Source organism: Mercenaria mercenaria, unplaced genomic scaffold (genome assembly GCF_021730395.1).
Source record: "Mercenaria mercenaria strain notata unplaced genomic scaffold, MADL_Memer_1 contig_162, whole genome shotgun sequence".
Taxonomy (NCBI): domain Eukaryota; kingdom Metazoa; phylum Mollusca; class Bivalvia; order Venerida; family Veneridae; genus Mercenaria; species Mercenaria mercenaria.
The window spans coordinates 1-66,778 of NW_026459610.1; the positions used below are offsets into that span (position 1 = coordinate 1).

Sequence of the window (66,778 nt, forward strand, 5' to 3'; positions counted from 1 at the left end):
AGTCTTTTCTAGACGGTTACAAAATACCTGTTGTTTCCGAAGCAATGTTTCTTGGAATTATTGATGGTAAAAATCTTCTTTCTATGCCACATGTAAAATATCTGAAAGCCTAATGCTTTTAAAGGTAATTTCAGATAATGATTGTTGAGCCGGTCGCAAAAATATATTAGGGCTCTATAGAATTTTAATTAGATCCAAACTAGATAACTGTTGCAATGTTTATGGTTATTTACAGATATTAGACACCTTTCGTCATTGCCAATATCATGTTGTTGCTTTATTTGGCAAACTTAATTTTGACCGATGCAGGAGGCAGACAGCAGCACAGCTCACCTTTGAATCGTCTTTTTGAGTTAGTTAGTTTGTTTATTGCTTTGAACAAACATCGCTGGACAAAATGCATTGCAATGGTACATATCATTGTTTAAGATCGTGGAATGGAACGCATATTGTTGAGGGTTTTTTTTTTCCATTTTCAGATAACTATCGCCATCATCTTTTTAATCATCACTATCAATTTCATTACAATTGCAACCAGTTTCACTGTCATCAAAATAATTATCCGCTCCTCAACATCATCATTATCATCATCACTATCAGTTTCATTATCATAATTATCATCATCATCATAATCATTTCTGTATTCATTCGTCGTCCATCATCTGTCGCAAAACAATACCTTAAAGAACGTTTTCAAACTTGAATAGAAAAATGATCCCACTTGACTGCGATGTCAGGTGAAAGACTTAACGCCATGATTGGTATCTTTTTAACATTTTAGACCAAAATGCTTTGTCTAAATAGAATGGGGCAGTTACAATAATCTTTCTATATTGGCATCAAAATAATCATTATTCTGTTTTATGGACGGTGTGTACAGAACCAACGCATTTTAGCAGTACATTGAAAAATTTCATTGTGTCAAGCGCAATTTACTATATATTAATGATAACCAAAACTTTAATTTATTAAGCTAGTCGCAGGCAAACTGTTTTGCTTTCATTGTATGACGCGCAACAGATAATATGAATTCACATTTTCAAACTTGATCTCCCTGTCACGTTACAAGTATCCTCGTGGTTTGCAGGTGATGATATACACATTTTTAAATAGAATCAAAACTGATTAACACTTCTAAAATTCATTATTGACTAAAACGTGCCGGTAACATAAAGCAGTGTTTTAACATATATATTTTTATATGTTGCATAAACGTTTTACAATTCATCTATATCTGTTACAGAGATTTCGTTCATTCGTTGATGAAAAAGCACTAAAGGACGAAATAGAACAGGCTGGGCTAATCCGAGGTCTTAACAACTATATCAAAGTTGCCGTACCAAAATGGGAGACAAGGCAGCTAAACGTCGCTGTATCTGGAGGAAGTGGTACGGGGAAGTCAAGCTTGATCAATGCTTTGAGGAATATTAGCGATGATGACGAATGTGCTGCTAGTGTCGGTGTTGTGGAAACAACTCATGAAGTAAAAGAGTATTCGTATGAAGAAAGTAACTCTGTCAAGCTATATGATTTACCAGGAGCTGGCACATCTACCTTTCCTAAGCTTGAATACTTGGACAAAGTTTGCATTACTCAGTTTGATGTAGTTATAATTGTATGTGCTACCCGATTTTTGGAAAATGATGTATGGCTTGCAGAACAGTGCTTGGCTCTCGACCAAAACGTTTTGTTCGTGCGCACAAAAATAGATATTGATATCATGAATGAAAAAAGAAAGTCCGATTTCAACGAGGAAAACTGTTTACAATCAATCAAGAAGGACACCGAACGATTAATTAAAGCAGAAACGATAAAAGCGGAAGGATGTAAATTCTTTTTGGTATCTTGTGTTGAAAAAACTAAATATGAATTTAAGAAGCTAAATGAAGTGTTAGTAAATCTGTTAAGCAATAGGGGTGTAGTTATAGCAGGCTGTATCGAAGAAATGTTAAAAGAATCTATTATTGCTAAAGAAATAAGACATAAGGAAGGTTATTTTGGAAGGAAAATAGCGTCATCTCTAATTGGATTTCTTCCAATACCATTCCTTGAGAGTCTTCTGGATCCATTATCTATATCAAAGATACGCGAATACTGTATGGAAGACTTTGGAATCAACACACATTTGCTTGAAGAATTGTTAGACGATAAGGTTATAACTTCCAAAGATATGGAAAGCATGCGCACATACAAAAATAAAGATGGGGATACCCTATATGAAACCGCTGAAGAAAAATTGACATTTTTGCAAAAGTATTCAAAATATGTCTTTCCAGTTTTTGGTAGTGTATACTCTGCTTTTAAATCCTACCGTAACATGAAAGAATGTGTGAATGAAGTAACCAATGATACGATAGAAGATGAAAAATTCCTTGTGAAAAAAATGCTTCAACTCCTGAAAGAAAGCCTTAAGCCTATACATAAGTAATATTATTAAAAGTCTGATAAAGACAGTATTTTTCGGTATTTATGTATCTTTCTTTTACAAAGATGAGATTCGTACATCTTTGAAAATATTTTAAAATTTATTGCACGTATACACTAAGTATTGAATACTAAGTATATACAGAAAGTATCATGGTTATTTAAAATACTGGGAAAATTAGATAAAACTATTATTACTACAAAACTCGATAAGAATGTAGTGTACCTTCTCACCAGGGCAGATTAAAATATATTATACGGTAGCAATTCGCTTTGTGTAATTAAAATCTTTTAACTATTAAAGCCTTATGTTTGTTTGCCCCTGTCCCTTCAAGTTTAAATGTTATACAGGCTTGAAGTACACGACCGTCTAAAGGTGATTCATATATTGAAAGAAGGAAAATGTGGATATTTAACACTTCTTACGTTATTTCGGTTCTACCCTTATCCGTAGAAATCTGTGTTATTGATAATTCTATTAATATATATACCAATAAATCACGTATTCTGCTTTCACTATTGGGCAGTCCTCACCCACACCCACAACTTTTAATTTAAGAATGTTGTATATGTATGCGTAACGATGATTTTTTATATTTCTTAATGGTCAGAGACCATCAATTCAAAAAAGTACAGGGAACTTACTGGGAATGAGGTAAGTGTATACCTGGGAATAAGGTAACGTCTGTGCGTTCTGATAGGTCAGTCATGTAAACAAACCCAGGAAGTGATTATTTTTTCAAAATTGATATTTTTTCACTGCATTTACAGTATTTTATTATACATTTTGACAAAATTTGCTACATTTTATGTGTATTGAAAAAAAGTTTTATCAAACGAATTTCTCCCGCAATGTCAATGATGTAAACAGGGGGTCATCTATCACACGAAAATTACTTAAATAAAGTATCACTATTCATATGTTTTTCGTCCGATATTTTGTATGGAAGGCCGTACACGCCATAATGTTACAATGTAAGTCTATGGGAAAACAATTGGTGGTCTCTAACCTAATGTGATATTCACAATAACGTTGTAAAGTTATTCTGAGTATCCGCATTAAAAATGTCACGAAGATATAATATACATGTACGTCAGTCTGCCTAATATTTGAATAAATATTATTATTATTAGATAGACAATTTAATTCATACGAAGGAAAAAGTAAAGGTAAGTTTTATCTAACGTCGCATATGATCCAACATACAACAGCTACAAACCTCTTGTGCGATAAACTAGTTATCCAGTAACAGAAATAAGCAGACTAAGCTTCAGTGGACTGTATCAGCATAGATGGCGATGGGGCAGGCATTGTTTTTGAAAGGTATTTACAGTTCCCAAGTATACTTTCAACTAAGCATTAAACATTTACAACACTCAGAAACCAAAAGGTTTTTTGAGCAGTCCCAAAGAAGGTTTTGTACGCAGGATTTATCAATTCATTTAACGACACTCCGATGCAATTCATCTTGTATTAGCTTATTTGCTTAATACGTTTGTATAAAATATACTATCGTAATTCTGATTTAGTTTTAAAATTCAATAGTAATTTAAAGACACTTCTGCGAGAAGATATTTCTAAACCCGTTTTTTTATGGGGATGTGGTTTACAAACTTCGTAAGATCTTGGGTCATGGTAATTTTCCAAATGTATTTGGTAAAATTATAAAACGTTTTATTAAAAGAGGTTACGACCCAACTGTTTTGAGACATACCGCATGTTTAGTGTTCAACCCGTTTACAGTTGGACACTACGCTTCCCTCTTTGATTGTGTCTGACGGAAGAGGGGGAGGACTCTATGATAAGCAGTTTTTAAATCCTACCAGGACTGAACTGTTTTGATATCTGTCTTCTGACCTGTTTCGTCGGGCCCTTAAGGGTGTTTCTCTTGTTGCTCTGTCTTCTGAAAAGGCATTGAGTACATACGTTTTTAGTTCTAAAGGTTTGCTTTTTATATTTTTATACACGAGCATTTTTGTGTTTTACATGCCATGCCATTTTGTTTCCATTACGTGTGTTAGAGATTCACCTGGAGGGGATTACTTTTATTTACACTGTCCCGTGTCTTTGGAACATGGTGGGGGTAAGAGCGAGGTTGGGTGCGCACCATAAACCGGTTTAAGCTCCACAGTGGTGTTTTTGCCACTGACCGTTCCAAGGCGGTGCCCCACTGTGTTCCTTTGTTTGTTCGTTTTGTCCTCTTGTGTAGGCTTTATGTGTGTGCGCGTATATGTGTGTGTGTTCCTTTGTTTGTTCGTTTTGTCCTCGTGTGTTGGCTTTGTGTGTTTGCACGTGTATGTGTGTGTGTGTTTGTGGTGTGCACGTCTGCGTGCTGTATGTTTCGTTTTGGGGAGGCTGCGATTTTGGTACGTGGCATTCCCTGTTTGATATTTGTCTTTGTTTGTATATTATATACATGTGAATATAAATTATTTTGAAGAATGGGATACATTGAATCTGTTTAAGAGTATCCAATGTAGGGATAACGCATGCTTTTTCGTGTTGTAACATCTGCAGAATCCCGAGGGGTTGATTGCTGCCCAAGCCAGGTAGGGCGAGGGTACCAACGTATCTCGAGGGATTCTGAAGATGTTATAGCACGAAATAAACATACGTTAACGCTATTCTAGCATACAAGCATAGAAACTAATAAATGAACGTATTGTCCTTCAACGTCATTAAAGCGGGAATGTCTGAGTTGTTTTGTCTTGTTGACGTCATTTCCTTTTGAATTATTCGTTTTCGGGCTTTAAATACGCTTTGTCATGGAACAAGCATATATAAAATGATGTTTTAACTGCACATAAGTGCGAGGATCTCTCTGTTAACACGCTTTTCAAATAATATCATAAATAAGAACAAGAGGATAAACAGTCGTCAGAGAAATGAATAAATATAACAAGAGAGCCGTAAAGGTCTTGATTCGCTCACCTAAATTATTCACATGCGTTCGGCTATTCGAGGGAAATTATCACAGTTGTAAGCTGAAGAAGAGTCATAATTTTCATTGCAATATCTGGCACGACTTACGTAGCTATTAAAATTTATCGATTTTTATTATTATTACGGCAATAATGAAGCATACTCATAACTTTAATTAATTGTTTTTAAAAGGGCCATAATTTTAATTTACTTATCCAAGAGTTAGTTATCTAACTTGATTTTGTAAGTACGTTTGAAGACTGGGTAGCCCTGTGTGAAGTTTAAATCCACTATATCGTATATTTATAGGTTATTAGCTTTGTATCGGGTTATGCACGAGTTCTTCAGTAGAAATATTGCGCAACTTTAGGAGCGCAATATTCTTCCGCTGAAGAACGATCGCATATTTCCAGATGTAAAGATAATAACATTTTTATTACATACGCATCTACACGCATAAATATAATGTAAATATCATAAATTTGTTCAATAGCCTGAATAAGACTAACACTACTGAACTAAATAGAAAAAATAGTGCAACAACACACATTGAATTACGTCACGCACCCGATATGAAATTAAGGCGTCAGTGTATGGAAAAATATTGACGTTTCCGGTACCAGTGTAACTTAACGGGGAATAGAAACGAGTATGTGATAAGTAGTGCTTATTTAGATATCTTCTAGCCCGATAGTTGCACGCAAAACATTAACCGAAGTTTCGAAGTCAATAAAGGTCAATAATTCCCATTAAATTCAACCAAGAATATATATATATATATATATATTTTATTTTTTTTGTTGGTTTTTTTTTTAAGATAAGATAAAAATTGGGTCACGTGACACGTTTCGACCATCTTCGTAACACACCGTAAGTTACAACCATCTCGGATGACCGTGACCTAATTCACACGATCCTTTTGTTTACATTTTATTTCGACAATTTTCACCTTTCATGTGGTACATTTGGCTTAGATATAAGAATTTTATAATTTGGTGGTGATGTAGGATTACCACGATTATTGGAAATTTGTGGAGTTATGCTTTTTCTTAATAATATTAAATTGTAAAAACAGTTTGTGTATGACGTCATCAATATCCGCGTACATAACATGTAAACAATATAATCAGCTGTTCAGTGAGCTGATAACCTTTGATAGAGATTAGTAAATGGAAATGTGTTTACATTACTTCTGTTAGGATTCTGGTTAGGAAAGTGTGGTTAGCTTGCATAAACTATAGATATTTGATTTTTTAGGATATAATTTAATATGCTTAGATTGCCATGACCTGCAGATGACCCCAGTTATTTTTGAGATCATTAAAAGGACATCTGAATCACACTGGTTATTCGGGTACCTACTCGAGTGAGTGATACCGCCCTCTTGTGATTTATATACATGTAGGTTGTATAGGGTATATAAAAACAATGCCAACGTATGACACATATTTAAGCATGTTGAACATTTTAAAGACAGAATCGTCCGAGGAAATGCATTAATTCGCACTGGTGAAAATATCAGTCCTCAGTAATATTGATATGACTACAAAATTTTAAGAAATGTAACGAAATTCATGTAATTTGACGTTTTGAGACGTATTTTTCTTTGTTCGAAGTTGAGATATCTGAATTTGCCACTCTCCTTGGTAAAACTATGCAAACTCAACTATAAAACGAATGGATCGTGTACCTGCAAGTTATTTTTGTTGATAAAATTTCAATTATATGCATCCTGTCGCTGTTTTTGATGGTACCTCTGACGATGGTTGAAAATAAACAATGATACCTACCCGTTTGCACATGGGTACCGTCTTCGTTATGACAATGAACATTTATAAAACTCCCCGCAGCGACTACTTCCGCAATACGATACACTTAAATGAACAATTAAAGATACGGTAATCGCTTTGAGGATCTGAAAATAAGAACTGGAAATGTGAAACCCGACCTTTAGTAGATCTATTTGATTAGAATGTTAACTTTAGAAATGTAAAGAAGTGAGTTAGCAGTATTTCACCAATATCAAATCTTCCCTCACACCCACCTTCTATTCTACACATTCTGTCATCTTGCCTACTTGGAGTTTTTCTTTTTCTCCTTCAGTCTCATTATGAAAGCGACCAAACTTGTCGTTGCACCGTGCAAAAGTGCTTATGTTAAGACCTTCTTTTTCTTCCTGAAAGGGAAATCGGGCCCTCTCTCTGGGCATGTATGCGTATAGGGAGAGGCTGCGGCTTCATAAATCTGCCTTTTATCGTATCTTGTAATTATAGGTGCACCATCCATTAAGTTCGTGCTAATTATGCGACTTATTTACAAGTGCATACAATATACACTACTGTATAAGTGTCTTACAGGTGACTAACTGAAGAAAAGGAAGTAGATATGGAAGTCTGGTTATCAGATCCAATCTCTTTTTAATGTTTGTTCACACACTCCTCACAGCGGTTGTAAACGTTAAATGTACGTCAAGGGAGGAAATCTGTGAGATTCAAGATTTCAAGATTTTATTTATAACTGGACCCATACGGGCATCAGTATTATAACAACAACAAATTTAACATACCAAACACTTAAAGGGCCTACATAAAATAAAACAGTAGTTTTACGGTCATAATAGATCTGATACAAATATTTTGTAAGCAAAAGATAAAAGACGGTGTACATTTAGAATTAACCAGGTTTGTAACTGAAGAAAAAGAAGCAGATATGGAAGTCTGGTTATCAGATCCAATCTCTTTTTAATGTTTGTTCACACACTCCTCACAGCGGTTGTAAACGTTAATGTACGTCAAGGGAGGAAATCTGCGAGATTCAAGATTTCAAGATTTTATTTATTACTGGACCCATACTGGCATCAGTATTATAATAACAACAAATTTAACAAAACAAACACTTAAAGGGCTACATAAAAACAGTAGTTTTACGGTCATAATAGATCTGATACAAATATTTTGTAAGCTAAAAGATAAAAGACGGTGTATATTTAGAATTAACCAGGTTTGAAAACAGTGTTTTAACTGGCCAGCAGATAACTGCCAGTGACAAAAACCTATTCCTCCCAAAAAAATTGAAGTATTTTCTGTACAAACAATGCTTACTTAAAAAGAAGAATACTATCATTACTATGAAATAAACGTTGAAATGACATTACATTTGACTGTTGAAAGTCATTTGGTATATATTTTACTCTGTCTAAATTTAAGTCTGGACATTCTATAATGTAATGAAATTCATCTCATAAAGATGTATTATTACACAGATAATAAATCCCGTTATTGAGCTCAATATTCAAAAATATCCCTTTTTCAACTTGTAACAAATTGTTCCTACGTCGGGAATGACACGTGGATATTGCGAGATTTGTTGGTAAAACTTTAAAATAATTTTCAAACTCAAAGGTTGTTATAAATATTCTGTAACACAAACATTTTCTGGAAATTTGCAAAGTTTTTTTTCATTCCAAGATTGAATAAACTGGCCTTCAACCTCTGTTGTACAATATTGCGAAAATACACTGGTGAAAATACTGATTGATTCAACCAGTATTTAGCAAATCCAAGTTGTTCTAAAAGTTCTTTTACATACGAAATCCAAGAACAATAATTTACATTTTCTGATGGAGTCTCTACATGAACCTGTAAAGTACGTTTTTGTTTACCATTAATAATTGTACACTAGTAGTTCAATATTCTATTTCTAATTATAACATCTATTTAATGCAGTTTGTAAATCATTTTCAGATTCTGCAAATAACACTGTATCGTCTACATAAAGTAACAAAAATAACTTGAAAACATTTCTGAAATATCATCATTTAGCAGGTCCTTTACATTGTTTGATAATTCCACTAATCTTGAAAAAAAATAGGCATACGTGAGTCTAAATCATTCAAGAAAACAGAAAATAAATTTGGTGATAAATTTTCACCTTGTCGTACACCAGTTGAGCTATAATGAAGAAATTTGATAGACCTTGGCTACTCTTTACACAAGATTTGGCTTTATCATATATTGTATATTTAGCCTCAAAGACTTTGTAATCAATGTTATGCTGCAGCAATTCATTTCATAAACACATAAATTCGGCAGAATCAAACGCTTTCTTGTAATCTACAAAGGCACAATATAAGAGCAGATTTGTTTGTGTATACTTTAATTTACTCCTCTTAGATTCATAATCACCATTTGCAATACAGAAGTAGCAACAGAAGATTTTCAACATTTTGATGATAAGCAAATTCCTCGATGCTTGAATTGTTCGACAAACCTGCAAACCTTCTAAACTTCATGTCCTCTTTACCTATCTTAATCAAGCGCTTAGCTACCTTTACGCAAATACGCAGCTGCGTAGTGAAATTCTGGCAACTATACACAATTAATTGGCTAGTGTCATGCAACGGAGATGGCTTCATACACTATTATTGCTTACTTCATATTGTGTTTGAAGTACAGTAAACTCCGGTTTTAGCGAACTCATCGGGACAAGCAAGTGCGTTTTCGTTATAACCTGAGTTTGTAATAAAAATAAAGCGAACCTGTTTCTTATAGACATTATTTATATAGCAAACTGATTTATATGATTAGTTGATTTAACGTGCATTGAAATTCACCAATTGTCTTTGTAGTTTTATAACAATTTAGGTACAGTTTTGCAATTTATCTCATAATCCTACTATCTGATTGCTTATTTTGTAATAATCCTGACCATGTGAAATATTACAATCATACGCTGTCTAGGAGGAAATTTCTATAACACAATTATAATACAGTGTTAACAATTAATAAAATGTTGGTTGAGAAATCGGAAAAAAATTACATTTTCAAGGCTAAAAGCTTTTGAATATGACTTTTTGTATAACACTGCAGACGTAATTTGCCTCGCATAATATTTACTTTATCTTGAGCTGAGCGCGAAACTATTGTAACGGTATATTCGGTACCGTATATAAATAAAAAATAAGATATAATAGCTTCACGCTCAGCCTTTGATATCATAGAATTATGTTATAATTGTACTTAAGTGTATGAAATTATCAATTATTATTCCATAGAAATTAAAATTCAATAGAAATCCATTCATTACACCTAGTTAAATCTTATGCTATTGACACCGGTACAAGTCATACGATATTACAGTATTTGACAACCAATTCACAGTGAGATAAATATGCTCTTTCTATATAATTGGTGATTTAATATTTTTAATGCGTATTACCTAACTAAATTATATGTATAATATTTCGAAAGACCTTAAACAACATTTTTAAAAATCATCAAAACAAGATTTCAGTGTAATACTTGGTTTTACATGTCGTTTAGATAATATTATATCAACAATCCCGCTACGTTTAAATACTTGTTTTATGATTCAATATTGTTGGTACGAAATCTGCCCAATGCTAATATTAAAGCCTGAAATTTTCATAGTTTCGCACTTCGCCGTTGTGATCTCGCGCTTCGTCTTTCACGCTTCTCTGTCATGGGAAGGCGATACCCGAAGCGCGAGATCAAAATGACAAAGCACGAAATGGAGTTGTTGTGTTTTTTGTTGTTGTTTTTTTCTCGAAATTTTTCGCTTCACCACCGTGATGCTTAGCTTCACCATCGTGATTTCGCACTTCACGCTTCACAATACGCAAAGTGTTCACAGCACGAAATCACGATGGCTTCACCATCGCTATCTCGCGCTTTACAGCTCGCCAGAGATAGAGATGCATGAAGCGCTAAGCGCAAGATCACGATTGCGAACTGCAAAATAATTTAAAAGGAGTAAGAAACATTTTGCAGAATACTGTTTTAGTTGAAGAAAAGAGAATAATACATTTTAACGAAGTTGACATAATGCAGACGTCGATGACATTCGCCGAAATAGTTTCCCTATGCAAGGCATCAGTTTCTTATTTGGTACATTTGTAACAATATCATGAAACTTAGCATGTCTTTGTTTACTAGTATTCTATTTGAAGTTATGGCAAAATTACTTTTAACAAGGGGGCCTCCGTGGCCGAGTGGTTAGAGTCGTTGACTTCAAACCATTTGCCCCTCATCGATGTGGGTTCGAAACCTCATTTGGGGCGTAGAATTCTTCACGTGAGGAAGCCATCCAGCTGGCTTACGGAAGGTCGGTGGTTCTACCCAGGTGCCCGCTCGTGATGAAATTATGCACGGAGGGGCACCTGGGGTCTTCCTCCACCATTAAAGCTGGAAAGTCGCCTTATGACCCAAAATTGTGTCGGTGCGACGTTAAACCCAACAAAATAAAAATAAAAACTGTTAACAACTCTCGAATATAAATTTATACACACATCTCTTGTTAATCAATCATAATGATGTTTGAAAGTGTGTTACCACCAACCATCTGTTTTGAATACTGCACACATATAACATGGATCAATGAACCACAAATTGCACGTGCAATAGTACACACATACCTAGTAAAATAATACATTTTATATAAAAGATTAAGAACGAATAAGGTTTTCGTGCAATGTTTAGCTTCAAATACACGCCAAAATGCACCATTTGCGGTTCTCAGATGAAAAAAATATCATGGGGAGGATACCAAGACCCCTACGCATTACCTCTGCGTACTACGAAGAATGCCCTAGCTTCGCGCCTGTTAATAAAACATCACTTTTTCCAACACCTATTTTTCATGAAAGTTCTATCATAACTTAAAGTAACGATGAAAATAAAGAGGGAGTGTAATAGTTCCTAGTAAAATGCCTGTCAGTTGTGGTCTGCTACCCTAAAATATGCTCATGTCCGCACAATAAACCCCTACTTTCGGTTTCGATCCGCAAAACTTGCAGTGTGGAGTGTAGGCCTATAAACCATCTCATTTCATGCACCAGGCCCGGATCCAGGGCTCGGCCGAGTGGGCCCGTGCCTCCCCAGTTGGCCGAGAAGTGACATACTCATCAAAGATGCACCCTACTATTTTGGCAAAGGAATAATTATTTCTGAAAATTTAGACCCAGAAATATAGCAGAGGCCACCATCTCATACCTGTATTTCAAAATTTTCCAGTGGGGGTGGGGGGCTGACCCCCCAATCAATAGGGAAGTATCGTACCCCTCCAATACTTCAAAATTTAAACCTAAAATACACCAGAGGACACCATTTCCTGTCTGTATTTCAAAAATTTCCAGGAGTCTCCCTGACCTCCACCCCCCCCCCCCGACCCCGGAACCCCTGCCTAACGTCTAACATGGGCAAAGGCATCCCCTTCAATACCTTGCAGTGTTGCACCTTGGCAGTGATGTCTTCGTTCAAGACTGGTGCCCCCTTGAAGAAGCACATTTTCGACCGAATTACTGGCTTTATTCCTCAAAAGTTTCAAAACGAAGCTTAGAAACATGGGTCGATTGCAATAAAATATTTGACAAAAATCATAGAATTTCTGAACAAATTTAATTTTGTTTTTGCTATGAACATTTTATACCCCGTAACAAGTTAAATAACAAGACAAAATGTACGGAAGCAATATTCAATTGAAAATACACATAAGAATGTGTCTATGTAGATGGATCTTGATACTAAGTTGATAGCGAATTTGAAGCGAGGTGAGAAGTGTTTCTCCGGATAGGCTGCTTCCAGTAGCTGGAGGGCATAAAAGACCAAAGTTATATCTTTATCTTGGCTGGTCATTGCATGTTATCGCTAAATTAGAAAATGGGTCTGCCTCAATGTAATGCTCATTTCAAAAACGAGGACGGTATCCGCTCGATTGACAGAAACAACGAGGATGGTACCATGGTACATCGTCAGAGGTATCTTTTTTTCTACACACTGTCTTCGTAAAAATCGATCTAATTTTACTGTGATTCCAGTGTTTGTGAAATGAAAGTAACGGCTAACACATAGAATGACTGCTTTTCATTTTCCTAACAAAAATTTCCTCATATAATCCGAAATAATACCATCAATCGTGAAAATATATACCACCGCCTTAAAATATCTTCATTTTCGCAGCAAAAAACGTATTTTTTCCACAGTTATTCAGATTATATTAGAAAGATATTTGACATGGATATAGTTAAGGTATGATCTTACACATTCAATACTAAAACTTTTCAAATCTTCAGTTAAATACGGAATAATAACCTGTTAAATGTGTGAATTTCCTGTTCACCAACATGTACATAAATCACATGAGGGCGGTATCGCTCACACGAGTAGGTACCCGAATAACCAGTGTGTGAATATACATTTCTGGCGCGAAAAAAACTTTTGACTTGGCGCCGAGATCCTTGCACTTCTATCAAAGAACCCCAGTAACATTCTCCTGTGACAGTATGCAGATGACACATCAGTTATGTTGAATGGTACAGAAAAATCAATAAATGACACAATTCGCGTTTTAAAATAAGGAAAGTGATGAAGTAATCTGTCCTGATCTTGGTTTAAATTGGGAAAGGGGTAGTTTTAAATAATTAGGTGTGACCTTCTCAGTTAATATAGGAGAGATTACCGACTTCAATTACAAACATAAAATAAGGGAAATTAAGTCCCTTTTTCTACCTGATCTTACAGTTTGCCCTACTTTGTTATCCAATCACAGGGCAAAGTTTTTAAAAATATTTGAAAAATATATCACATAAAATACGTTTCGCTTATTTTATGGCATAAAATATGTCACGTATTTTCTCTCGATAGTGTAAGGACCGTGCCGTCATCGGCCGTAACACAGGGGCGGGATTTATGCAAATAAGCAGGTTATGGAAATTAGTTTATCAAGTACAGATAGTTCAAAGCAAACACACAAACACTTTATTCAGCATGGCTAAATATCCAGTGAAAACTAAAAAGAACGGCTGAACTAGTATATATCAAATGTAGTTTGAATAAATGTCTGCCACTCTATCGAATTCGTTTGAAATAATCAACTTGACTGAAAAAGTGTGAAGCCCCAATTTAATGTCAACCTACCATAAGCAGTTCCACCAAAAGTTCACAAAGTATACGTACAGTCACGTAACAAATGAAATTTCTACATCAATTTCCATCACAAATTTTTTACCAGTGTGTGTAACTATCATGACTTTCTGAACACCTGCTGGTATGTTCACAGTTTCGCTTTCATTTTGTAATTCTGTTTTGGTGCTTTCCGGTTTCAACACACTTGAGAATCTAACGTTTTTCGAAATTCCGTGAATGTGGGATCGTCCGTTTTAAACAAATTTACATGCATCAATTTCTCTGTACGTAAATAACGTTGAATTCCTGCTGCAATATTTTGCAAAGTTGCTGGCGGGTAGGGTTCACCGTTCTTCCGCTTAATTTCACAAATAAAGCGTTGAAGCCAAAAGTCCATTTCGAACATCCAGAGGAATTTGAAAGCCCGGCTCCGACGCAGTTTCTGGTTGCAAGTTGCGATTCTCGGCCCATTCTTTCCACAAATTTATCGCCCATATATTACTTCGAGTCGTGTTGGCAGGAACAGCGTTCCTCTGCTTGTTCTTGATATCTACTGTAGACAGCGGCTTCTGAAATCTACCTGCAAAGAGAAAAGAGTATTTATTTAATTTAAACTGCCACAAACACGGCGCATGAAAGGGTTTGTGGTAAATTCATTGTCATTCCGATTCGATTGTTAACTATTTTTAAGTTTCATGAATTTCTACCAAATGGCTACTGAGAAATGGCGGCGGACGTGGATTTTTCATAAAATCAACGGCAATAACTCTTAAGTAAAAATTACTAATAAAAAAAATAAATAAATAAATAAATAAAAATGACGGGCATCATATCATTGCAGTATATTATTCAATATTTATTTTAAGTTTTATGAAATTCTACCTGCATGTTACTGAGAAATGGCAGCAGACAGACGGAAGGACACATGCTTTCATTAAATCAAGGGCAATAACTCTAAGGAAAATTGACCAATCCAAGAAAAAAAGACGGGCATCATTGCAGTATGTTGGTCCATATTTATTTTAAGTTTCATAAAATTCTACCTGCTAGTTGCCGAGAAATGACTGCGGACGGAATGACGCACGGCGGGGCGCACGGACGGACAACGTACGCCATTTCAATAGCTCTACTTCCTCCCTTTCATCGGCGGGAGATAATGAAACATTACAAATCAGAGCAAAAATATTGCTAGAATTTCTAGCTCTAGGATCGGTTACCAAAAAGCACTAAGTTAAAAATTAAATTAAGAAATACATACTGTTGCACACTTCTGCTTGGGTGTTCTCTTTGTTTTCTGCTTGATCACTAGTATCATTCTTGGCGTCGTAGAATTGTTGCGTGTCGACAGTAAGGAACTGCGAAACAGTAACATCATTTTGACCAAACGGAATATAAAAGTTGTCATCGTTCAGGAAATCTAACTGATAATCCAGCTCAGTTTTGTGTTCTGCTGAAACTGTCTTTTCTGCCATATTTTAGTTACATTGTACTTTCGACATGTGCATATACATGTAATACCATTCACGAATTAACACTGTAAAAAATGAACCCTGGCTAATGGTATTTGATCGAAGTTTCAAGACAACTTTTTCCTCTCTAGACCTGTCAATCAAAATTCTTATGGGTGGACGTTTATCACTTCAAAGCGTATGCCGACATGGCGTACGTGACGTTTTGCACAGGCAAACTGTACATATCAAATTTTATAGAACTTATTGCTGCGCTACGCTTGCAATAAATTCCATAAAATTTGATATTTGACCAATAACTAATACTTGTATCCAATTTGGGTAAAAGAGGAAACGAATATATCAAACAAAAGATTAATTTAATCCAAAATGAGTTCTGGAAGAAGGGATATACACCTATTGAAAAGAAAAAGATAAACACATGGTATGGAATAATACAAAATTCAAATTAGGGGGTAACATTCTTGAAAATCAGCATATATTGGACAAAGGGGCTTTCTTGGTTAACGATTTTATTATAGTAAATGGAAATTTACACTCTTTCGAAGAATTTCAAGAGGTATACAATACAAGGACCAATTTTCTGGATTATAATAACATAACTTTCTCCATCCGCTCTATCTAGATATCCTTCGCATTCGGCATCAGGGCACTAACCAAAAAGAAATTCTCTGCAACCCTTGCCTATAGCAATAATAAACTTTGGAGTTAAAGGTTGCATAAAGATTTATGACCCTTTAAATAGCAAAACAAGCCAGCCTTCGTCTCAACATAAGTGGACACAATAATTACATCTAATGAACCTAATCTGGAAAAAATATTTATAAATTGCCTTTCAAGTGCACAAATGACTCAAAACTGCAGTGTTTTCAGTTTAGGATAAATCACAGAACTTTAGAGCCCGCCTGCTTAGCTTAGTAGGGAGAGCGTTAGTCTATGGAATGCAGGGTCTCGAGTTCGATCCTCGGGCGGGGCGTATGTTCTCCGTGACGATTTGAAAAAAGACATTGTGTCTGAAATCATTCGTCCTCCACCTCTGATAATTCATGTGGGGAAGTTGGCAGTTACTTGCGGAGAACAGGTTTGTACTGGTACAGAATCCAGGAACACTAGTAAGGTTAACTGCCCGCCGTTACATGACTGAAATACTGCTGAAAAACTACGTTAAACCCAAAACAAACAAACAAACAGACTTTTAGGTACAAATTATTTATTACCAAAATGGGTATGGTTAATAACATTTTTTGTTCTTTCTTTGCTTAAGAAGTAGAAACATTAGTACACTTATTCTGGGGTTGTGACATTACACATGTTTTTTTTTTTGTTGAATGTGCAGTCATGGATAAATAAATCCTTTGGAGAAAAACACGGTTGTGTTTACCAAAAGCGACGTTTTGTTAGGTAATATATCTAATCAACCAGATTTAAATAGTGTTGTTATAACAAACAAATTGTATATTTATCGCTTGTGTTCTTGATTTAAATGTTCTAAAGAAACAAAATACATCACTAATTCAAACTGAGAGATTCAACGCAGTAAATTCATTTAGAATGGAAGTTTTAATAAAATGTGGTGACATTTTGCAGTGATTGCCAATACCAATCTGTGGAAACACAAATTCTAAAATTGAGTTAAATTTTAGATTTCACTTGATATTTTTCTCAAAGAAGCCACCATCTTATATGTACAATATTTCTTTTGTATTTCAATCTAAGGCTTTTCTTTCTTTCCCGGTCCCCTTTGATCTTCTAAATTTCTCCTCTTTATCTTAATAAAAGGCATTAAAATAGATCGGTGTGAAGTGAGCAGTTAGCAGTTGCAGCAGTTACAGCAGTTAACTGCTACAACTGCTGGCAGTTTCAGCAGTTAACTGCTACAACTGCTGGCAGTTGCAGCAGTTTACAGCTACCTGTATTACTGGTTGTAAGTTATTGTCCATCAAAGGGAAATTGATTAGAAAGAATTTCTCGGAATTGCATTCCCTTATAATTATCTTTCACTAAAACGAAAGTAGGGAATTCCAAATAGTAAAGTGGAAACTAAAAAATTTTTGATAGTTTCGCATGTGTCCCGGGCACTAAATTATTATAAGACGTAGATGCATTTTACATGCATTAATATTCAAGTAGTTATTTATCATTATAATTGAACAAAGGAGAGGTAAAAAGAATAAACATAATGTATGACAAGAAACCAAATGAGTGGGGGTGCTTCAAAGTCGGGGCAGAACGTAAAATGGCGAGTTTCGGTGTCGGGGTCCAGTCCCGCAACGGTAGAAGAAACTGGGGTGCCACCGGGTGGTCGTTGTAGAGAGGGTGGACGCCCGACACGCCCGGGTGGTGGCCAACCTGGTTAAGGTCTGGTTTCCGAGCAAGGGTGGACTTTGGTGTTTGGCCGGGAACGCTCGAAAACGCCATTTCGCCTCCAGCAGTTGATTGCCTGGCCGTAACCGTAGAAGAAACTGGGGTGCCACCGGGTGGGCGTTGTAGAGGGGGTCCGTGCATGCGGACCCGGCATAGCGGCCATCCCGGTTAAGGTCTGGTTTTTTCGTGAGCGTGCGTCAAAGTCTGGGCAGAACGTAAAATGGCGAGTTTCGGTGTCGGGGTCCAGTCCCGCAACAGTAGAAGAAACTGGGGTGCCACCGGGTGGTCGTTGTAGAGAGGGTGGACGCCCGACACGCCCGGGTGGTGGCCATCCTGGTTAAGGTCTGGTTTCCGAGCAAGGGTGGACTTTGGTGTTTGGCCGGGAACGCTCGAAAACGCCATTTCGCCTCCAGCAGTTGATTGGCTATTTTTGGGTCTCTACGTCAAAGTTCAAGGTCTAAGGGGCCAGAACATTGGAAACCATTTTCAATCCATAACATAAAAACCACTTGACCTAGAACTTTGAGACTTAATCGGATGATCGGACATGTCAGGTTGATAATCCCTATTTATTTACCAAGTCAATCAAATGTTTCTCTTTGAATCCTGCTCCTTGATTTGCTTATTTCTAATGTTTCAGGGATAGTCATCGTCTAGTTTTGACTGAAGACACCATGTTTTCTCTTCCGAGGACAGGTTTTCAGTATATAAAGCTATACCGGTATCTCGTTGCGTATCTCTCACTAAATAGCATTAGCCTAGTAGGTTCATATATCACGCCCCCACACCCCGACACACACACACACACACGCACACACACACACACACACACAAACACACACACAGAAAATAATGATTTAAAATAAAATGAGTCTAGGTAAATGGAATGATGACAGATGCGCTTTTCATCACCAAAGTATAATTTACGTTAGATTTTGTAGTAATAATGATTTTCTACTGCGTTTCACATGGTCTCCCGATTTATCTATTTATTTCACACTAGTTGTGATGAAGATTCACACTTTTTCAGTCCACTGCCTGGATAAAAAGTAAGATTAAGGTGTTGTCGCGACCCAGAAGAGCTTGAACCTACAACCCCAGGATCGAAAGGCAAACACCTTGACATTGACCCCGTTTCAAGATTTTTAATTAATCACTAGCCAAAATTAACTCCATGACATTGTGATCTCTATTCGTGACTATCTTTTAATGCCAGGCTAAAGACAAAACCACATTGGAACTGCAACCAGTGGAATTGGAACCTTGACACATTAGTTTCGCGCACATGATACGTACTAGGAGAAAAAAAGACAACATTGTTCCGACAAGATATAAGTTACTACTATAACAATGTAATATCATAACAGTTACATTAATGTAACTACAATTCAAACATATTGATGTCTAGAAGTCTTAGTATGTATGTATTAGACACGATAATTCTATCAATTCAGTACCAGAGACATGATGTTGGTGTTGTATGCTGAATTGACAGAAATCGATGTCGCAACAAATTAAAACTGTAACATTGTTTTCAACATGAACCAACATGTTTCTTTTTTTAAAAAAGCTTTTTAATGCTGTATAGTAACAGAGCACTAAATATGTGCACATTTTGTACTAAGGTCTCTGCCATACTGACAATCCGTTGGTGAAGCAATACATGATAGTTTGATTCTAATATGAAAATTACATTTAACAGGTACGAATAAAGAGAGCTGCTATATTTATGTACATTTAATATACTATTTCATATGAAAGGCTTGTTACACTTAGAAGCTCATTTACGCACAGTGTATGGATTACTAAGCACGCAGAATATAACTCACTCTACGCACTCTTACGTTTTTTCAGCGTTGTTAGCACAATTACACGGTGCACGGTGACGTGTTCACCTACAAGATTTGGCGCCTTAACGTGGAAATAGTGCTTCCCCATTCTTCCATCTACGTTTTTACATAAAAAAAACATATTACAATCGATCGAAATAATAAACAGTAGAACCATGTTTTAATTATCCAAACAATTCTAGTCAGTTACACGCTGCGTGAATAATTCACTCGGACAATACCCGTGAAATTCTTTCGCAGGTGTAGGCACTATACCCTGCGTATTGTTTATATAATTTTTATTTTAAAATACAATGTATGTTTATGCTAGATATTATTTCCAAAATAAACGTAGCTACTAGTATATGTAGTTCGCCCTAAAAATTGGGAATACAGTAGTAACATGGATTCTGTTAATTTAATGTTTGTTGTTGCAACAGTAATATAATAAAGAATGTTGTTACTGCTATTAAAACATAAAAGCAGCAAAATTGCAAGTACTACTCCAGTGCAAACTTCCGGCGATCCGTAGGTTTATACTACTTCAAAGTGTATATAGATGCTACATTCTCACTAAAAGCTTTTCAGCTTTGTAATTATTGACAATTCATACATTTGCAAGGTTTAACTGTTGTAACTGCTGGCAGTTCTAGCAGTTAACGGCTGTAACTGTAACTGCTGCAACTGCTAACTGCCAACTTCCTACTGGTTGAAAATAGTGTCAATTGGATCAAGGGAAGTAACTCATGCTTTTTACACATTTTCAGGTAGAATTATCTTTCAGTGGTCGCTATTTTAATTTCAATATGCATTGTCACAGCTGAATCAATGCTTATTCTCATTTAGTTCGTAACTTAGTTTATCTTGATGTGATGTATTTAGAATTCAGATTCAGTAACAGAATCTTGTTTCACAACACAAATTTCCATGATTTTTTCTCGCCGAATTCAACCAGAGATTTTATTCAGCTACTAAATGTGCTTATTGCGTCTTGCTGGCAAAATTTATTCATTCATTTCTTTTTTTTCTTTTTTTTTCTTTTTTTGTCTAAACATAGAAATTTGATATCGAGTTAACTATAACAGCCAACAGTTTAGAACCGGGTCCGACTGCACAAATGAGGAAAATAAATATTGATGTTTCAATGTATGCGCTTAGTAAATGAAATGTGCGGCATATGAATGTTTAACGGAGTATCATTCCTTTGTTATCCTACAGAAACTAATGTATATTGCTATTAATCAATGTCTTGCGAATATTATGTTATCACATACACTGAGAAATATGAGAATTGGTAAAATATATTGTCGGGTCTTATTTTTGTCTTCCGAAGACCCAACAATTTACCGAAAAAGACCCAACAATACACCATTCGACCCAACAGTTACGGAATGAATCTCATTAGAGACCTAACAATATATATATATATATATATAAGAAAAACATCCAATGGGTTTCCTCTATCTGTATTTCTGTCTACCAAAAAAATTTATATGTCTGCCCTGATGATTATGATATGAAACCGGTAGGTGGACAGAAATACAGATAGAGGAAACCCATTGGATGTTTTTCTTTTTTATTTATTTTATATATATATATATATATATATATATATATATATATATATATATATATATATATATATATATATATATATATATATATATACATTTTTTACATTCCAGCTCTGTGACACTGACCGTTGACCTACAGAGCCACTTCAAACGCTCTGCACATCGTCTTATTGCTATCTACCTATATACCAAATTTAAAGTCAATGGTTATAAAGTTATGTTCCGGACACGAATTGTGACAGACAGACAGACGCTCGCGCCATCATATAATACGTGCCGGTTTTCCATACAGCAAATAAACATGATTTAAAATGAATCGGGTTGCTTGGTAATTTTATAACTTTTCATCTAATTTAGCACATGTTCTACAGACAAACCCCTCAAAACCGAAAACCCCTAAAAACTGAACTTTTAGTGTGATCCGGAAGCTGTTCAGTTTAGAGGGGTTCCACTGTATTTGTAATCGTTTACTTGTGTAATACTGAGCTGATGTCTACCTTAGGTAGCAGATGGCGGTTTTTCGGCGAACGCCGTTTAAATTCGTTTTCGTTACCTATGCCACGTGACTTCAGTTTGCAAATCAAACTACTTGATAACGCATTAGAGATAATTTATCAAAATGGAAGATTTATGCAACACTCTGCCTGATTGGACGAGAGTGTCAATTTCTTTCACTCTGTTGATTGTGCTACGCTGAGTGAAATGTAGACAAAGCGTTTATCCTAAACGACGCTGTTCACAGTTTTAAAGCTAACTTTGGCTCAGTATATTTAGCAAGAATATTGATATATATTTCAAAATGATAAGTAAGTTTAATAAATATGATAAAAACCTGTTCAAATACCAACATATATCAAATTAAAGAAAGAGCTTAATACGGTCCGCGTATCACATGAATAAGGGTGTGATAAGAGTCTTTTATGTAGAGAAGAGCTTTTAAAAGATTTTCCTTGTTACAATTGTCGTCTGTATATGAAAAGGTTTCTTGCTTTTATGACTTATTCAGATTGCATATTAAAATGAGTACTTGTTTGCTTTGATATATTTGTTATAAGTTATTTAACTGATTTAATATATATGAATATTTTTCTTTAGTATGGTATGCAAATATTGAACTCAGTTGAAATCTGTTTCATCATATATATGCTATATAATGACTGAATCTCATACAGTTTATCTATGTGATATGACTACGGTCAAACTTTGCTAATGAAACAGAAATATTGATATAATTACAATTGTATGTTTTGCTTGACCTTCACTTTTTTATAGGTGTGACGTCATTGTCCAAAGATTCATGAATAGCGAATATGCATTTGTTAAAGCGTGATCAGTTGGCCTATTTTCGAAATAAATAAAAATAAGAAATAAAAAAATCCTTTAATTGATTTTTTCAACTTTCTTCAGCTGGGACATTTGACCCCTTTTAGGGGCTTCTAGAGCTAAAACTAGAAATGCCTTTATACAGCGTCTCATGAACAGCTTGGTGGATCTTTGTCATACTTGGTCTGGGGCATCATTATAAGGTCCTCTTCCAAATTTATTTATATAAGAACTTGGGTCCTATTAGGGACCACTATAGCTAAAAGTAGATATGCCTTTCTTCGCATTAACCACTAAAATGTGATGGATTTTTATCAAACTCGATGTGTAACAATATCGTAAGGTCTCCTGCTATTTTGTTACAAATGGGGATAGGGACCAATTTAGCTAAAAATATAAACACGTTTAATGACCTCTTCTCATGAACCGCTTCAGGAATCTTCATCAAACTTCTGCTGTAATTATTCGTCTAAGGATAAACGAAACAAAATTGCAACCCTACGAAACCTTAGCGAAAAATTAAAAGAGAACCATTTAAATTGTTAAAGTGCGGTGTTTAGTTTTGCAATTTGAAAAATGTTAGATGAAAGATGAATGTTAGATGAAAAATTCATAAAGTTCTTTCCTTATTACAATTCGCCGACCATCATTTTTAAAGATATTTATTGTTTCTAGTACTTCGGACTTCCGAGCGATGTGGCCAAGTCAGACGGCTTCTGATATCTTACAAGATGCAGACCTGAAAATAAAAAGATACCCGTTTACATCTTACTTGAAGAAGAAATAAAACACATAGTACACTTCATACATAGATTTTAAAATCCACAAGCCACCTGAAAGATAATTTCAGCCCGCGAAAATACATGACATTTCAGCCGAAATTAGCCATTTTTCAAAGTGGCCTTAAAATGTTAGGGGAAATGATAGAGACAAATGGCCACATGCAGTCTGTACTCAGTTTCAAGTATTACTTGCAGAGCTGGACAAAAATGCCTGTCAACCGATTACTTTTTTCACTATTTTCATCTGCGTGAGGCCTATATGATATTTGACAGTTCACGAGAAGCTGAATGCTGATAGCGGTATATACGCATTTCAAGCAGTTATACGAAAATAATGCCATCAAGCTTACATTCGCATCTGGAAGAATTTCTGCAACATACCATTCTTAAACTTGTTAATCAGAAACTCACATCAACAAATATTTCAAACATCAAAACAGCCTTCACTTCAAGGTTTTATCTCTAATGACAGATTTTGACCCTTGCCAATTCGAATCTGTGGCTGGAAACTACCAACTGCTACCTTATAATGAACAAACATCTCGTAATCCTTAAATGAAAGAGACGTATCATACATTAGTAAGTTTTGCGTACATGATGATTTAAGGTAATAACTGACTCGTCTTACCTTAAGTGTTTGTAAATAGGTCAATTTAAGTCAATGATATAGATATGCTTTGACATTTAAAAACGACCTTTGGGCGAGTTCATTAAGTAAGGTGGATCTGGTATTCGGATCATCTCAGCTGATGATTTACGTAAGAAATAGGTATATAATGTAAGTTGCGATGAAAGACTGCACAGTGTATTGATAAGTGTGATTGCCCCTGATACATGGCATGCACGCAACCTGTTGGTTCGAACCCCAACAGAATTTCTTTTTTTATTGTATTATGAATTATAATTCAAAAAGTAAGTATCATATTTTATTGCCTGAGGTTAATATTTACTGTTTTCAATTATTTTTTCTTCATTTTTCCCCATTTGTTTTCTTTTATATTTTTTTTCTCAAAATTTATTTCATATCAGAAAAAAAAATCATTTCACAAACAAGGTTAATCCTCAGATTCGCTGGCAGTGTCGGTTTCTGAATCGTCCGCTGAATCATCAACGTTAATAACAACCTTCGTGAAAAAAGCTGGACATTGTACAATGTAGTTATCAGAAAAGAAAAAAAAGTCTTATCTTTCCGGGATACGAACCCACACGTACACCTTGATACATTGTATGCGACGTTCACTCTAACCTACTGCGCCAAAAAGACAAGTTTAGTACGTGCGATTGGTTGGTGTCTTTTATGTATAAAATATGTATTCAGTAAACTATAGCACCCCTTTACTTGGATTAGTTCAATATTAAAAGTACATTTACGCCCGAAGCACAACGTATATCTATATTATTTGAAATGTTTACATACGTTTCGACTTTAAACCTTTTATCAGATCTGACTATCACACAGACAATAATAATAATTATTGTAAAATGGATGTGTATATTATTTTAGCAATGATATTACTTATTCTTTATGTCATTTTACGTAGTAACATGGATGCCGGAGAACGAAGAAGAAAACGGTCAGTTAGTGGACATGCTAACTCGACAAGTTACAGATACAAGTGGAAGGTTTCTCATAGGAGAAGAATCGCTTCTTTATCAAGGTAAAGTTTAAATTATAAGTAAATATTAACTTCAGCGATAATGGCATCAAGATTTAGATAAAATCTTTCCTGAATAGTTCGGCGCCAGGTACGTAGACATTCATTGTAGCACAAAATTGGATTGCCATATATTGTCCTATATGCACTGTATAATTGTTTGTGGTAACTTAATCAAACGACATGTGAATACACAAATGTATACATAGCGTATGAAGAATACTATATAGAGATAGTACCTAAAATTTTGAATTATGAAAAACAATTTAAAAAATAACGCTGGCTGCTAATATATAATATTCATGACCGAGAATAATACTTTAGTTTTATTTGATCATTTTGAAGCATGTTGTTAAAGAAACTTCTTCTAATTTCTGTGTGACCGCTTTTGCAGACAGTCATATCTATCAATTCATTGATGCATATTTAATTCCCAATTATACCTAGAATGCAGGAAGAGCTTATCTCATTTAAAAAAGGTTGTCAAATACATGGTTATTGAATGACACCAGAAATGTTTTAAGTCTAATAAAATAAATTCAGATCCACTATTTAAGCTGATATTTAGACAAATGTTATCTGTACCATATCACACAGCATATATAAAAACGAGAAGAAAACTCTTCAGTATTTGCCATGAAAATTGACACTGCAATGAAATGACTTATCACTAAGTTTTTAACCACACAGCTACTTCATTGTTCCTATTTATTTGTGTCATACAGGTGTACAGGTGAATGTACGATTGTATCTTGTGTCATTGGTTGATCTCTAGTACTATGTCTAAACTATATGCATGAAACCTCGCTGCGGGTGAAGAATTCTTGTATGTGAGAAAGTCATCCGTTTGGCTTACGGAAGGTCTCTGGCTCTATCCAGGTGCCCAATCGCGCCTGAAATAATGTCCGAGGGCACATGTCGCCTTCCTCTACCATCAAAAACTTAAAATTTTCAGTATGTATTACAATGATGTCGGTATGACGTTACGCTAAACAAACAAAACAAAGCTCTCCAACACAAAAATGTCTTACAATAACGCGACTGGGAACACAGTAAATTTGCTTTGATATATTTATTATGATGTTTGTAGTCGAAATAGATGAATTCCCTGCAATTGTTACCAGCTTTAGGAAGTGTATAACGTAATGAAAGCGAGTGTCAAATCCTCAGTAGCACCAGGATAATAAAGTAAGGGTTTGCAATGACTGCATGTCTCCAAATGATACACAGTTCTACGCTGGATAAATGTACATCTCTTTTGTAGAAACTTTCAATATATATTTTCCCATAAGAAAATATATGTTTCTGGCTTCATTTACTGACTCGCTTATTAATATCAATCTAAGGCGAGCATAGGGTACTGTTGTGATGAATCATCTTGATTAACTTGAGAAGGTAGTGTAACGATATTACAGACTATAGATGGTGAAAAAATACACTGTGTTTGCTCCATTGGGGGTACATAATTAGTGAGACAAACGGCACAAAGTCCTCACTTGGGAATCTGAAAAACGCAAAGATTAATATGTAACAAAAAAGTCAGGTTCCGAGAACACAATCCAATCAAACCACAACCCCGTAACAGTGTATGTATTGATTTGTATACATAAACGTATCTTCGAAATATAAATAAAATAAAAGTTATAGACAAACGATGGCAAAATGAACAATGAAAGGAACACAGTCGGGTACCGTCTTGTAAATGTCAGTGGCAAACGCACCACAGGTTAATTTAAACCGGTTTATGCTACTTTTGTAACCTTATCATTGGCCACCATGGTTTCAAAGTTAATACTAAAAGTCAAGTTGATTCATTGACTTTAATATAGCATGGACTTGCATATAAATAAGTAAAATCTCATATCAATATACCGTGTTTAGGAGATTATCCTAAGGACAATGTGTAAGTTTTAAGGGGTACAAACAAGAGCAATACTCACAAGACTTTCTTCAGGTAAGGAATATTAGAAAAAAATGAGGTATTATAAAGAACAATTACAAAAAAACCGGCGGAACTAAAAAGGAAAAAGAAGTAAAGAATGTGAAAAATACCCTATGCTGCCAAATAAAACCACCGGCTTTCACATTTTGACAGTCAACATTTATATATGTTTATAAAGAAACGATAATATAACGATGTTTTACTTTTTGAAAAAAACCATTAAGGGACATAATCTGAGATAAAATATAAAGGTAACAAACACGATATATATACTTAGGTTCAAGCCCCATTAGGACCAAACTGCTTTTTTTTTTCATTACATTTCTTTTATCTAGCAAGACAAACTGTTTTTTGCTCGACTATTCGGAGAATAGTCTAGCTATTCTACTCACCCTAGCGTCACCGTCGGTGTCGGCGTCACACCTTGGTTAAGTTTTTGCATGCAAGTACATACAGCTATCATTTAAAGGCATATGGCTTTGAAACTTATTTTTTCTTTTTCTAGGTCAATTACCAACCTCTCTGGGTCAAGTCCCATAACTCTGACATCTATTTTGAGCAAATTATGCCCCCTTTTGGACTTAGAAAATACTGGTTAAGTTTTACATGCAAGTTACTATCTCCAAAACTAATGCAGATATTGATTTGAAACTTCACATGTGTCTTCGGAGTTATAAAACTAGTTGGTAGCAGCAAGTCCCATAACTCTGACCTTCATTTTGGCCAAATTATGCCCCCTTTTGGACTTAGAAAATTCTGGTTAAAGTTTTGCGTGCAAGTACATACAGTTATTTCTAAAAGGCATATAGATTTGAAACTTATTTTTTCTTTTTCTAGATCAATTACCAAACTCACTGGGTCAAGTCCCATAACTCTGACATCTATTTTGAGCAAATTATGTCCCCTTTTAGACTTAGAAAATTTTTGGTTTAAGTTTTACATGTATGTTACTATCTCCAAAACTAATGCAGATATTGATTTGAAACTTCACATGTGTCTTCGGGGTTATAAAACTAGTTGATAGCAGCAAGTCCCATAACTCTGACCTTCATTTTGGCCAAATTATGCCCCCTTTTGGACTTAGAAAATTCTGGTTAAAGTTTTGCGTGCAAGTACATACAGCTATTACTAAAAGGCATATAGATTTGAAACTTATTTTTTCTTTTTCTAGATCAATTACTAACCTCACTGGATCAAGTCCCATAACTCTTACATGTATTTTGAGCAAATTATTCCCGTTTTTGGACTTAGAAAATCCTGGTTAAAGTTTTGCGTGCAAGTACATACAGCAATTACTAGAAGGCATAAAGATTTGAAACTTATTTTTTCTTTTTCTAGATCAATTGCCAACCTCACTGGGTCAAGTCCCATAACTCTGGCATGTATTTTGGGCAAATTATGCCCCCTTTTGGACTTTGAAAATTCTAGTTAAAGTTTTACATGCGAATTTCTATCTCCAAAACTAATGCAGATATTGAATTGAAACTTCACATGTGCCTTCGGGGTTATAAAACTAGTTGATAGCAGCAAGTCCCTTAACTGATATGCATTTTGGTCAAATTATGCCCCCTTTTGAACTTAAAACTCTTTTGATATTTAACCTTTTTGGGTAATATTTTCCTGCTTCTGGGACAATATTTCGAATAGTCGAGCTTGGCTGTCTTACGGACAGCTCTTGTTTTGAAATGGCCCTTAAGAAACTCCTGCTTATTTGGATTTGTCAAAAAACATGACTACCAGAGGGTATGATCACTTTCTCCTATATGTATATAGTGGAACTTTAAAAAATGAAATTAAATACTGGCCGGATTTTAAAATTTACACAATTGGTCCTTGTTTGACCTTCTACCAAGAATGTTCAAATTATTCCGATTCATCAATAAATACGGCTGCCAGGGAGTGTGATCGCTTTTCCTCATATGTATGTAGTGGAAACTTATTTTTGTTGATAAAACTGCTGGCCTGCCCCCTACCAAGATTGTTCAAATGATTCCAGTTTGTCAAAAAGCAGACATGGCCAGTGTCAGGAGGCATGTTCATTTTTAGCTCGACTATTCGAAGAATTGTCTAGCTATTCTACTCACCCTGGCGTCACCGTCGGTGTCGCCGTCGCCGTCGGCGTCACACCTTGGTTAAGTTTTTGCATGCAAGTACATACAGCTATCATTTAAAGGCATATAGCTTTGAAACTTATTTTTTCTTTTTCTAGGTCAATTACCAACCTCACTGGGTGAAGTTCCATACCATTGACATGTATTTTGAGCAAATTATGCCCCCTTTTGGACTTAAAAAATTCTGGTTAAAGTTTTACATGCAAGTTACTGTCTCCAAAACTAATGCAGACATTGAATTAAAATTTCACATGTGTCTTCGGGGTTATAAAACTAGTTGATAGCACCAAGTCCCATAACTTTGACCTTTATTTTGGCCAAATTATGCCCCCTTTTGGACTTAGAAAATTCTGGTTAAAGTTTTGCGTGCAAGTACATACAGCTACATGTATTACTAAAAGGCATTTAGATTTGAAACTTATTTTTTCTTTTTCTAGATCAATTACCAACCTCACTGGGTCAAGTTCCATAACTCTGACATGTATTTTGGGCAAATTATGCCCCCTTTTAGACTTAGAAAATACTGGTTGAACTTAAAACTCTTTTGATATTTAACATTTTGGGTAATATTTTCCTGCTTCTGGGACAATATTTCAAATAGTCGAGCTTGGCTGTCTTACAGACAGCTCTTGTTTTTTAACTTACCATCATTGATTTGTTGTACAAAAGCGGATTTTTTATTTGATTAGCCATTTCTTGCTGTTTAAAATGAATTTAACCTCTGGTACAGAAGGATGAAAGTTTAGATATCTTTGAAAACACTTAGTTACATTTTATAAAAGTTCTTGATTTTGCATTTATTCTTAAGTTTACAAAGGTTGGAAGAAATGTAGGTAGGTTTTACTTCTGCCCTATGGTTCTTTTTAATGCAGAGAGCTAGGCCCTATTTTTTCAGTGTTGGAGCTTAATTTCTGTCCGATTAAATTTTTTTACTTGTGGCTCCCGAGAAAAATTGCTGTCGACAGTTATATTTTGTGTTTTATAATTGTTACGCAATACTTTGAGATTTCGTTTAGTAAAATATTTGGTATAATAAATTCTCTGTGATCGTTTTGCGCAGTGGTCATCTCTTTGAAATTTGTCTATGTTTGAGCTTGAGGAAATAAAATAATTTATACAAAATTAAAAACAAAAACAAAACAAAACGACTCAGTAAAGGTTGTTTAAAAATACAAGACAGTGCGAAACAGTGTTAACTTCAAGACGGTATCAAGTTAATGCAATTGTTAAACATTACCTGTGGGCGCAAAGAATTGAACAGTATTTATTTTTTTCATATGAGGGTATAGAAAATGCATTTAATGAACCCCTTTTGTATTGATTAAGTATGTGTGATATAATAGCGTCATAACGAAGTTGGTGCGACGTTGCCTAAATAATGTACATGTTCTGAAATCTGTGATTTAAATATCCACATTTGATGTTTCTACCCGTATTATTTTCAAATTTTAGCATATTGGGACTAGAAATAAAGAAATTCCCGGATATATGTGTACATCCCTCGAATACATTTCTGACTAAATTTTGAATTTTGACTTATATTGAATAATTAAATAATTGTCAAAATGGTGTATATATGTTAACGTCTGTAACCGGTAGCAACATTCAATGACAAATATCTTATTTCATTTAGAAGGTTTGCAGATCTTAGTTTTATTAAATTATTAATTCTAAGTTTATGTTATTTTGATTTTTCAAAATAATGTTAGTTTTAAAATGCAATAGACATTGCTTTCTGAAATTAACTTTAACTTGTGACTGTAGTTTTTACCAGTTTCCCTGACATTAAGTGTTAAAATAACGACTCAAGATAAAATGGTGATCTGTTCTTTCTTTATCAGGGAGTCGTCGGATGTTGGGCAATGTGAGAAAAACAAAAACGATTATCATGTAAGTAATTTGTACATGTATTTATTTACTGTAAGTTCAGAAATTGCAGACCTGCTGTGCATTGTTATGAAAGAGTTTTACTTGTTTGTACAATGGCCAAACAAAGGGACAAACGATGATATCTACTCAAAAGGCATGTACACACCGCTCAACATGGAGGTCATTAGTTAATTTGAGTCCTTACTGAATCCTCATATCAACAAGTACAGAATTATGCAAATAAGTTACATGCTTCACAACCGGACTCAATAAAATGGGAACTAATTAACGTAAATCAAGACATTCATTTTTAGCTCACCTGTCACAAAGTGACGTGTCGTCCGTCCTTGCGTCCCTGCGTCCATCTGTCCGTAAACGTTTGCTTGTGACCACTCTAGGCGTCACATTTTTCATGGGATCTTTATGAAAGTTGGCCAGAATGTTCATCTTGATGATATCTAGGTCAAGTTCGAAACTGGGTCACGTGCGGTCCAAAACTAGGTCAGTAGGTCTAAAAATAGAGAAAAAAAACTTGTGAAACTGGGTCACATGCCGTCAAAAACTAGGTCAGTAGGTCAAATAATAAAAAAAAACTTGTGACCTCTCTAGAGGCCATATTTTTCATGGGATCTGTATGAAAGTTGGTCGGAATGTTCATCTTCAAGTTTGAAACTGGGTCAACTGCGGTCAAAAACTAGGTCAGTAGGTCTAAAAATAGAAAAAACTTTTTGACCTCTCTAGAGGCCATATTTTTCAATGGATCTTCATGAAAATTGGCCTGAATGTTCACCTTAATAATATTAAGATAAAGTTCCAAACTGGGTCACGTGCGGTCAAAATCTAGGACAGTAGGTATAAAAATAGAAAAAACCTTGTGGCCTCTCTAGAGGCCATACTTTTCATGAGATCTTCATGAAAATTGGTGAGAATGTTCACTTGATGATATCTAGGTCGAATTCAAAACTGGGCCACGTACCTTCAAAAACTAGGTCATTAGGTCAAATAATAGAAAAACCTTTTGACCTCTCTAGAGGCCATATTTTTCAATAGATCTTCATGAAAATTGGTCAGAATTTTTATCTTGATGATATCGAGGTCAAGTTCAAAACTGGCTCAAATAATAGAAAAAACGACGTCATACTCAGTTCAAAACTGGGTCATGTTGGGACACGTGAGCGATTCAGGACCATCATGGTCCTCTTGTTAATTACAGCAAAGGGTTGTTAAGATTCTTGTTACTAGTATTTGTTAAGATACCTTGACTCAAGTGAATTTTTATCTTAGAATATTATAATTTGTAGATTATTGCTTTTCAGGATATAATATATATTTAACAAATTGCTCAGAACAAGAAAGAGTAACACGTAAGGTGGGCCGGTGGTCTAGTGGTAACACACTTGACTGTCAATCCAGAGGCCCGGGCTTCGAATCCCGGTCTAGGCACTGGAAATTTCTGAGATGCTCTTGAGTGTCTCCCTGCTAACTAAGAGGCCTGTACTGGTTCTTCCAAGGAATGAAGGCTTCGCGTGTTTCGGTGCTATACACCAGGTAGGTTAAAGAACCAGACTGTCTAGTCGCAAAGAGCTATGCTAAATTAGCCGGACAAGCCTGTATCGAAATGATTTCTCTCTATCTGTCCCTCTGGTCAGATCGCCCTGTGTCTGTATTAGTAGAGGATGAATTTCGCGCCCTGTGTGGCTGCGTTTGCTATATTAAAGCGCCTTTGAACGTGTTTATCATGAAAAGGGTGCTATATAAATCTGGTGTAATAATAAGTGCGAAAACGTGGTATAATGATGCGAAGATACGATATTAGCATTGCACTTTCGCGTTTTTGCACCTAATTATCGCACTATCATCTATTCGACTGGTGTGAAATTACGATATTACGATACGAGGACGTGGTAACATGCTGCGATGGGACGATAACTACGATAACAATATCGAACTTTCGTATCGTGTTTTCGCGTTTTCGTAAAAAATATCACGTGATCGCCCTTCGCACCGTGTTATCTATGAACGTTATTGCGAATGTTTATATGGCAGTTTTGCATCAAAATGTCATAATTTCACCCTTGTGAACTTTACTGTACACTCTAATATTTTAGAAGCGAGTACAAGCAACCCTATGCTAAACACATGCGAGCAAAATATAGATACAGCGTCACACAGCTTTGACACTTAAGAAATGTTTATTTATGCAGGATAAAAAATATCCTTTTTGAACATTCTTTTGACTTCAGTTCTTGCAATAAATGTTCGCGGGCTGTCGGATTATACAGTTAGAAGACCGCTAGTTTATACATGTACTACGTGTCAAATATCTAAGCTCTGGACCGTCTGCTTTCGGAGAAGAAAATCGTTAAAGGATAATTTAACGTTATCCCCATCTTCCCGGTAAAATATTAACCTAGAACAACAGGAAACCTTGTCTAAAACATACAGCTAAAGTATCACAGATATTAACAGTTAAAACTGTTTTTCTTTAATAACACATACTTTGGTAGAGAACACATATCTCATAAAGGCGGTAAGTGTGTATCTGACATACCTACTTAGGTACTTTTGGTAATATCTATATACAATTTTCTTACAGAGATTTCGTTCATTCGTTCAAAAAGATAAACTTAGTGCAAGAATGAAAGAGTATGGATATATTCATGGTCTGAATATGTATATCGCTGAATCCATCGAGATCTGGAAAAGGACGAAAGTTAAGGTTGCTGTTGCTGGAAATGCTGGTGTCGGAAAGTCGAGCTTAATTAATGCTTTGAGAGGAATGCAAGATAATGACGACGATGCCGCAGAGGTTGGTGTTGTCGAAACAACTGCAACCACCCGCAAATATCCTTACCCTGAGAATAAACTAGTAGCTTTATATGATGTACCTGGAGTGGGAACATCGCAATATCCAACGGAAACTTACTTGAATGAAGTTGGCATTTCTACGTTTGACGTAGTTGTAATTGTTTCTGCTGACCGCTTTAAGGAAACTGATTTATGGCTCGCTAAACAATGTTTACATTTGAGCAAAAATATTGTGTTTGTGCGTACAAAAATTGATATTGACATAATGAATGAAAAAAGAGTGTTAGGAAAACATTTTAATGCAGACGAATGTTTGGATAAGATTAGGGTGAACATTACAGACAACACTAATAGCTGCCCTGAAAGCAGAAGAATATTTCTAGTAAGCTCTGTGGACCGAAGCATGTATGACTTTTGGGACTTGGATAAATATCTGAAAAGCCTTCTGAATATAAGAGGAGAGGCAATATCAAATATTCTTCTGTCATATGTTAAGGAATCCATATCCAAAAAAAGTAGTATAGGCGGTAGTCATTTCCTACTACAAAAGACGCTGTCCGGTATTTGTGGATTTCTTCCAATACCATATCTTGAGACGTTAATTGATACGCTTTCAGTTTCGGAAGCGCGCAAAACGTGTCTCAGAAACTTTTGTCTTGATGATACATCGCTGCATTGCATATCACAAGAATTACAAACCGATGTTGAAGATCTTAAAGTGATTTTAAATTCCTATAAACAAACTGTTTTACCAGACGGCGCGACTATACATTCTCGAGTAGAAAGAAAAGAATTTTCTCCAATTCATCACCGATATTCAAAATATGTGTTTCCGGTAATAGGCAGTTTTATTTCTACTTACAAATCGTACAGTACAATGGATGCATGTCTTGACGAGATAATTGACGTGATGCTCGCAGATGTGTGTATGCTTATCGAAATGAGACTGACAAAGCTGGAAACCGAAATGAAACCATTCTAGGAACGACTAAATATGACAATGTTATTACACCCTGTCATTATCCCTGTAAGATTGTTTCCGCTTAGGGCATTTCCCTTGCTGCTCTGTCTTCTGCAAAGGCATTGAGTACTTGCGTTTTATGTTCTTAAGGATTGTATTTATATAAATATGCAAGAGCATTTTTGTGTTTTACATTACATGCCTTCTGTTGCCTTCGCGAATGTAAGGGTTTCACCTGGCGGGGATAACTTTTATCTACACTGTCCTGTGACTTTGGAACAAGGTGGGGTAAGAACAGTGACATAAAGAGGACTAACATTAGTCAAATTATGAGCAAAAACATGTTGCATATTTTCCCTGACTCGGAACACAATTGCTGTAAAACAAGAACCTGCTTCTAGATGCATATTTTACCATGGTATTTCTATTTTGGATATGTTGTTAATATATGTCTTAAGGTACATTCTATAGCCAAAATATCGACATTTTAGTGCTTGTCTTTACAACCATTTTGCGAATTTTTACTGAAGAATTACATAATGTGATGAATGAAATGCCTATTGAAAATGATTTAGCTCTCCTTCGAAGTATATATCTTGAAAAACAAATGCCAACTTGTACCCGAAAATCCGGACAGAAGACAGAAAAAAATATTTTTAGGCGGTCATATTTTTTCAAAATCGACAGCTGCTACATTCAAGCATTATTCTGCGTAAAGTTGTGACCAAAACGTACCTAGATAATATATCTACTTCCTGCGAGCAATCAATTTTTAAATAAATTTGATGAACGTGCCTTTTAGAGTCGATAATTTCAGATAATTTTTATTTTCTCTTTTTTTTATGCAGACATCATCATTTCACAACTAATCTGAGATAAACATGCGTATCTATGACAAAAATCCATAATATCATTACAAGGGCAATACACATAAAAGTCAGATGTGTCAATTTTATTTTTAGAAACGGTTGCAGTCACAAAGTAATTGACAGAATAAAATATAAATTTCAGCATATTTTTTCACACAAAAATGTGTTAGTGCGTAGAAATGTGATCAGGCTGAGCACATGGCCTTATGGATTTCATGATTTTCGGCGCTTAACGTGAAAACAGTTAAAGCACAGGATTCACAAACATTAACGTTATGCTTAAATCTATATGCGATACATTATGCATATAATTATAATTCACGATAATATCGCATATGGAAGTAACTGGAATAAATTTGGACTATTTCCTTCGGAAGTTTACAGGACTGTCCTGTCAAAGGGCCTCCCTCGTGTTTACATATTTTGACAGGTCGAGTTGTTCTGGGACTAGGAACAATGGTAAGTGCAAAGTTATATAGATTTATATAAATTAATTCTTTTTGCAACGAGTTCAAAGTAAGGTTGATTATCAGTCGACTCTATTTCAAGATCTGAGAATGATTTGCCTATTTTTGGGCGGAGAACATAGCATATGCATGCTTGTATCACTGCCACCATAGATTATCATTAGATCCACTGGTAGATCTACAACAAATCATTCTCAGATCTTGAAATAGAGTCGATGCAGAATTAACGCATTGCTTCATAGATAGTGAATCGATCAGAATAGACAGAATAGATCATTGTCATAGAAAAAACCGTTGATGTACTTTTTGCATTCGAATTGACATAATTTGAACATAGACTCTGCATTTATGCCATAAAATATGTCTGATCGGACGTGCTGAATCATCCGGCAAAAACAATCAATATTTTTAAAGTAACATTAATTAGAATCAAGGTCTACTGGGCATTTAATCCGTCATGTGTTTGTTTCAGATGAATGAATACCTGCGCCATGGAAACAATGTCATTTGCAAACTTTTTGAACCTGTGCTGGGCGTTCACATTGACATTTCTTGTTCAACAGGAATACATGATGTCGACCAACAGTACAGCTAGGTAAATGTCAATGTTCTATATATATTCTACAATAGTTTCGTAAACAAAAAGAACAATCTCTATAAGTAAGCCAAAGAAAGGACACCTCTGCATAGCTGACAAGGTCAGGGGTCTGAATCACGGGGGAGGAACTGTTACACGAGACTCGGTTGTGGAGGATATCGTGTTACAGATTTAGGATGCTACTGTTACAGTATTCCTGGATAACGTTACAGCCTTCGGAGGATAAAAATCACTGTCGGTGTTTTGTTTGCCAAAAAAAAGTAAATATTTATCTTTTTTTTTGGCAAAAGTAAAAATTGTTTTTCTAGATCAATGGTATGTACGTCTGCTGAGACATGGTTTAACACGTGAAACACAGTATATTGATGTCTATCAAGCTTTTAATGACAAAATCCGAAATTTTGATAGAAAATTATCTAAAAGAAGTTGATTAAAATATGTTTCAACCATATTTCATGCTCATTTGCATCGATAAAGACCGTCTTTACTTTAGGCATGCAGTTATAATACGAGGTAGAAAAATCAATGTGGGTCTAATTTTTCGTGGTTTATAGAATGTTACAGTTGGGGGGTGCTTCTTCTGGATGTGTACAGATTTAGGATGATACTTTTTTTGAAAACATTTTGACAATATACAATACCAGGATAGCAAATAAAATTTAGATATCATGAATTATGCGGGATTTTTTGTGAGATGTAACAAATATATTATACCAACTGCATTTTTTTCTAATTTCGAAATTCTAAATCTGATTCAACAGCTATATTAATAAAAGATATATAAACATTTTCAATGGAAAGCTAGTGTTCTATATCTAATTTTATAGATACCATAATCACCAATTCGCATTGAATCGTCGTTTGCACTTTAAAAGCGTTCTTTCATAAATAGTACCTATTTATGCTACATGTATTAAGCTAGCAAACGATGTGTCCTAGCTTCAGAAGAGTTTGGCAATGCGTGTCTTTGTCAACGATTTCAATTACTAATAAGCTTAAGAGAAAATATCCTCTCGGAATCGGTAATGAAGAACTTAAGAAATTAATTGGCTTTTCTCACGACAACTCGCACATGTGCAATAAAAATTTATTTCAAATAACAAAAGATTCTTTTTTTGTTAAACATGTATACGTGTTTACTGTTGGAACAACCATCGAATCATAGTCTGCTTGCAGGCGCGTAGCTGCCTACAAGCAGATATGCATCTGCGCAATGAAGATTTGGCAAGCATGCACAATCAAATAGGCTAATCTGAAGCATTGAATCTGTTTGGTCACAGTTAGGAGCCTAAATCATTTAACAGAGGATGTTATACGCAGTTTATAGTTAAAATGGATAATGTTTCAGGATTTTCCCATCAAAAAGTATATCATCTTTATCTTTGTGTGTATGACGGTGGCAAGGGCTTTTCAGGACTGTGCGCCATTAGAAGGCATGTCTCAGGACTGTAGGCATTGCTTTAAACGCGAGCCCCGAGCACATTAAATTCGGGTTTTTCAAAAATTAGGCGTTACCTTATAAACATAGTAACTCACTCTTTTTTTAGTTGAACGAAAGTAATTAACTATGTGAATATAATAAATTTACACACTTAAAACATTTTTTCGATTTAAAACATTTTTCGATTTCGCGCCGCGATATCTTTGGTGATTTATTTAGAGGTTATGGAAAAATATTTAACAACCGATGTATTTGGAGATTGTTCAAACGATGGGTCAATTTGCATGGAAAAGGGTGGGAGATTGCTCTGCATAACTTGTATCATCAACTGTTCATCATATGTGATTCTTGACATATCACAACCGACATCTTCTCCCGTTAGGTGGACTTTCCTGTGTTTTTAAATGTCGTTACAGTAACGCCACTCTAGTACATGTCTGACTGCCTCAAATGACAAAATAAATGGTGATTAGCAGTATTTACATCTAACAACAGAATCCTGAAGAAGGAAAAAGTATTATCCTAAATCTGTAACACATTCAAAAGCAGCACCCCACAACTGTAACATATCCGGCTAAACTGCAACATTCTATAAAACCACGAAATATTAGATCAACAGTATTTTTTCTACCTGTTTTATAAGTCCATGCCTGAAGAGGGTTTTAATCAATGCAAATTTGCATGAAATACGGTTTGGAATATCTTTAATCAATTTCTTTAGATATTTTTCTATCAAAATTTCGATTTTTTTCATAAAACGCTTGATTTGACATCAATATACTGTGTTTCGCTGGTTAAGCCATGTCTCAACAGACGTGCATATCACTGATCTAAAAAAAACAATTTTTATTTTTGGAAAAAGAATAAATCTTTACCACATTTTTGGAAAACAAATACCGACAGCTATTATTATCCTCCGATGCTGTAACGTTATCCAGGAATACTGTAACAGAAGCATCCTAAATCTGTAACATGATATCCTCCACAACCGAGTCTCGTGTAACAGTTCCTCCCCCGTGTGAATGAAGCATGATCATGCACCAAATATCAACAAATTTATACATTTATACAATGGAATGAATAACATATGACAGTAGGCCATATTACGGGCAAGAGTGTTTAATAAATAGTATCATGATCTAATTTTTATTTTACATGGCATGCATGAATTGTTCAACTTCATAAATCAACTGTGCTGCGGGACCTACAGAATCAGCATAAAGAAATTAAGCTACTTTGTCAGAGTAGTTTTAAGATAAAATTAATCCACACTTTCAAGTTTCCCAAATATATAATGCGATTTCCTTATTGGGTGGTTTTCAAAATAAGAAGCTTTTTCTTCTTTTTCACCTTACTTTAATTCATTTCAGTTTTAGAATGTGTTTTGGGGCAATCATATCCAAATCAATGTTTTTCAAGAAATGTGTGCAATTTCAGATGAATGGTTTCAAGCATTTTTAAAGTTATTTTAAAATTTATATAGCTAATTTGTCCCCTCTGCACCAAAAGTGTGACATTTTGCATGAAGGATATTTTTTCAACTGTGTTTTACTTTTTCAAACCAAACTTAATTGTTACAGCTTTGGCTTTTCTTAAATGAAATCTAAACTCTGCACATTTAAAACAAAATACTTCTTTTCATTAACTACATTTTATTCTTACCAATAGTTCATGTCTTGTGATGGAAGCCCCTTCATAAAAAAATAGTGATACATTTTAAAAGTTGAACACTACAATTTCATAACCCCTTTACTTTTTTTAATCATAATGTTTTTCTAAGATCTTTATCCTTACAGCTTTGAAGACACCTTATGATTTTTGTTTTATAAATCAACTTTCTCAGAATCTTCATATATGTCTATACACCCAAAAATGTCCCTTGTAAGTATTCTTTAAATAAAATGGGTTTTTTTACTTTATTTCCCTCTAAATGGAAGTTACAATGGTTACAAAGCACTTTCAGCTTCACATTTTAAGCCAAAAAGTGATGCCCCCCTGTGCACCTTTTTTTTGACATTCATCAGTTATCATAGCTTTTTATACTGTAATATGTTGTGGCGGGTTCTATATTCTTAGCAGTGTGTAAGTTAAATGCAGGCATTACTTGATAATTAAGCATTATAATATAAGAATCCCAGGAAAATTTAAATTTTACTTTTTGCATTTTTCTAAAGTTTTCGGGTTTTTTTAAAAGGGGGGAAACTCAATTTTAATTAAAGTTTACCTACTTTATGTAAATATTCAGTAGCTAGTATTGTGTAGTTGAAAGAATTTTACTTAATATGAACATATTCCATGAATATATATTTTGCTGCCTTTTGTCCCTGTGCATCTTCATAAAATTAGTACATTATAAAGATGTATGAATTTTACCATTCCATTTTTACCATGCATGGTATTTTGCCCCTTTTTTCTACTCTGAATAAGCAGTGCATGTAAACTAAATGATTTCAATGTGTTAATTGTGTTTAAAGTCACTATGTTTCATTTAAAGCATTACATGTTGCTGAATTTTCATGTTTGTGTTGCGAAAGTTTTCAGTTTTGTAGTATTTTGTGGAATAAAGAAAATGTTTTCAATATACTTTTGTTTTTAAGATGATCACCAAAATCTTGTTTTGAACAGAAAAAATAATACTTAATGAATATTCCCATGATTTTAATTGTGTCCCCTGTGCTTTCTCTTAAAAATCACCAGACATTTTTGAAATTTGGGAATGTGGTTTATAAACCTGCAAAATGTGAGAGAAAAAAAGTTTTATAATAATATGTTAATTATTTTTCATTCAGCAACAACTTTCTAGGTAAAATTTTATTTTTATGTCAGATTTGTGCAGAAAGGGTGATTTAAAAACCAAAGTCCAAAAACATTTATTAAATAAGTTTCAAACTATACCACAAACACCTATTCATATATGTTGAAAAACATTTACTGTTATACATATTTCCTTGTCATAAAAACACTGCAATATTTATCACCCATCTATTGGAAATTCTCTGACTTATAACTGAAGGCTGTTCAAATATTATTGATTGGTATTTCTCAACACTTTCCCAAAGTTGTATATTTCCTTGAAATTGAATTATTTGCTATCATAAAAAATAGGTGACCACCAAAAGAAATAGGTTTGTTTTTCCCAAACCCCTATGTCACACTTTTTGCTTCATTATTTTGAAAACCACCAATATGTTTCCTCATAGTTTTTTTCTACTATACTATACTTATTTCAAAATGAAGATATAAATTTATTCAAAGAAATAATGGGACAATGAATGCAAAATTTTGCCAAAAAGAGATGCCAATTTACACACCATTTTATACAGGTAGGTGTTTAAAAGTGTTTTGAAAATAGATATGACATTCAGCATTTATTTTACAAACTATAATAACTGAATTTAGAATTATGTACATTGTACTTTTAGATTGTTTTTAATGTGAAGTATCAGAAATTTATAGCGAAATCACAGTTAATTGTGAAAGAAAAAATTATGTATATATAAATGTACATGTTGGGCTGTTTTTAGTTACAGTATGATATGGTGAACAAAATGCCTCAATGCAGCCAGTTCTGGAGTTTTGGGTAGACTATGAACAGTAGACATCAAAGGTACAGGATAGTTTAGAGCTGCATTTTATGTAATTTTTTATGTAATTACTATTTTACAGTTCAAATGAACTTGGTACATCAGCATGAAATGGACAGGCACATAAATTTTCAGGACTATCAAAATTGATTATTTTTTTCAGTTTTTTATGTCATTTTCTTTTTCAAATTGTCATATCATAGCTTCCTTCATACCTTTTGCATTAAAACTCTCTTTCTGCAGATTCCATCATTTCAAATGGATCATGGTATACTTCATGGGCCCAAACCCCAGAATTATACACATACTATTATTATTATAGTGGATTTTACATCTGATGACAGTTTTCTAAAGTTATGGTCCCTTTTAGAATCTTGAATTTAAAAGAAAGAGTTACAGTTTCTTTTGTTCTATATGTACTCAGCTCCTCCCCCACTTTCTATCCAATGCCCTTGAAACTTGTAATACACTTTTACCTTAAATGTAAATTAAGGCCTTTATGTATTTCAGCCTAAAGTCTAAATTTGGAGTGTTATGCCCCTTTTTATGTTATAAGAATTATATTTCATCTCCCCCTACAGTTTTCATACTGTGTCACAGTGCAAAAATAAGTTGATATGAAATTATCAACATGAAGTAGGCATGCCACATATTGCAAGACTTCATTTCAGGGTTTCTTTTTATTGAGTGATGTCCCCTTTAAAATATCATAAATACACCTGTACATTGTGTATGCCTACTCACAGTTTCAAACAATTCATAAGAAATTTAGTATTCATTATGGACATGAGTGATCATGTGCTATGATATAGTGTTAGTTGAAAATGGAATGCATGAAGAGATACAGATAAATATATATCATCTGTTTGAATTCAAAGCTGTATTTCTTTATTACTTGTGTAAGGTACTGTTTTTCCACTTCTTAATGACATTTTCTTGATAAGTCGTCAGACTGATAATATTTAATTGTAAGATTTTCATCTAAATTTTGTGTTTTTATGAAAATATAAAACATGTTTTAAATTTATACTAGTGTAAAAATGGCTAAATTTTTCCATTTCAGGTGATCATCTGAAGGGCCCCAATTTTTTAAAGCATGGTCAACAAAAAATTAACTATTTGATGGATCATACATCTGCAGAATGTACTACCATTTTTCCAGAATCAGAGAAATAGAAATATCAAGTATTAGAGAGAAAGAAAGTATGGATCAAGTATGAAGAACTGCCTAAGAATAATTTGCAAAATACATTGAAATCTAACAATTTTCTAATTGCATAAGGAAGTTAAGAAAGGTGTACTCTTCTGGAAAATTTTGTGTCCCGTGCAACATTTCTTTTCCAATTTTGTGAGCAAAAATTCTGAATAAAAATTGCAACATGGCTACAGGGATGATACAAAAGGTTTAATTTTTATTTCCAAACACATTGGGGAATCAAAAGAAGAAATATAAGAATTAGGGAAAAAGAAATAATTGTCATGAATGAAGAACTTGCTTTTTATTAATTTACAAAATCTTTTTATCCTCACAACTGTAAATGATATTACGAATATGGAAGTTAAAGTGTGGACCTTGAAATTTAAACTTCAACTTCTCTGAGCATAGTTCTTCATAAAAATTGTAACTTTATAAAATAGTCTGTAGAAAAAGTGTAAGACTTTCATACTTGTTTTATAGAAAATGTTTCTGGATGTTTCAATGTAAGTTTGCTAGACCCAGACCACTAGCTCCTAAGTCAAGGTTGCAAATTAGATGTCAAAGGTTAAAAGGGTCTGTTTCTGTCTGGTCAAATAACTGCCATACATATAGGGATTTTGGAAAATTATTTGGCATAAATGTTCACCATAAAGAGACAACTTTTTATGCGCAAGACCGAAACCCTTGCTCCAAGGTCAAGACACACTTAGAGGTCAAGGTTAATAGAGTCTTTTTGGTGTCTGGTCAATAAAATCTGCGATCCATGAAGGGACTTTTAGAAAACTTGGCATAAAATGTTCAGCATAATGAAACCAGGTGTCATGCCCAAGATCAAGACCCCTAGCTCGAAGGTCACACTTGGAGGCCAAAGGTCAGATACAAAAATGACTTTGTCGTAGCATTTCTTGTTCATGCATGGAGGGATTTTGATGTATTTGATATGATTTATTCTGTCTTTGCGACCAGTGTAGATCATGATCAGCCTGCACATCCATGCAGTCTGATGATGATCAGCACTGTTCGCCATTCAATCAGTATATTTTTGGTAAGCATCCCGTTTAACAGTTAATGGCACTGTCCAAATTGAAAAATGGACAAGTTCATTATAGAAATTCAGCAGGGTAATGGTTAATATTAGCCCTAGGAGAAAATTGGGACTACTTTTCTGTAGTACAACACGCATGTTACATCCAATTTGTGATGTATTTTGACGTAAGGCTGCCTGATAAGTACTTTTGTGTGGACATAGATTTTTTTCAGATTAACTTCTCTTTGTTGTCACTATAAACAATATATAGACAGCATTTCTTGTTCATGCATGGAGGGATTTTGATGTACAATGGCAAAAATGTTCATAATCATGAGATGGTGTGTAATGAGTAAGAACCAGGCCCCTAATCCTTTGCTGTTACTATAAATAGCTATTACTGTAAACTTCTATTTTATTAACCTTATCATGCTGAACATGATTTATTCTGTCTTTGCGACCAGTGTAGATCATGATCAGCCTGCACATCCATGCAGTCTGATATATCAGCACTGTTCGCCATTCAATCAGTATATTTTTGGTAAGCATCCTTAACATTTTAAAGGTACTGTCCAAATTGAAAATGGGACAAGTTCATTATAGAAATTCAGCAGGGTAAGGGTTAATATTGCCCTAGGAAAAAATTGGGACTACTTTTCTGTAGTACAACACGCATGTTACATCCAATTTTTGATATATTTTGACGTAAGGCTGCCTGAATAAGTACTTTGTGTGGACCAAAATTTTATTCAGATTAACTTTCTTGTTTTCCCCTATAAACAATATATAGACAATTTTTATAATTGACCGTAGGAGAAATTTAAGACCATTTTTAGCTCCACTATTCGGGGAATAGGGGGCATACTACTCGCCCCGGCGTCGCGTCGGCGTTACCCTTCTTGGTTAAAGTTTTTCGGCAACCTTTGTTTTTCTGTCATATCTTTGTTACTATTGCTTGTATCTCACTGTAACTTCACAATAAACCCTTGTCCATTATACAAAACAATATATGTGTAGGGGGTGAGCCCATTATACCCCGGGTCCCAAGGTCACCAAGGTGTTATACTTAGATTATTTTTAAGGGTTTAAAATCTTTCGGCAACCTTGTTTTTCTGTCATATCTTTTTTTAATATTGCTTATATCTTACTTAACTTCAAATAAACATTGTCCAGTATACAAAAAAAAGTTTTTTATAGGGGCTGAGCCTATTATACCCAAGGTCAGGTCACCAAGGTGTTATACTTAAGGTTATTTTAAGGTTAAGTTTTTCGGCAATCTTTGTTTTTCTGTCATATCTTTGTTACTGTTGCTTATATCTTACTGTAACTTTACATAAACATTGTCCAGTATACAAACAAAGTATGTGCAGGGGTGGGCCCATTAACCAAAGGTCAAGGTCACCAAGGTCTTACAATTTGGTTATTTTTAAGGTTAAAGTTTTTCGGCAACCTTTGTTTTCTGTCATAAACTTTGTTACTTTGCTTATATCATACTGTAAGTTCAATTTTGTCCAGCATACAAACAAATTATGTGTAAGGGCTGGGGCCCCTTTTTAACCCAAGGTCAAGGTCACCAGGGAGTTATACATAGAATTATTTTCATGGGTTTTTTTTTCCGAAAGCTTTGTTTATAGACATATCTTTAGTATTTTAAAAGATAATGACTTGAAATTAAAAGTATTTTTTTATGATCATCTTGCATGTGCGGTACATACCCCATAACTCTAATTGTGTTTTTGATAGAATTATGCCCCTTTTTGTACTTAAACTTTTTTGCAATCTTCGCTCTCTGAATAGTACTTTAATGCAATATAAGATAAAGACTTGAAACTTTAAATGTATCTTTATCATCATCATCTGCATGTGTGGTAACAATCCCCATAACTCTGATTTGTATTTTGACCAAATTATGCCCCTTTTATACTTAAATTTTTTACAAACTTTGTTTTCTGGACATAAATTTGGTGCTATATAAGATAATGACTTGAAACTCAAAATATATCTTTATCATCATCATCTGCATGTGTTTGTAACAATCCTAAAACTCAGATTTGTGTATTTGATGGAATTATGCCCCTGGTGTATCTTCCTTAAAGTAGAGGTCTCTTATTCAGACATTATATTCAGTTTACTGTCATATCCCGAATAGTTGGAGCGCGCTGTCTTACGGACAGCTTTGTTCTGGTTACTTTCAATTTTAGGTGTTTTTTTTAAGGTACCTCTTCTGGTAAGGAGTTTTTATTGTAACTTAAAAATAAAAACTTACTTTCCCTTGTTGACTACTATATAAAACGATTATTCTTGAAACTTTTTACGCTGCTTTTTAGATTGGATATGTCATTGTTTTGGTTTCTGTCTACCAAACTTATAGTTTTTTATATCATCTTTCTGACGAGCATATATTTAAATCCTGGGACTCCCTTTTTTTATTTTGTTCATGCCAAGATGCTGTATTGGCAGACAGTATGTATGATGAAAATGTCCTTAGGCAGGGGACGTTGCTAACTCTATTACAAACTCTTGTTGTTGTTTTTAGCTCACCTGTCACATAGTGACAGGGTGAGCTTTTGTGATCACCCTTTGTCCGTCGTCAGTCCGTCCGTCCGTCCGTGCGTGCGTCCGTCCGTCAACAATTTCTTGTCTGCACGATAGTGGTTTCATTTATGAAATTTTTTTTTAAACCAAACTTGCACACAAATTGTATCACCATAAGATCACGGTTCCTTTCCCTTTAACTGGCCAATCCCATTATGGGTTCCAGAGTTATGGCCCCTGAATGGGCCAAAATTAGCTATTTTTACCTTGTCTGCACAATAGCAGCTTTTTTTATGATTTTAATTTTTCCAAACTGGCACACAAATTGTATCACCATAAGATCTTGGTTGCTTTCTTGAACTGGCCAGATTCCATTATGGGTTCCAGAGTTATGGCCCTGAAAGGGCCAGAATTAGCTATTTTGACCTTGTCTGCTCAATAGCAGCTTCATTTATGATTTGATTTTAATCAAACTTGCACACAACTTGTACCACCATAAGGTCTCAATTCCTTTCTTGAACTGGCGAGATTCCTTTATGGGTTCCAGAGTGATGGCCCCTGAAAGGGCCAAAATTAGCTATTTTGACCTTGTCTGCACAATAGCAGCTGCATTTATGATTTGAATTTAATCAAACTTGCACAAAACTTGTGTCCCCATAAGATCTTGGTTCCTTTCTTGAACCGGCCAGATCCCTTAATGGGTTCCAGAGTTATGGCCCCTGAAAAGGCCAAAATTAGCTATTTTGACCTTGTCTGCACAATAGCAGCTTCATTTATGATTTGATTTTAACCAAACTTGCACACAATTTGTATCACCACAAGATCTTGCTTCCTTTCTTCAACTGGCCAGATTCCATCTTGGGTTCCAGAGTTATGGCCCCTTAAAGGTTCAAAATTGGCTATTTTGGCTTTTGCAGCCATATACATGTAGAGACTTCATTTATGGTTTTATTTGATACAAACTTCCAAAATATCTTCAGCAACAATAAATCTTGGATTCCATGACAAATCAGATCCAATCATGTTCCAGAGTTATATATATCTGATTACCTCCCCTGATTGTAATCAAAATGGATTTATATCAGTAAGTACTTACAGGACTTATTTGAAATGTCATTATTGTTATTAGCTGGACTGAAACAATCAGGGTAGATAACTATTGACTGATTTTATTTCAAATTACCTCCCTTTATTTCAAATTAAAATTGTTATATCTCCATAACTAATGAAGATACTGATCTGAAATTTCATTTATGTCAACAGATTTATTTGGCAGATCCTTCTTTTGTCCACTTACAATATTTTTTTTTTAATTACTTCCCTTTTACGTTACTATAAATAGCTTATTTTAGTAACTTTTTTATTATTGGCCGTAGGGAAAACATGAGACCAGTTTTCTGTGGTACAACATGGATGGTACCTCCAATTTTTATGTGTATTTTAACATATCTATACCTTGTAAGATTTTTTTTTTTTTTTTGGTTGAATTCCTTCCCTTTGTTGTTCCTGTCCTTTGGACTTAGATATTTTTTCTGAGGACCTTCTTGTCCTCAAGTGCAATGATAACAGGTGAGCGATATAGGGCCATCATGGCCCTCTTGTTTTTCTGGAGTTGTTGCCCTATTTGATCTTGAACTAATTCATCACATCGTGAACTCGTGAACATAAGTCGAACAAATCCATCAAACTGAATTGAAACTAGGTATACATCAGCAGCATGAAGTGAATATGTACATGTTGCCCTGACTTTTATGATCGATTATTAGCTCAACTGTCACGAAGTGACAAGGTGAGCTTTTGTGATCGCGCAGCGTCCGTCGTTCGTGCGACCGTGCGTAAACTTTTCCTTGTGACATCTCTAGAGGTCACAGTTTTCATGGGATCTTTATGAAAATGGGTCAGAATGTTCATCTTGGTAAACTCTGGGTCACGTGCGGCCAAAAAGTAGCTAGGTCAGTAGGTCTAAAAAATAGAAAAACCTTGTGACCTCTCTAGAGGCCATATTTTTCATGAGATCTTCATGTAAATTGGTCAAAATGTTTACCTTGATGATATCTAGGTCAAGTTCGAAACTGGGTCACATGGGATCAAAAACTAGGTCAGTAGGTCTAAAAATAGAAAAACCTTGTGACCTCTCTAGAGGCCATATTTCTCAACAGATCTTCATGAAAATTGGTGAGACTGTTCAGCTTGATGATATCTAGGTCAAGTTCGAAACTGGGTCATTTGCGGTCAAAAACTAGGTCAGTAGGTCGAAAAATAGAAAAACCTTGTGACCTCTCTAGAGGCCATATTTTTCATGAGATCTTCATGAAATTTGGTGAGAATGTTCACCTTGATAATATCTAGGTCAAGTTAAAAAGTGGGTCATATGCCTTCAAAAACTAGGTCATTAGGTCAAATAATAGAAAAACCTTGTGACCTCTCTAGAGGGAGATCATACTTTTCAATGGATCTTCATGAAAATTGGTCATAATTTTTTATTTTGATGATATCTAGGTCACATGTGCTCAAAAACTAGGTCACTATGTCAAATAATAGAAATAACGACATCATACTCAGTTCAACACTGGGTCATGTAGGGATAGGTGAGCGATTCAGGACCATCATGGTCCTCTTGTTTTGTCTGGAGTTGTGGCCCTTCTTTAACGACGGATGACAACTACATTGTAGTTTCCTTCTCTTCATTTCAAATAAAACTTGTTAAGCATCATAAACATTATGTAGACATGCGCATTTGTTTCTTGTTCAGTTGTTTAACTTCTATATATTTTTCCTTAATAACATTACTGACCCGTCGTTATTATAAGTTATTGAATGAAACATTTTTGTCGACATCATTCTAGTTCGCTTTGCAACCTCCGTGAAGAAATATTGTCAAACTATACCGTAAAAGGGGAAGAGTTTGCTTCCTTTTGTAGCACAACTGTCTATGCATTATTGTGCCTTGCTCATATACATAACACTTTTATTTGTGTGAACATGCATGAATTTGTTATACTGCAAAATAAAACAGTCATCATTGATTACTTTACTTGTCGTCACTTTCATCCTTTTTATCGTAAATAGCACAATCATACACAGAAGATGCTGTATACTAAACATATTTTCTCAAAATTCAGACCAAAAATTCTATCAGATGCCACCATTATATAACTATATTTCAAACTTTTGCAGGGGGAGAACACCCTGACTCCTACTCACGCTGGGAGCTATGTGTCTCGCTGATGATACATTCTTTCTAAACTGTTGCCTCGCTGCATCAAATAAAGGCATTTCTGGATCCGGACTAGCCTGGGAAGCCGTTGACAATAATTGTCAGAAGAAATCTTACCTACATTATAAATCCAACTTAAATTGTGCCAATTAATGTTAACTGGCGTTCATCCGAGTTTCTGATATTGTCAATTTGCAGGTAGAAAAATGGTTATTTGGAAATTGTCAGACTGGATTCCCAGGCTAGTTCCAGACCTGCCCTTAAGTATGATAAAGGTCTTTAAGTTCGATGTCGGAAGAGGGATCTAGCAAAGTTTTACAACATTTAAGCTTATCAACGACGTCGGCAGAGATTATGAAGTTGTTCTGTTGTCAGGCTTAAGATGCAGGCATACTTAAACTTCAAAACGAAAGCCGTTTTTGTACAATAAAACTCCATCAAGTTTGAATAAATAGTTCAAATCGTTATGAATTTTGTACAGTAAACAGAGATTATGAAGTTGTTCTGTTGTCAGGCTTAAGATGCAGGCATACTTAAACTTCAAAACGAAAGCCGTTTTTGTACCCAAAAAAACTCCATCAAGTTTGAATAATAGTTCAAATCGTTTTTGAATTTTGTACAGTAATCATTTCTGCGTACAGACTGAAGTATACCATTAGTGGATTCATAGCGGAGTCGTGGGGGGGAGGGGGGGGGGGTCACCGGGGCGCTCCCGCCCCTAAAATCGCCGGAGCATAGGTTATTTGTCTTATGTTCTGGGTAAAATAATTGCAAAAATACATTTTTTCTCGCTCGCTACGCTTTGATACATAATTTGTCTTTTATTCTGACTGAAGAATATGAAATATGCATTTTTTCTCGCTCGCTACGCTCCAAAACTTAATTTGTTTTCTGTTCTGGGTTAAACATAAAAAATGCATTTTTATCTCTATCTCACAGGTAATTTGTCTTACTTGTTTTTTGTTTTTTTTTGTATTTTTGTTTTTGTTTTTTTTTATTGATGGAAAAAATGCATTTTTTTCTCGCTCGCTATGCTGGCACATTTAAAATCTGACAGTTTGCATGAGCTACAAAAAACCTTTTTATTTTAGTCCTAGGTAAACCCTCTCCATGAAAATCCTCAAAAAAACGAACGGCTAAGAAATTCCGAGATACTCGCGCAAGAATAAGTCTGACAATTCATAAGACGTGACTATAATGTTATTTGTGTTGATTTTGTCACAAAACCTGTCCTTTGTCAATAACAAATAAAGTACCCTAGAACGCCCAGAATGTACCAAATGGATCCATTATTTTCGTAGTTTTCCGGGGAATCATGCCCCCGGACCCCCCTATTTGCTCTAGTCTTCAAATATTTTACGCCCCCTCTTACACCGAATACTGTATCCGCCCCTGAGGTAGTCAAATTTTTTAAAAAACGTTATGGATGTAAGAATTTTTTTACAAAGTTTGGAACGATAACGCTTTTATCATATTAAGTAGACCGTTTAAAAAAATGTTGGATAGTTCAAGGAATCAGATATTCTAGATTTCATTTCAGGTTGTAGAATATTTTGAAGAAAAAAAAATATTGATTATTCTTCGAATACATTTTGACTGTACTATTAGAATAGTGTTACCGGATCTATAAAATCTGCCGAGAATGATAATCGGGATAAAGAACTCTCCCTTCAGGTAAAACGGCTTTGAAAACTATCCTTTATATATTTGGCGGGAATCGAGCACGTTTTCACCGTGCAATATTAGTATTTATAGTAACAAAAAAGTAGTCCGTCATGTCAACAAAACACATGAAACAATCGTCTGAAGCATTTTAAAGTATATTTTCAATCGTAAATTGTCAGCCTTTTAGAAAAAGTTTGGGTAATTTAAAGGGTGGCAGGAACTAGATACATGTCTTGTCTGTCTATTAATACATTTTAAATGGACTCCGCTTGTATTTCGAAGCAACCCTTGATTTTGAAAAAACATGACCAATTTTGTTATCAAATTCGTCGTCGTACGACTTATGAAAGAGTCGTAGTCGTAGTTTGATTATCTAGTCGTATACTTCGTTCCAAGACGAATCTATTGGTGTATACTTTTTATGATTTTTGTCCAGTAACCAACCCACCAATCTTAATTATTTAGACCCACTATTTTTCCGATAGAATGAACCTTAACATTTTGTAGTTTTAGAGAAATCTTGAAAAATTTCACTTTGTTTACACTTTGCAAATCAATTTCTTGTGTGGCTGGAGCTGACCAATTTATTCAAAAAAGCATTTACAGATATTTTTCAGGACTGAAACTTTACTGTCATGTCAAGGATGTTATGTTTTAGTTAAATTGAATTTTGTAGATTTTATAGAAACCTTGTTCTCTTGAAATCCTTTAAAATGATACTAAGCTGTTCTGTTTTGGGGGAGAAATTGTGTCATTTCTGTGTTAATTATTTGACACTTGATTTAACTACTTTTAAAGTATTTGTGATTTGAAATATACTGATAAGGTCTAGTTTTTTTTTCTTTAGTTTATGTTTATGTAATAGGTTTTGGATGACATTCATTATATTTCTTGCATTTGTTGAGTAATGTTTTGCGCATTTGGAAAATGTCATTGAATAATCAGATTTCAGGACTTTTGTGATTATTCAAAGATATGAGCTGATCAGTTATTTCTTTGCTCTTCTTTAGATTTAACACTTCTACTTAGACTGGAAGTTATACGGAAATTTAAAGCCAATTTTAGGAACATTGTACATTGTTTCTATTGAAGAATAAATTAAAACTTTGGAACCTTTTGTATATGATTTTAATATTCATAGAATATACTGGAATTTATGCGAATTTTATTTGGAGCAAAGACAAATGCAGATTGTGGCATTTTCTTGTATCTTAAATGAAGGATATTGCAAATGGTTTTTGTATTATTTTAATTGTATGAGGCTATTTATAGAAATATTGGTTCTTTGTAGCTATGAATGTGTGTTTATGGGTGGACTTTAGATTTTAATACATTTATAAAACTGAACTTATGCTTATGTCTTCATTTCATTTGTGTTGACTTGTATTATGATTAAAATGGTGTGATAATAATTAAACTTATTATTGCAGGCAACACTTAGCATTATAATAACTTCGAAATAATCAAGAAAGTGGTTTTATAAGGAATCCTGGCTTTTCCTTAATATAATTTTGCAAGCGGTGTCGGTCATCCTGAACATTTAATCCCAGAACCCGAGAGCATACGACACTAGCGAGGAACCATAATTAAGGTCCTCGTTGAAAGCTTTTCTTGTTAAGCTCACAGAACTGGAGATGAACAGGGTTTACAACTAGTTAACTATTCTATAACAGATTCGCAAAGTTGTGGTGATTTCCTGCTTCAGATATCGTCTGGTTAGACATGCCATGAATTCCCAGTCCAATACTACCACTTTATATTTCCACAGTAACGTACTATGACAAGTCTATAACTGCTTGTAGTTCTCGTGTGGCTATCGGTGTGTAACATTATCGTATTCGCATTAACCGTTAATAAATAGGCTATAGTATTTATTTTCAACCATCGGTATTCAAGAAATGACTTGAAGCGTTAAAGACTCACCATGACCTAGTGGCCAACGTTTTCCTCCCACATGAACTTGGTGCAAATAATTCAGGTACTACTGCTATAATACAACTACTCTACAAGATGCAGGTGGACAATTTAGGCTTTTTTTCACAACTTCATCTGCAAACTTATTCAGTTATTCTCTTCTCAGTACAGTTTTATAAACATAAAATAATAACTATCTTACACTGTAGAAACAAAGTGTGGTCTAAACTCACCCTAATACATGAAGTACCGTACTACTACATTAATTAAATAATATATTTAGACATTAAATACATTGTCTTAGCCTTATATGTCACTGATAAATTGTAACTAGACACTTGTTATTTCTCATTTTCTCGGCCTTGCAAAAAAGTATAATTACCATCATGGAAACACAAAATATTACAGTTATTTTGTGTTGCGTCTTTAAGGTAACTCGACAAACAGCCACTACTGACCTTGACATTTTATAGGGAAAAATAAAAGTATATATAACTCTCAAAACATTCTAAGTATTTAGAATTGAACCTCAAACATTTTCAACTTACTTCGACGCGGACTGCGGACAGCGGACTGCGTACTTAAAGTAGGGGTTTTCTCAAAATATTTAAAGGTTCGCAAAAAAGGAAACATACTTTGGGTATATATGTTTCTTTTACCTATATGTGTAGTAACTTTTGCCTTCATTGTACAAATAAGTGTATTGTGATATAATTATCTGCTATAATACAATATATACGTTTGAAAATATATGGATAGTGAACAGGCTACATTTAAAACATGTAATCGCAATTTTCAGATGTCATCTAAATACTCTGTCCCATTTTACTTGCATTAAGCAGGTTCTTCAATTATCCGTATGCTTTAACATTTTGTTTTTATATTTTAAGACATTTCTGGCCTTACTTAACCTCCGTGCATATCAAAAGACATGACATGTGAAGTTTCGAACCAACTGTACTACGATAATACTTTACCATAATATGTTCGTGCATTAAAAATACAATTTGGAACATGGATTTGAAAATAACGGCGATTCCTGGTTTTAATATGTGTCCGTCCGTACAATTCCTACAATAGTTTGTCCAAGCAACAAAATATAATTTTGAAAAAAATAATAAAACATTCTGAATGAAATGATCGTCCGTTTAATTTTTGTTGCATAGTATAAATACCGTGTTCTCATAGACTTCTGTACGAAATAGGTCATTGTTTTCCATTAATTTTGATGATTGTATCTAATGATCGATAAAATAGAAGTTTTACTGAAATATCTTGAAGGATTTAGTTCAACACTTTGTCTAAACATACAGAAAGTTCTCATACATGTATCTTTCAACCCCGTCGAAACGAGATCCGATACATTACCATAATTTAGTTACAGCATCCAGAATTAGTTATGTATCAGCATGTTTGAAAATAAAAAATAGCATATCTGATACATTACCATAATTATCCCCCGCCGATGAAATCGGGAGGGGGGTATTGAAATGGCGTTGTCCGTCCGTCAGTCCGTCAGTCAGTCCGTCCGTCCGTCCGTCCGCAGCCATTTCTCAGTAACTACTTGGTAGAATTTCATGAAACTTGAAATAAACATGAACCAACATACTGCGATGATGCCCGTCAAGTTTTTTTTTGATTGGTCAATTTCCCTCAGAGTTATTGCCCTTGATTTAATAAAAAATGTCTGTCTGCAGCCATTTCTCAGTAACTAACAGGTAGAATTTCATCAAATTTGAAATAGACAGGAACCAAGATACCGCGCTGATGCCCGTCAAGTTTTTTTTTTTGATAGGTCAATTTCCCTCAGAGTTATTGCCCTTGATTTAATGAAAAATGTCCGTCTGCAGCCATTTCTCAGTAACTAGCAGGAATTTCATCAAACTTGAAATAGACATGAACCAAGATACTGCGACGATGCCCTTCAAGTTTTTTTTTCGATTGGTCAATTTTCCATTTAGTTATTGCCCTTTAATTGTTTAAAAATCCACAGATCTGTACATAACAAACCAACAATTGAAAGAATTTCATTAAACTTCTTCCATTCTTTTCCATGCACATTTATTATAAACATGTGATGTTGTGTACCTACACCTGGTCACCACCTTACATTGGTCACTCCCCCCCCCCCCCTCTCACCCCCCCCCCCCCCATTTTTTTTTTTTTTTTTTTTTTTCATTTTTCGTTTTCTACCAATATTTATAAATATAATCAACATGTAAACTGTTGTATCCTCACCCCCCCCCCCCCCCCCCCCAAACAAACCATTCATTTTCTTTTAATTTGATTTGACTAATGAAATTATTTGCTTCTTGGTAACATTCAACTTTTGCAGGATATAATTTTTTTGCCTTTCCCTCAACTCTGACCCTTTCGGCGGGGGATTACAATTCATCGAATTTGCTTGTTTAGCGACAACTTCCTGAATTAGTTATGCATCAGCTTGTTTGAAAATAAAAAAAGGCAATAGCCACTTCGTATTTTCATAATGATTAAATCTGATAACAGAATTGCAGGTTAAAATGTAACTGTTAAATTTTAAAATTACTATCTTAAACTGACTACTCAGTATGTATTATCAGTCTCAACTTGAATTTAATCTTTTAAATACCATTAAAACTGGCTGTCAAATGCAATCATGTTGAACAATTCTCCTCTTTGGCGATCTTATCAGACACTACGCACATATTTTGGGTAAGCCACCCAGACAGCGCAACTGATAAATCCTATCCTAAATTACAGATTTTATATAGGAAATGATACATTACCATTTGAAAATGTCATAAATTACACATTTCTATTTATTCTACATACCATCCCTGATATTTCCTTAAAAAAAAATTCAATACCTTTACGTGGTATATTTTTCTTCAAAATAAGTCAATATTTTGGTTGCTTCTAAATTTGTTTGAAAAAAGTCTCTCGAATTCAATATACTCCCTATAATATTTGGCAGAATTACACGAATAACCCTATTTTTTTCGGGTTATTTTGATGGAAATATTAAGTTAAATTTCCATCCCTGATATATTTGGAAAGTTCCCGCATGCACATTCTGACATATACTTTATTTATAAAATAAGTTATTTCTTTCTTGCTTCTAAATTAGTTTAAAAACAGAGTTTCAACGCTTTCTGTATCTGACAAAAACGTGCTAAGTTTTACGATAAGATGAGCCGTTCAAAAGGGGTAAAAGTGTATACTTTTTTAACGGGTTAGCTGATTTTTAGGTGCGTTTCCCCTGACAAATTTCTTTTAAAGTTTTTTTTTTTTTGAAGTTTTCGGGGCATTTTCCCTTTTGAAAATTATGAGTTTTTTTTTAAAAATTCAAAAATAAAAGTAAAAGCAGCTCTGATTGCTTACATAAACCAAAATTTTAAATGCAAATATTTTTTAGATTATTTAAAATGATGGGTGTTTCATTTAAATTTAGTTTTTTAAAATTTTATTTATTAAATTTATTTTTTAATTTTAAAATTTTAAAGGTGTCATTTTGGTCGGTGGGCATCCTGTTTTTGATCATGTTATCTCGTGGCCGGGCGCGTTTTATTGACAAATATTTAATTAAATTTTATGGTCATATCCCTTTTAATCAGTGAGGCAAAAATTAATTATTTTAAATTTATATCTAAAGGGAACGATGTTGCCCCGAATCCGGATGTAGAATGAAAGTTAAAAAAATCGTGACACTGCCGATTATGACATAATTTTTAAATTTTAATGCGTGTTTTATGTCAAAGACGGTTTCTATCAGTGTTTAGAATTAAAGGAAAAATGAAAAAATTTTGGGCTATGATTGTGGGGTTTTTTTTTTTACCCCTTGTAAAATGTCCCAATATTAAAGGGGAAAAACTTTTGTAAAAAAACTTCGCAAAGAAGAGTTGAAATGTTCCTACTTTTTCGAAAACTAAGGCTATTTTTTTGACAATTTGTACTAAACTTAAATGCCTTTCAAAAAATTAAAAATGAGATTACAAAAAATTTCGCAGTATTTAGTGCGTGCCCTTTTCGCCAAAACGATGTTTATCTCTTAATTAGATGTAATTAACAGTGGACAGATGCACATGTGTTTCATAATGATGGGGAATCGACAACTAATAATTACCACCTGTGTTCATTTTGGGCCAACATTTTAGGTTTTATTATTTTTTTCATGTTTATCCCTTTATTAAAAATAATAAGTAACAAGGAAAGAAAATAATTCTCAAATTAAACTATATAATATAATTACGTATTGTCCGTAAGTATTGACCTGGCACTCATGAATATTCCGTATGTTTTCGTAAATAAATTTTCGGTGTCAAAACCTAAACAATGATATAACTATGAAATGCTAATTATATACCATCATGTATCATGCGGACAAAGCGGTTTGCCACTAACCGCAGGGTAGTGTGTTCGAGTCATCTGTCTGACAAATTTTTTTTATATATATTTTCTTTTAAAGACGGAAAACGTGTCACACTTATCATGATTTATCAACGAAAAACTCTACTATGGTGACCATTCTTCTACGTACGTAAAACCGTTCTACAAAATGTCGTTAAAAATCTTCAGGACCGGGCAAACATTCATAAATAATATAACTATAGATACAAATACAAGCACAAGGAATTATATTTTATGTTTCATCGTAAAAAGCATTAAAAACAGCAAATTTTAATGTGTGTCCATAACATAAAGTTTGTCAGTAATTAAGTTTTAAAGCAATTTGAAGAAGAAAATGAAAACCCGCCAGTGAAATGACCACGGAAGAATTTAAAACAAGACTGAAATCACTAGGAATCACTACAAAAGTTACTCCGCAAAGCTACTGATGCTTATTGATAAGTGTGTGTTAAGATGATGCAAAGATAAGGACTCCGAAATAAGGGGAATGGTGTTGGAGATGATACATTATAAACAGATGTGCAGATATGTATATAATGTACCTAATTCAATATTATCAAATTTCATAAGAACTCTATGTTTTATCATAGCTGCATGCGTACATTTAAAACAGGGTATAGCCATTCATCCATACATCATACACATGTATTCTTTGATTTGTTTGAATACCAATACATGATATTATTAAAAGATGTGCAATGAAATTATTGAATAAATTTGGTAAACTTGATAGATCTATCCGCTTATCATTCAGTCTGAAGAATACATCAGTTATTCCAAAACAATCTGATTTCTGATCTGATAATAAATACTATCACAAAACATATCACTATCTTTTATTGAAATGTTTCCTCTCGTACAGTTTAAATACTTTTGTTGGATTAAAATTTCAGATCAGAAATCTATAAATCTATAAAACGAATAAATTTCTAATGAAACACTTGCGTATTAGGTGCGAAAAAATATCCATTGTTTCGTGCAAAGCACAGAAAATAAATTGCTAAACTATTTTGTTTAAAGAAAAACATCAGTCACAACATTCACATTCCGAATAAAGAATGCTATTCATTTATATTAATTGAATGTATATAGACAATCAAGCATGTAAGAGATGATGTCTTTTACTTGATCACTGTTTGAGATAAGAGTTATCAAAGCGCTAAGGGGAGAAAACGCTAATAGCGAAACTGACTTAATCGTAGTATTTGCACACTTCCTTCCCCTGATAAGTGAGGAAAATTTCTCAGTATGTTAAAACCCAGCGGAGACCGAACATTGTTTTGTGAAAATTAGGCATGGGACGCGTCCAACGTCAAATTCCGATCATCATGCATACATATGTTATCTTTGGGGAACTTGGACAAAGATTTAAACACATGAAAACTCACGGTATATATTGGTTTAAAAATTTATAATGTAGCCACCTTTTAAGTCCTGATAACATGAACGGGAAAACTGAATGAATTCAGTACCGTTTAAAAATGAATTTGTAGGGTTTGAAATAGTTCTGAATATACATGTATAATACCAAGTAAGATAAATATTTCTACCGCGGTGCATTAAACTGTCATGCATCGTATCGTGCATCTTAAAAATTGTGCGCCGTACAATAGCATTTCAGCGACCCGAGTGCAATATAGTATGAAACTATGTTTCCAAAATCACGATATACATTTGTTGATACCAAATATTCAACTAACTTGTAACATATGTTGTTTTGATTCCCTGATCTAAAATAGGCGAACCTCTTGCGGCACAGGGGAAGAGTGTCTGTCTCCTTACTAGGTGGTCATTGGTTCAAATCCTTGATTAAAAGGTATGTTGATCGTTGAATTAACAGCCGTTTTCACTGCTAGCGAATACTAGCTAGAACCTCACGAAATTGACTTCAAGCGTATAAGCGAGATAAAAAATAAATAAGTTTGCAAGTTTACGATGACTTGTTTATAAATACGGTAGTCGAAAGATTTGAATAGATGCATAAATAAAAAGGGTTTAAAAGGTAAAAGGATATTTTTTATAAAAAGTGCGCCCACGCTGTTAAGAATGCTTGTAAGACAAAATACATGTATATCGGTAATTCATATATACAATACAACGGATATTAATAAATCTTATAATTGTCTTTTCTAGGATAATTTAAATGGAAAAAGTACTACGGCATTAGAACCGGATGCTAAATATGCCACTGTTCAATTATGCATAAAAATCTTATATACAGTTTGAGAAAACCCCTATAGTAAGTTCGCAGTCCGTGGTCCGCAGTTCGCGTCGAAGTAAGCTGAAAATCTCTATTAGTGACAAACGCCCCCGAAGTGTGCTCAAGAATGCTACAGTTGTCTACGCAAAATATGCCAAAATAGTTTAGGTATGAATTTTGCGACCAGATAAAAAAAGTTTTCCGAATGTAATCTTGACCCTGGAGCTAGGGGTCTGGGTCTTGAGCATGACACACCGACTCATTATAGGGAAGAATTGTGACAAGTAATTTTAACATCCTTTGATGAATTGCAGAGTTATTGACCGGACAAGAAACATACATGTTAACCTTTGACTTCTAAGTGTGACCTTGACCTTGAAGCTAGGGGTCATGGTCTTGCGTCTGACAAGTCATCTCAATATATGGAACGTTTATGCCAAGTAATTTTAAAATCTCTTCATCGATGGAAGACTTATGGAACGGACAAGAAACAAACCATGTTAATCTTTAACCTCTAAATGTGACCTTGACCTTAGAGCTATGGGTGTGGTTGTTATGCACGACACGTTTTCTCATTATTGGGAATATTTAGGCCAAGTAATTTCGAAATCCCTTGATGAATGGCAGAGTTACGAACCGGACATGAAACAGACCCTATTAACCTCTTAGTGTGACCTTGATCTTGGAGCTAGGGGTCTGGGTCTTGCGCGTAACACATTGTCTCATTATAGTAAACATTGATTTCAAGTTGTTTCAAAATCCCTTCATGGATGACAGAGTTATATACAGGACACAAAAAAGATCGTATTAACCTTTCACTTCTAAGTATGACCTTGATCTTGGAGCTAGGGATCGTGGTCTTGTGCATGACACATTGTCTGATTATGGTTAACAATTATGCCAAGATATTTCAAAATCCCTTCATGGATGGCAGAGTTATGGACCGGACACAAAAACAGACCCTGTTAACATTTGAACTCTAAGTGTGACCTTGACCTTGGAGCTAGGGGTCTGGGTCTTACCCATGCCATGTCGTCTCATTATGATAAACATTTATGCTAAGTAATTTCAAAATCCCTTGATGAAACCAGGCACGAAACAGACCCTATGAACGTTTGACTTCTAAGTGTGACCTTGACCTTGTAGCTAGGGGTCTGGGTATTACGCACGAAACGTCGTCTCTTTAAGGTAAATATTTATGCCAAGCTATTTCGAAACCCCTTCATGGATGACAGGGTTACTACCCGGACAAGAATTTACAAAGTTACGGTCGGACGGACGGACAGTGCGATTTTAATTTACCCACCTTCGGGAGCATAAAAATCAAAAAACTTACTGTAGTGTAAATAAAAAGTTCTTTGCTGAAACATCGTTTAAAGATGTAAGGGCGTTATTAATAAATAAATAAAAACCTAAAATTATTAAAAGTTTTTGTTAAAGTTCTTGAAATAGATACATTTGTATATGCTTAATAACTTAATAATAGCATAATATATTAAGCCGCATTAGCTCTAGTTGGTTTACAACTGAGCTTTGCAAGGAATGTCTCGGATCAGAGGTGTAGGTAGACTGGCTGTATTCACCAATATACCCCGGCGCGCAGGGAATCTAAAGTGGTAGTATATTCATGACATGAATAAAATTCTAGAAAATCCATTTTTGAAAACTTTTCAACTGCACCCAAGTTCGGGTTAGAACTGAGGTCGCTAAACTCAAATTTGAGCAGTGCATTAACCTCCCGACCACGACAGATATTCTATAAATAATTATGATTTTTCTTCATTAAAACATTTCAATACAGAAAATATTTTTGTATAACATTACAGTATGCACTTAATTTCCATCATTGACAACCTTTTTGAGTTCAACGATGCATTAGAACAATAACAATCAAACGATAATACAACATGCTGTCATTTAAATTATCGTTCGGGAGTAGTCACACCCTATAAACGACTGTATTCCCCCTCTTCCTCTTGCGAGTGATCAAAACAATAAACAGACACGCAAAAGGTAAGAACCGTCTTCAAATTCATTATTTGGCTTTACACTGTACGTGTATTTAAGTTAAACGATAAGTCTAACATAAATATGTGTATATGGTGATATAATAGATGAAACTGACAGGTAATTTTTGAAAAATGTTGTCTGATCACACTCATTGCATGAAAATTCAATCGACCAAGTCACGAAACTGATGAATATCACGCCAAATTGATTTGTAATCCAATTATCTATTATGTTTTCTGTAATAAGTATGCATACTCCATAAATATATGTATATAAAATGTTTCGTTTCTGTTGCGTTTTTGAATGAAATTAATTTTTACCTAGTCGGTGAAAAAATATTTACTGTATGCCGACTTGTCAATTTTGATATTTGATCTGAATGCGTAATTGCGAGTGATTCTGTATTCCATCTTGCGAGTACAATAGGCGATTTATGTTCTTCAAAGGCGTAAATGAAATAGAAAATATGCATACAAAATTGTTTCTTTTGATCAGTCGTCATATTTATAATGTCATTTAATGTCGACCCCAATCATGCGATGCTTGTACTAATCCATTGGGATTGGGGTGGACTGTCTGTGACTCGCTATCCTACTTAATTAAATAATTAATTGAATGCTTCAGCGTCGTTTACATGCAAGTGTTCAGTGTTGGTTTTAAACACATGTACTATTCTAAAATACGAATTAGAAACTGAATGTATACACAGGGTCCCTACTATGTCTTGCAAGAAATTAACCGTCGATTTCCTATGGAAATCACACGAAAAAATGTTACCTTACGATTTCAAAATATCGATGAGATGAGACAGGAGAGGACTATAGGTTGACCCCCGTCTGTCTGTCCGTCTGCAACAAAATGATTCTCTGATTTAAAAAAAAACTATTTCACCCGCAAGTATCCTGCGAATGGACGTATAAATGGAAAAGGATAACGAAAACATTGTCGGAAAAGTGGATTAAGTCCTTATTAGTAATTCAGAGTTTACTTCATGGTAAATCAGTCAACAAGATTTAAAAGTAGTCAATAATAAAATGAACATGTTAACGTTACAAATACAGTCGTCGTGTTTACTACCTGTCAAGATTTACCGCTATTTCTCATGTCAGAAATAATTTACATTTGATAGTGATACATGTAACACTCACACGCCGGGAATCTGTTCTTGCGGATTTGGTCGTTTTCATTGCTAGGCCTTGCTCAATCCACTTCCGTTGTTTTAAAAATGGCGTGAGTTGTACCTCGTCTTTGTTTCAGTATGATCGGCAAATTCCGACATTTATATCGAAAACTGTATGTTATTTGGTAAGTATAAATGTATGAGAAATGATTATCAAATCGGGTAGTCGTGGGTAGGCATTAGAGATATTGCCATATGTATGGCCGATAGAGAGTTAACAGGCTTTTCATTTGATTTTATCTGGTGACCTAGTTTTTGACCCCACTTGACTCAGATTTAAAGTCGCCTATAGATTATCAAGATTAATATTAAGTTTCATTACGATATGGTCATAGATGTGGCCTCTAGAGTGTTAACTTGCTTTTCCTTTGATTTGACTTGGTGACCAAGTTTTTGATCCATCGGACCCAGATTTGAACTGGACCTAAATATCACCAAAACACATTTTGAAAAAAAAGTTTCATTAATAAATGGTCATAAATGTGGCCTCTAGAGTGTTAACTAGGTTTTCCTTTGATTTGACCTGGTGACCTAGTTTTTGAACCCAGATGACCCAATGACGAACTGGTCCAAGATTTTATTGAGGGTAATATTCAGACCAGGTTACATTAAGATTGGACAAAACTGTGATCTCTAGACTGTTAACAACCTTTTCCTTTGATTTGACCTGGTGACCTAGTATTTGAGCCCAGATGACCCAATATCGAACTCGTCCAAGATGTTATTGAGGGTAACATTCTGACCAAGTTTTATTAAGATTGGACCAAAAGTGTGACCTCTCAGTGTTAACAGTCAAATTGTTGACGACGGACGGCGGACACAGGGTAATCACAAAAGCTCACATTGAGCACTTACTGCTCAGGTGAGGTAATAAACCCTCATTTTTTCCTCTAATGGTACTTCTGCTTGTAAAATGGGGACTTATTTCATTCGCAGACTGTATTTTCAGTAAAATAAGACAAGTTTCATGTTAAAGTTCATGTGTTTATGGCAAATACAAAGACAAAATTAAAATAGAGCTGTTTACTGTGCGACGCTGTCAAGAAAGCGATCCACAAAGGATTAGTGGATTCAATCTGGCGCTGTTTCAATCCAAATCACCCCATTTACTATTCATATTTTCATACCTTATTAATTGCAGTTGCGATTATATTTTGGTTTCAATGGTTTGAAATTCTAGAAAATATAGTCTTGTATGCGACACATTGTCGCATTACGGTCTCATGATGGTGAACATTTGTGCCAAGTTATTTCAAAATCCCTTAATGCATAAAGAAGTTATGGCACTGACACGAAAAACAGACCATGTTTCACCTTTAAGTGTCACTTTAAAAAGAAAAAAGAATAATAAGATGGACATTAACTACATAAGGCCGATGTTTGTCTGTAAACTTTGAGAGAGGTAGGTGCAATAGCACTGAAGTAATTGCACGACCAAATATATGAAGATACATATACAAACAGATCGAACAGACAGACCGCATGGTGACTGCTTTATACTACCCTCCTTCAAACATTGTTTGCAGATTCTAAATATGAAGAAATACTACAGGAGCATAGGAAACGCCAAAATTTAATACAGAAGTCACTCACAAACAGGCATACAGTCTTTTTACCAAACTCGCAAGCACTTGTACAGTAATTAAGCAAGCGTGCATACAGTCAGGAAATAACACCGAATCTTCTTTCATTTACGGTTATAAACAAATTGGAGAATTTATCAATGATTTTATTTTATTTTACCAAACTAGTATTGTTTCTTTATCCATGAAACAGTGAAATTTACTGTGACATGTAGGTCATTCTTCAAGCAAGAAAATAAATACTTTTGACGCCGACAATGTACAATTTCTGGACAAAATCAGTGATCAATCGAGTTTTTTGCTATAATTCTACCTGTCATCAGACTAACACATTATATACAGAAACAAATCATGTTTAGCTTCCAATAAAATGTAAATATATATACCTTCAAAGCAAATCAGTCACTTTAAAATGCTGTTTTTCAACTTTTAGCTGTCAGTTTATTGTTTTGATCACTCGCAAGAGGAAGAGGGGAATACAGTCGTTTATAGGGTGTGGTAGTATATATCTATAATTGGTGCAATTATCCAATTATCCAATCTATTTTGGTCACATTTGCCTCAATTTTTCTTATCTTTCTTTTTTTAACTAATAAACTAATACGAAGATACAATTTTCTTCAGTTTGTTTTCTAAAATCTCGTCTATAAAATAACCATCAACTCTCAATGTTTAGCTGTCTTTTTTTCAAAACAAAAGGAAATAAAAATTTCTAAATGTTTTCATTTTCTGTTAGATGAAAACACGAATTCGCTAACATCATAAGCTAACATAATGTTGTTGTTTTTTCGTGTAACATTTTTATATGAATCTGTTAAGTAACGAAAAGTAAACTAAAATGCAGAAGGTTATGTTGCTTTCTATTGGCCAAAGCAATATCAAGATCAATGCAACATTTATGAAACAGAATCATTGATAGTAATATGTGAAAAGGTAGATATTTCAAGTTAGAGTTCGGTTTTAGTTGTCTGCATTTGATATGTGCCACCTGTGACTTTCTTTCAGATTTACAAATACACTTTCAGGCCTTCTGCGTAATGTAAGGGAGATAATCCAATTAGAACTGCTTTAACACAGCTTTCTTGTTAAAAGCTGACCTTCTTCGACACGAAAAAAAGAAAAAGAAATTAACAATTTCTGACCTCGTGTGACTGATGTCTGATCGCGCATGCAATCTCGCGGTAAAGGCTTTATCAACAAATGTTGTTTTAGGAAAATCAGTTGTTTTTCTTTCTTTCTGTACAAAACCCATATGCAAGCATTCATCAATATTTTTCCCATGAATAACACATTAAGTATGGATAAGTTCAAATTTTCATAGCTACTTTCAGTGACGTTTATTTTTACGGGGAACTATATATGGTACGTCTTTTCTGATGTATGCAGCGACCTACAATTTTCAAATAGTATAGTGCGTGTAGTGTACCTAAGGAGAACTGCTTAAAAATTCCTTCGTCGTGCAACCAAATCAACTAAGTGCTAACTTCCTGGAAGAGAAACACTACGTTATGAATGACAACGATTTTGTTAGTATGAAAGCTTTCATCCCTAAATACGATAGATATGATCCAGACAAAGCAAATCCCTTGTTGAAATTAAATACATTCGGGGAGTATACATCAAGCAGTTCATTAGAAGATGTAGCCCAAGATTTTTTTTCTGTTTCTTTTTTATTCTAGATGTAACAGTTGAAAAAAAAACGATTTAAGTGTGTGAATTTTCAAAAGTTTTCAGTCAACTTTTACATCATTTCTTTTAAAATCGATTTACTTTGTTAGTTATGACACTGTCAGAATATCTTTGTTAGCACTGCTAAAAGTACTCATTCCATACTACAAGTATTTTGTATTTCCCTTTCTCGAAATAGTGATTTTGCCCACTTTATACGATGGGGAAAATACTTTTTTGGCCTTCTACCATCCTCGAGAGTATGCAGCTTATATCTG

At 34.5% G+C, this 66,778-nt stretch overlaps 2 protein-coding genes across 2 annotated transcripts; both read left to right on the top strand.

Moving 5' to 3' along the window:
- Positions 1-1,243: 1,243 nt before the first annotated feature.
- Positions 1,244-2,428, top strand: LOC128551744 (T-cell-specific guanine nucleotide triphosphate-binding protein 2-like; the record flags this gene model as incomplete). Its single annotated transcript, XM_053532660.1, has 1 exon — positions 1,244-2,428. A coding segment is annotated over one exon (1,185 nt), but the record flags the coding sequence as incomplete, so codon positions are not given.
- Positions 2,429-25,114: 22,686 nt separating this feature from the next.
- LOC128551745 (T-cell-specific guanine nucleotide triphosphate-binding protein 2-like) lies at positions 25,115-34,976 on the top strand. Its single transcript, XM_053532661.1, has 3 exons — positions 25,115-25,267; positions 31,159-31,207; positions 33,783-34,976. The coding sequence occupies exons 1-3, from the start codon at positions 25,116-25,118 to the stop codon at positions 34,974-34,976; spliced, it is 1,395 nt and encodes a 464-aa protein (XP_053388636.1). The 5' UTR covers position 25,115.
- Positions 34,977-66,778: the final 31,802 nt, after the last annotated feature.

Excerpts from the sequence above, each read along its gene's own strand:
- LOC128551745 (XM_053532661.1), top strand. The coding sequence starts at position 25,116 with ATGATATTACTTATTCTTTATGTCATTTTACGTAGTAACATGGATGCC. Across the intron at positions 25,268-31,158 it reads AGAATCGCTTCTTTATCAAG|GGAGTCGTCGGATGTTGGGC; the intron begins GTAAAGTTTAAA and ends TTTCTTTATCAG. Across the intron at positions 31,208-33,782 it reads AAAACAAAAACGATTATCAT|AGATTTCGTTCATTCGTTCA; the intron begins GTAAGTAATTTG and ends ATTTTCTTACAG.